The 72,089-nt window shown below is 36.8% G+C and overlaps 1 protein-coding gene and 3 long non-coding RNA genes across 7 annotated transcripts; all 4 read right to left on the minus strand.

Annotated features, from left to right (window-relative positions):
- Window positions 1–14,484: 14,484 nt before the first annotated feature.
- Window positions 14,485–17,699, minus strand: LOC145421423 (ATP-dependent DNA helicase PIF1-like). Of its 4 annotated transcripts, none has more exons than XM_080291763.1 (3): window positions 16,026–17,699; window positions 15,735–15,833; window positions 14,485–14,771 (listed from the first exon to the last, which is right to left on the minus strand). In XM_080291763.1, exons 1-2 carry the CDS (start codon window positions 17,520–17,522, stop codon window positions 15,744–15,746), a joined length of 1,587 nt encoding a protein of 528 aa, XP_080147889.1. In that variant the 5' UTR covers window positions 17,523–17,699; the 3' UTR covers window positions 14,485–14,771; window positions 15,735–15,743. The 4 variants fall into 4 exon arrangements, with proteins under 4 accessions (XP_080147889.1, XP_080147887.1, XP_080147884.1 ...); XM_080291761.1 differs by having other exon boundaries at window positions 14,485–14,786; XM_080291758.1 differs by having other exon boundaries at window positions 15,735–17,699.
- Window positions 17,700–23,810: 6,111 nt separating this feature from the next.
- On the minus strand, window positions 23,811–27,536 carry LOC145421443 (uncharacterized). Its single transcript, XR_013902798.1, has 3 exons — window positions 26,520–27,536; window positions 25,671–25,696; window positions 23,811–24,424 (listed from the first exon to the last, which is right to left on the minus strand). It is a non-coding gene; the product is annotated as an uncharacterized LOC145421443 (long non-coding RNA).
- Window positions 27,537–34,143: 6,607 nt separating this feature from the next.
- LOC145421453 (uncharacterized) lies at window positions 34,144–37,794 on the minus strand. The gene is made up of 3 exons (XR_013902811.1): window positions 37,374–37,794; window positions 37,056–37,192; window positions 34,144–36,969 (listed from the first exon to the last, which is right to left on the minus strand). It is a non-coding gene; the product is annotated as an uncharacterized LOC145421453 (long non-coding RNA).
- An 8,412-nt stretch (window positions 37,795–46,206) lies between these two features.
- On the minus strand, window positions 46,207–51,801 carry LOC145421449 (uncharacterized). The gene is made up of 3 exons (XR_013902805.1): window positions 49,804–51,801; window positions 48,607–48,633; window positions 46,207–47,318 (listed from the first exon to the last, which is right to left on the minus strand). It is a non-coding gene; the product is annotated as an uncharacterized LOC145421449 (long non-coding RNA).
- Between the last annotated feature and the right edge of the window lie 20,288 nt (window positions 51,802–72,089).

Raw genomic sequence — 72,089 nt, forward strand, 5'->3', positions numbered from 1 at the left:
ACACACACACACACACACACACACACACACACAGAGGGCGAGAGCTGCCGAATTTAAATCCACCAATCAGAGTGGCTGTTTACGTTTTCCCGCCAAAACAGGTGCATCTTTTTACACACGCAGGACAGAGAGGCACAGGATTATTGCAGCCTATTTCTCATAGTGAGGACTCCCCTCAAACAAATGACCATAATTTCCTAACCGTAGGGGCTAGAGCGGTCATTCTTACACCGTTTTGTTCAGAAGAGATGGGGGAATCTTCCAGTGTTAACAATTTATCATTAAAATATGAATTATTAAAGATATTTGACTTCTAATGCACCATAACTGAGCAGAGCGAAGCAAAAACTGCCTTGACTTGCCCTCAAACAACGCTTTCTAACTCTAAATCTATTTGGAGTATCGATATCATTCTTTCACCGTAAAAGACAGCAGGCTTTGGTGAACAGTCATAGAAATTTTCAGGTCTCTGTGGAAATCCAACAAAAAGTTATGACGAGAGAAAAAAGTGGTTCATTTCCACAGTTTGAAATCTGAAGAAATCTGAGCGACGGACGAATTTCCTACCCTCAAACAAGTCCAACTCATTTCAGAACGGTAATAGGTGAGAAAGAAATTCTTGAATTGTGAGCGTCAGGGGTGTCTGAAGATATTCGGGGACAAGCCTCATGTCTTAAAGTCACTTCGTTAAGGAGATATGACGATTCGAATATGCCTCTCATTACAGAAATCCAGCGATGATTTTGAACAAGCTCTCCATTGACTTTATATGGAGAGTTTTGTGACCTTGTGTTGGTCTGAGGAGATTTGCCAAAATTCTATAAATCCCACAACAATGATAGTGACATTTTCTGAAAGCCAGCAAAAATACCTACGTTTTGATGTATAATTTGTGGAAGTTGAGTGAAAATTGAGCAAGTAGCAAGAATTTGTTCGGACATGAAGTGAAAATTGCAAAACCTTCAGTGACACACTGGAAGCCAAGAGCATAGCAACCATAACAACGCATGTATTTTGTGAAAAATCACAATTTTGCAACTGAAAAGTTTAAGAGGCATAAAAGTAAAACGGTAAAAGATTTGAAAAAGCTGAATCATACATGAATAGCCCAATAATTTGTGAACATTTTAAAGTTTGAATGGTTTTTCTAGGCGAAAGTATGAGGAAGTAGTTAAGTTTCAAAAACAAGCAAAATTTAGCAGAATTGCAGAAGTTTGCAGAAGTTTCCCATTCATTTCAATGGGACAAATTAAAGGAAAAAAGCTTAATATTTTAAAAAGTATAATAGCAGAAAATACCAAAAGTCATAGCACACATTAGCAGAAATAGCAGAATAGTTTAAAATTTGAACGGTGAAAATAGCACAAAAATTGTGGAAGTAGTTAGCGGACGAAAAACGAGCAACTTGAAGAATAATAATAAAGAACTAGAAAAATTTGCATTTCCTGCGAAAATGCAGTGTGGATGCTTAAAGCTGAAGCTGTATGCAAAAAGTAGCTGAAAAAGCTGAAAAGTTGCAGAAATTGTAAAAACTTTGCAGAAGCAAAAGAAGTTTGCTAAAATGGAATAACTTAGCAGAACTGCAATATCTTAGAGGAAACATAATACTTGGCAGAAATACAATAGCATAGCAGAATTTAGCAGAAATATTGTAACTTACCAGAAACATGATAACTTCTCAAAAATACAAGAATTTAGGAGAAATAGTATAAGATAACAGAAAGAATATATTTAGCCAAAAATACTTAAACATTACAGAAACACTATGATTTAGAAAAATAGTACAACAGAGCAGAAATATTGTGATTTACCAGAGACACTGTGATGAACTATGAATATTGTAATTTTAAATTGAGACTATGTTTTAGCACAAATATTATAATTTGGCAGAAATACTATAATTTAGCAGAAATACTATATTAAGCACAAATCCTATAAAAAGCAGAAATGGCATGATTAAGCACAAATACTACATTTAGTAGAAATACTTTGTTTTAGCACAAATCCCATAAAAAGCAGAAATACTGTACTATGATTTAGTAGAAAAACTATAATTAATCAGAAATACTAAATTTAGCAGAAATACTATATTAAGCACAAATACTATGAAAAGCAGAAATAGTATATTAAGCACAAATCTTATAAAATAGCAGAAATGCTATGATTTAGCACAATAGTAATAAGTTAAACAGAAAAATTGGAAAAGCAAAATGGACAGCTGAAAAAATGCTGAACATGCTGAGGGTCCCTCAAATATACTTGTTAAATGACAAAAATCTGCAAAAAAATTTATTACAGCCACACAATCACAAATATGTACACATGAGGAAACACACATGCACATAGAGACCCACACACAAGATCCAATTCAGTCAACCAGTCTAAATATATTGAATTTAAATCTTAGAATGAGATCATCCCATTAAAAGCCTCTCTCTCTCTCTCTCTCTCTCTCTCTCTCTCTCTCTGTCACAGACACACACACACACACACACACACACACACACAGGGAGAGAGGACTAAGTTTCTAGGTCAGCCTGGGAACTGCTGAATTTGAATCCACCAATCAGAGAGCCTGTGCACTTTTCCCCACCAAAACAGGTGCATCTGTTTACACACGCAGCAGCACAGAGAGTCACAGAATTTTTGCAGTCTATTTCTCATAGTGACGACTCCCTCAAACAAATGACCGTAATTTCCTAACCGTAGGGGCTAGAACGGTCATTCTTACACCGTTTTGTTCAGAAGAGGTGGGGGAATCTTCAAGTGTTGACAATTTAATATTAAAATATGAATTTTTAGAGATATATGACATGGATGACTTGTTGACTTAGAAGCCACGAATTCCCCAATATGCAAATTTGAATGCCTGAGACCACATATGTGATTGGCTGGCTGGGAAGCCGTGCAGGCCCTGATTTGTGGATTTGAATTCCTCAGCCCTCAGATATGATTGGCTGGCTTAGAAGCCATGAAGTCCCCAATATGCAAATTTGAATGCCTCAGGACACATATATGATTGGCTGGGAAACCGTGCAGGACCTGATTTGAAAATTTGAATGTCTAAGTCCTCACAGAGGATTGGCTGCCTGGGGACCAGGCAGAAATATATAGAAATACTATGATTAAGCATAAATACTACATTTAGTAGAAATACTATGTTTTAGCACAAATCCTATAAAAAGCAGAAATACTATAATTTAGCAGAAATACTATATTAAGCACAAATCATATAAAAAGCAGAAATACTATATTAAGCACAAATCCTATAAAAAGCAGAAATACTATATTAAGCACAAATTCTATAAAAAGCAGAAATACTATATTAAGCACAAATCCTATTAAAAGCAGAAATACTATATTAAGCACAAATCTTATAAAATAGCAGAAACAGTATGATTTAGCACAATAGTAATAAGTTAAACAGAAAAATTGGAAAAGCAAAATGGACAGCTGAAAAAAATGCTGAACATGCTGAGGGTCCCTCAAATATACTTGTTAAATGAAAAAATCAGCAAAAAAATGCACAGGGAGAGAGAAGTGAGTTTCTAGGTCAGCCTGGGAGCTGCTGAATTTGAATCCACCAATCAGAGAGCCTGTGTACTTTTTCCCGCCAAAACATGTGCCTCTTTTTACACACGCAGCACAGAGAGGCACAGGATTATTGCAGCCTATTTCTCATAGTGAGGACTCCCCTCAAACAAATGACCATAATTTCCTAACCATAGGGGCTAGAGCGGTCATTCTTACACAGTTTTGTTCAGAAGAGATGGGGGAATCTTCAAGTGTTGACAATTTATCATTAAAATATGAATTTTTAGAGATATATGACATGGATGACTTGTTGACTTAGAAGCCACGAATTCCCCAATATGCAAATTTGAATACCTGGAGCCCACATACATGATTGGCTGGCTGGGAAGCTGTGCAGGCCCTGATTTGTGGATTTGAATTCCTCAGCCCTCAGATATGATTGGCTGGCTTAGAAGCCATGAAGGCCCCAATATGCAAATTTGAATGCCTCAGGACACATATATGATTGGCTGGGAAACCGTGCAGGCCCTGATTTGAAAATTTGAATGTCTAAGTCCTCACAGAGGATTGGCTGCCTGGGGACCTGGCAGAAATATATAGAAATACTATGATTAAGCATAAATACTACATTTAGTAGAAATACTATGTTTTAGCACAAATCCTATAAAAAGCAGAAATACTATAATTTAGCAGAAATACTATATTAAGCACAAATCATATAAAAAGCAGAAATACTATATTAGGTACAAATCCTATAAAAAGCAGAAATACTATATTAGGCACAAATAGTATAAAAAGCAGAAATACTATAATTTAACAGAAATACTATGTTTGGCACAAATCCTATAAAAATAATAAATACTATAATTTAGCAGAAATACTATATTAGGCACAAATCTTATGAAAAGCAGAAATAGTATCATTTAGCAGAATAGTAATAACTTACAAAATTACAAATATGAAGGCATATTGAAACACAAATGCACAGAGGGACACACAAACACAGGCTCTAATCCAGTCAACCAGTCTAACTATATTCAATTTAAATCCTACAATGACATGCTGCCAAATAAGGGCAGGGTCCTCTCTCTCCCACTAAACACACACACACACACACACACACACACACACACACACACACACACACACACACACAGACAGACACAGAGGGAGAGAGCTGCCGAATTTAAATCCACCAATCAGAGTGGCTGTTTATGTTTTCCCGCCAAAACAGGTGCATCTTTTTACACACGCAGGACAGAGAGGCACAGGATTATTGCAGCCTATTTCTCATAGTGAGGACTTCCCTCAAACAAATGACCATAATTTCCAAACCGTAGGGGCTAGAGCGGTCATTCTTACACCGTTTTGTTCAGAAGAGATGGGGGAATCTTCCAGTGTTAACAATTTATCATTAAAATATGAATTATTAAAGATATTAGACTTCTAATGCACCATAACTGAGCAGAGCGAAGCAAAAACTGCCTTGACTTGCCCTCAAACAACGCTTTCTAACTCTAAATCTATTTGGAGTATCGATATCATTCTTTCACCGTAAGAGACAGCAGGCTTTGGTGAACAATCATGGAAATTTTCAGGTCTCTGTGGAAATCCAACAAAAAGTTATGACGAGAGAAAAAAGTGGTTCATTTCCACAGTTTGAAATCTGAAGAAATCTGAGCGAAGGACAAATTTCCTACCCTCAAACAAGTCCAACTCATTTCAGAACGGTAATAGGTGAGAAAGAAATTCTTGAATTGTGAGCGTCAGGAGTGTCTGAAGATATACCGGGACAAGCCTCATGTCTTAACTTTGCTTCGTTAAGGAGATATGACGATTCGAATATGCCTCTCATTACAGAAATGCAGCGATGATTTTGAACAAGCTCTCCATTCACTTTATATGGAGAGTTTTCTGACATTGTGTTAGTCTGAGGAGATTTGCAAAAATTCTATAAATCCCACAACAATGATAGTGACATTTTCTGAAAGCCAGCAAAAATACCTACGTTTTGATGTATAATTTGTGGAAGTTGAGTGAAAATTGAGCAAGTAGCAAGAAGTTGTTCGGACATGAAGTGAAAATTGCAAAACCTTCAGTGACACACTGGAAGCCAAGAGCATAGCAACCATAACAACGCATGTATTTTGTGAAAAATCACAATTTTGCAACTCAAAACTTTAAGAGGCATAAAAGTAAAACGGTAAAAGATTTGAAAAAGCTGAATCATACATGAATAGCCCAATAATTTGTGAACATTTTAAAGTTTGAATGGTTTTTCTAGGCGAAAGTATGAGGAAGTAGTTAAGTTTCAAAAACAAGCAAAATTTAGCAGAATTGCAGAAGTTTTCCATTCATTTCAATGGGACAAATTAAAGGAAAAAAGCTTAATATTTTAAAAAGTATAATAGCAAAAAATAGCAAAAATCATAGCGCAAATTAGCAGAAATAGCAGAATAGTTTAAAGTTTGAACGGTGAAAATAGCACAAAAATTGTGGAAGTAGTTAAAGGACGAAAAATGAGCAACTTGAAGAATAATAATAATAATAAAGAATAAAGAGAAACAGGAACTCAATAGTGTGGATGCTTAAAGCATCCACACAACTAGAAAAATTTGCATTTCCTGCGAAAATGCAGTGTGGATGCTTAAAGCTGAAGCTGTATGCAAAAAGTAGCTGAAAAAGCTGAAAAGTTGCAGAAATTGTAAAAACTTTGCAGAAGCAAAAGAAGTTTGCTAAAATGGAATAACTTAGCAGAACTGCAATATCTTAGAGGAAACATAATACTTGGCAGAAATACAATAGCATAGCAGAATTTAGCAGAAATATTGTAACTTACCAGAAACATGATAACTTCTCAAAAATACAAGAATTTAGGAGAAATAGTATAAGATAACAGAAAGAATATATTTAGCCAAAAATACTTAAACATTACAGAAACACTATGATTTAGAAAAATAGTACAACAGAGCAGAAATATTGTGATTTACCAGAGACACTGTGATGAACTATGAATATTGTAATTTTAAATTAAGACTATGTTTTAGCACAAATATTATAATTTGGCAGAAATACTATAATTTAGCACAAATACTATAAAAAGCAGAAATACTATAATTTAGCAGAAATACTATATTAAGCACAAACCCTATAAAAAGCAGAAATACTGTACTATGATTTAGTAGAAAAAACTATAATTAATCAGAAATACTATATTTGGCAGAAATACGGTATTTGGCACAAATCTTATAAAATAGCAGAAATAGTATGATTTAGCACAATAGTAATAACTTAAACAGAAAAATTGGAAAAGCAAAAATGGACAGCTGAAGAAATGATGAACATGCTGAAGGTCCCTCAACTATACTTGTTAAATGAAAAAAATCAGCAAAAAAATCTATAACAGCCACACAATCACAAATATGTACACATAAGAAAACACACATGCACAGAGAGACACACACACAAGATCCAATTCAGTCAACCAGTCTAAATATATTGAATTTGAATCTTAGAATGAGATCATCCCATTAAAAGCCTTTCTCTCTCTCTGTCACACACACACACACACACACACACACACACACACACAGGGAGAGAAAAGTGAGTTTCTAGGTCAGCCTGGGAGCTGCTGAATTTGAATCCACCAATCAGAGAGCCTGTGCACTCTTTCCCTCCAAAACAGGTGCATCCTTTTTACACACGCAGCAGCACAGAGAGACACAGGATCATTGCAGTCTATTTCTCATAATGATGACTCCCCTCAAACAAATGACCATAATTTCCTAACCGTAGGAGCTAGAACGGTCGGTCTTACACCGTTTTGTTCAGAAGAGATGGGGGAATCTTCAAGTGTTGACAATTTATCATTAAAATATGAATTTTTAGAGATATATGACACGGATGACTTGTTGACTTAGAAGCCACGAATTCCCCAATATGCAAATTTGAATACCTGGAGCCCACATACATGATTGGCTGGCTGGGAAGCTGTGCAGGCCCTGATTTGTGGATTTGAATTCCTCAGCCCTCAGATATGATTGGCTGGCTTAGAAGCCATGAAGTCCCCAATATGCAAATTTGAATGCCTCAGGACACATATATGATTGGCTGGGAAACCGTGCAGGACCTGATTTGAAAATTTGAATGTCTAAGTCCTCACAGAGGATTGGCTGCCTGGGGACCAGGCAGAAATATATAGAAATACTATGATTAAGCATAAATACTACATTTAGTAGAAATACTATGTTTTAGCACAAATCCTATAAAAAGCAGAAATACTATAATTTAGCAGAAATACCATATTAAGCACAAATCATATAAAAAGCAGAAATACTATATTAAGCACAAATTCTATAAAAAGCAGAAATACTATATTAAGCACAAATCCTATTAAAAGCAGAAATACTATATTAAGCACAAATCTTATGAAATAGCAGAAACAGTATGATTTAGCACAATAGTAATAAGTTAAACAGAAAAATTGGAAAAGCAAAATGGACAGCTGAAAAAATGCTGAACATGCTGAGGGTCCCTCAAATATACTTGTTAAATGAAAAAATCAGCATAAAAATGCACAGGGAGAGAGAAGTAAGTCTCTAGGTCAGCCTGGGAGCTGCTGAATTTGAATCCACCAATCAGAGAGCCTGTGTACTTTTTCCCGCCAAAACAGGTGCATCTTTTTACACACGCAGCAGAGAGAGGCACAGGATTATTGCAGCCTATTTCTCATAGTGAGGACTCCCCTCAAACAAATGACCATAATTTCCTAACCGTAGGGGCTAGAGCGGTCATTCTTACACCGTTTTGTTCAGAAGAGATGGGGGAATCTTCCAGTGTTAACAATTTATCATTAAAATGTGAATTTTTAGAGATATACGACATGGATGACTTGTTGACTTGGAAGCCACGAATTCCCCAATATGCAAATTTGAATACCTGGAGCCCACATACATGATTGGCTGGCTGGGAAGCTGTGCAGGCCCTGATTTGTGGATTTGAATTCCTCAGCCCTCAGATATGATTGGCTGGCTTAGAAGCCATGAAGGCCCCAATATGCAAATTTGAATGCCTTAGGACACATATATGATTGGCTGGGAAGCCGTGCAGGCCCTGATTTGAAAATTTGAATGTCTAAGTCCTCACAGAGGATTGGCTGCCTGGGGACATGGCAGAAATATATAGAAATACTATGATTAAGCATAAATACTACATTTAGTAGAAATACTATGTTTTAGCACAAATCCTATAAAAAGCAGAAATACTATATTAGGCACAAATCCTATAAAAAGCAGAAATAGTATGATTAAGCATAAATACTACATTTAGTAGAAATACTATGTTTTAGCACAAATAGTATAAAAAGCAGAAATATTATAATTTAGCACAAATAGTATAAAAAGCAGAAATATTATAATTTAGCACAAATAGTATAAAAAGCAGAAATATTATAATTTAGCACAAATAGTATAAAAAGCAGAAATACTACATTTAGTAGAAATACTATGTTTTAGCACAAATAGTATAAAAAGCAGAAATATTATAATTTAGCACAAATAGTATAAAAAGCAGAAATATTATAATTTAGCACAAATAGTATAAAAAGCAGAAATATTATAATTTAGCACAAATAGTATAAAAAGCAGAAATACTACATTTAGTAGAAATACTATGTTTTAGCACAAATAGTATAATAAAGCAGAAATACTATAATTTAGCAGAAATACTGTATTTAGCACAAGTACCGAAAAGTACCAGAAATGCTATGATTTAGCAGAATAGCAATAACTTACAAAATTACAAATATGGAGGCATATTGAAACAGAAATGCAGAGAGGGACACACAAACACAGGCTCTAATCCAGTCAATCAGTCTAACTATATTCAATTTAAATCCTACAATGACATGCTGCCAAATAAGGGCAGGGTCCTCTCTCTCCCACTAAACACACACACACACACACACACACACACACACACACACACACACACACACACACACACACACACACACACAAACAGACACAGAGGGAGAGAGCTGCCGAATTTAAATCCACCAATCAGAGTGGCTGTTTACGTTTTCCCGCCAAAAAAGGTGCATCTTTTTACACACGCAGCAGAGAGAGGCACAGGATTATTGCAGTCTATTTCTCATAGTGACGACTCCCCTCAAACAAATGACCATAATTTCCTAACCGTAGGGGCTAGAGCGGTCATTCTTACACCGTTTTGTTCAGAAGAGATGGGGGAATCTTCCAGTGTTTACAATTTATCATTAAAATATGAATTATTAAAGATATTTGACTTCTAATGCACCATAACTGAGTAGAGCGAAGCAAAAACTGCCTTGACTTGCCCTCAAACAACGCTTTGTGACTTGAAATCTATTTGGAGTATCGATATCATTCTTTCACCGTAAGAGGCAGCAGGCTTTGGTGAACAATCATGGAAATTTTCAGGTCTCTGTGGAAATCCAACAAAAAGTTATGACGAGAGAAAAAAGTGGTTCATTTCCACAGTTTGAAATCTGAAGAAATCTGAGCGAAGGACGAATTTCCTACCCTCAAACAAGTCCAACTCATTTCAGAACGGTAATAGGTGAGAAAGAAATTCTTGAATTGTGAGCGTCAGGGGTGTCTGAAGATATTCGGGGACAAGCCTCATGTCTTAACTTTGCTTCGTTAAGGAGATATGACGATTCGAATATGCCTCTCATTACAGAAATCCAGCGGTGATTTTGAACAAGCTCTCCATTCACTTTATATGGAGAGTTTTCTGACCTTGTGTTAGTCTGAGGAGATTTGCAAAAATTCTATAAATCCCACAACAATGATGGTGACATTTTCTGAAAGCCAGCAAAAATACCTACGTTTTGATGTATAATTTGTGGAAGTTGAGTGAAAATTGAGCAAGTAGCAGGAAGTTGTTCGGACATGAAGTGAAAATTGCAAAACCTTCAGTGGCACACTGGAAGCCAAGAGCATAGCAACCATAACAACACATGTATTTTGTGAAAAATCACAATTTTGCAACTCAAAACTTTAAGAGGCATAAAAGTAAAACAGTAAAAGATTTGAAAAAGCTGAATCATACCTGAATAGCCCAATAATTTGTGAACATTTTAAAGTTTGAATGGTTGTTCTAGGTGAAAATATGAGGAAGTAGTTAAGTTTCAAAAACAAGCAAATTTTAGCAGAATTGCAGAAGTTTCCCATTCATTTCAATGGGACAAATTAAAGGAAAAAAGTGGAATATTTTAAAAAGTATAATAGTTAAAAATAGCAAAAATCGTAGCGTAAATTAGCAGAAATAGCTGAATAGTTTAAAATTTGAACGGTGAAAATCGGCTGAAAATTGTGGAAGTAGTTAAGTGCCAAAAAGTGTACGGAAGCAACTAGAATAATAATAATAATAACTAGAAAAATTTGCATTTCCTGCGAAAATGCAGTGTGGATGCTTAAAGCTGAAGCTGTCTGCAAAAAGTAGCTGAAAAAGCTGAAAAGTTGCAGAAATTGTAAAAACTTTGCAGAAGCAAAAGAACTTTGCTAAAATGTAATAACTTAGCAGAACTGCAATCACTTAGAGGAAACTGTAAAGCTGAAGCTGTCTGCTGAAAATAGTTGAAAATAGCTGAAGAAGCTGAAGAAATCAAAGTCAGTGTTTAAAAAGTTGCTGAAATTTTAATAACTTTGCAGAACAATATCAAGTTAAGAAAAATGTAATAACTTAGCAGAAATGCAATAATTTAGAATAACATAACTTAACATAACATAACAAACAAAAGTAGTGTAACCTAGCAGGAATAATATAATTTAGTAGAAAATTAAAAACTTGGCAGAAATATTACAACTTATCAGAACTGCTAGAAATTTGCAGAAATGTAATAATTAGGCAAAACTGTCAACAGATAACAGCTGAAAATGCTGAAGTAACCTCAAAGTTACTTGTTTAACTGTGAAAAATTACCAAAAACATTAGAAAAGGAAGAAAACGTGCCGGCAGATAAACTAATGTGGAACAAAACCAAGGTAAAATTGCGAGTTTGCACAGCTGGTGAAATCTAAAAATGGCAAAAAAACATAACAAAGGCAAGACCCACACAAACAACATTTAGGTAATAAATGCACAAGATGCTGCGGTCAGAGATTAAAACACCCAAAAATAATGTTATTGAAATGCCAAAAAGTGGCAGAAAGTTTAGAAAGTAGAAAACCAGTAGTAGAAAAGTAGAACATTCAAATATTTTTAGAAACATATGATACAAAATATTTACTCAGTTGTTTCCAATGATTACAATAATGGCATAAAGAAATAAAAATACCATTTGGGACAAACAGAAAAATATTAATAGAAAATGCAAATCAAATTGATCTAAAATCTATACAAACAATTGAAGCATCTGTTGGAATTGTGAACATATCCTTGTTTGCCATGTTTATGTTTATGGCCCTAAGATGCGCAGACACATGATAGGCTATTAACTGCAAAAATATACACATATATAGCAAGTGAGAGACAAAAATATATCCTCTGATTTGCTGGAGTTTTGTGTAAATACCATTTGGCAAGGATAAACAACATGTTCCTATGCCACATTAAAATTTTCATAAGCTTAATTTTTTCAATTAGTTTACAGTTTCCTGATTTGATGATAAATATGGTACCAATCTACAAAATACTGTCAAAATGAAGTCCACATTGTGATATATTTGAGGTGTGGAGAGTCACACAGCTGAACAATCGATTTGCATATTTAAAGAAACAAGGATCAAATAAAGAACATCGTTGTGGAATAAATTACAGTGAAAAATAATCACTGCTTTGCGTTAGAGAGTGACTTATGATGAGGTATTAATTGGCTTAACTTTACCTCTAACAGCTTTTCACATAGTGCTGTGACCAGGGTGAAATCCATCATAAAGTAACTGTAAACAGTAGAACCATTAGCATGAATGTTATGGTTCTACTCTGATCAAAACTCAAGTCAGCTGTTTGACCTGATATAAAATGATAAAGAGGAACACATATAAATGACCTTTATGAACTTTTCAAAATGACTTTATATGTCTGACCCATTATCTATATATATTACAGCAGCGGTCCCCAACCCCCGGGCCTCGGACCGGTACCGGTCCGTGAGTCGTTTGGTACCGGGCCGCGAGAGATGAGGCTCAGGTGTGAAATGTATCGTTTTCAGGGTTTTTATCGGTTTTCAGCGTTATTTTGTTATCGTTTTTATCGTTAACTCGGTTTTCCTGGGTCTTTTGACGTGTGTTATGAATAAATTTTCTTTTTTTCGGTACCGGTACTAGTTTTATTTTGTTATATTTATCCGCGACACCTTAAAGGCCGGTCCATGAAAAATATTGTCGGGCATAAACCGGTCCATGGCGCAAAAAAGTTTGGGGACCGCTGTATTAGAGCAGATGTGGAAAACCACTGTTAGACCTACTCTATACTAATGTAGTTACTGACACCCCATACTAAGGCAGGATTCATACAAACACACATTATTTATTCTCTTAAACACTTTCTTTTTTCACATTTTGAGATTGTGTAATTTCTAAAAAGAATACATGTAATGGTTCAATAGATATAGTTATTTAAATGTCCATAATAATCACATGATCATTTTTGTACATCCTACAATCCAGGATTTAGAGCTGTGTGTCTGTATGAATTCAGCTTGCTATACTTATAGACTTAGATATATTAATCCACTATTTACCCAAACAAGTTACATTGTTTGGGTAAATAGATTGGGTTTGTTCTACAAAATAATTATTCAACAATAAAAAAAAACACAAAAAAAATCTGCACATTAATCCAGAGTTCAGTTTCATGTCTGATATTGTTTGTTAAATCTGGTGACACAAACACAGTCAATAATTCATTGCTAGCGTGACATGTGGTCCTTTTTGCCTTTGACCAATGATATGCTGGTTACTTGGACCAGTTTAGTATTTGCTGTCACAGAGGAATGTTAACCATAAATCCAAAAGACAAAACTGAAAAAAAATATGTTAATTGCAAACATGTTTTTGCTTAGTAAAAGGATTGAAATTACATGGAAACTGTCACCTTAAAGCCTCATTGTAAATATCATCACAAACAGATGTTTTCCACACAGTTAACAAAGCTCCACCACATCCGATCACTGCACATAAATCTAAAAGAAAACAAAAACAAATAAAAAAAATAAAATTAACACAAGGGAAGACTTTTGACTTAATAACTACGCTTAAAATAAGTGTTACCTTTGAATATTTGTGGGAAAAATCTGATGCTACCCCAAGAATACAAAGCCACACTGGAAACGATGACAGGCTTGCAGCCCTCTGTCTTCCTGGAGTCAGGTGCCTGATCAGTAGCAGTGAGTTGACAGAAGTCGGTGTCTGTAAGAGTGGCCAAACACTGATACTCTGTCCACTTGAGTAGAGTCTAAGAAGCTGGAATGCAGGCACACTGGATGAGCTTGTTCTAAAAAATACAGAAAAAGGAACATTTTATTTGTGTTAAGGCCTAAAAACTACAAATAAGTTATGCAATGAACAATGTTGAAATACCTTATAGGTGCTGCAGGCCACATAACCAGAATCCAGAGCAATCTCACACTCACATGATGGTGAGGAAAGACATGAGCTCTGCAATGAGGTTTGAATGTCTCAGTTGGGACACTGAAGAACTCAGAAGACAGCAATACCTGCACAGAGAGACAGAGTAGAAAAAGCATAGATTTGTAATCCATAATGTGAATTAAAACTCAAAAAGTGTCAACAAGTATAATCATTTGAGTGTGGAATTATTTATGCACTAAACAGGATTTTAATTAATTAATTGAATTAAAAACACTGACATTTTTTATCAAAGATAAAGAATCATACCTCTCTCTGCTCTGAGGATCACTGAGCATCTCTGACAGGAAATACAGTTTCCTCAGTAAGAGTCATCATTCATGGTCTCAGAGGTGTGTAGTGTGGCAGCATCATGATGGTCTCCAGATCAGGCAGGAGGTCAGGTGATGGGTGTGTCATCTTCTCCATTGAAGACATACTGGTATGGCAGTTCATAAAACAGCAGTCTCTGTGTGGCATGTAGTTATCTGTGCAGTCCAGCACTGATGGATCAGGTTTGGCTCAGCAGTTCATGAAGATGGTGTTAAGATGTTGTTGTTTCAGCTGAGGATGGTGAAGTTTGAAGGTTTTCCCACAAAGGAAACAGGACTGTGTGTGCCCTGTCTGAAAAAAATACATCTACAAAACATAAAGTGCTTTTAACACCACCCACCCCCCCTCCCCACCCACCCATCTCAGCCCCCAAGTGTCTATATAATGCTGGTATGGGGTGTCAGTTACTAAATCTAATTAGTGCGTCAGAAAGCGGGGGCTACACCTAAAGCCCCCGCTTTCTGATGTCTTTGTTTATTAGCAGCTTTTTCCAGCTGCTCAGAGAATTCTGACTTGGCCTTTATCCACCCAAACCCAAACCCACCCGGATAAAGTTCAAGTCAGAAAATTGATGCAGAAACTTTCCATGTACTTCTAAATCAGTTTTTATACAAATTCTGTAAGCTGTGAAAATGTTTTTCTCTACATAATGTATAATTATAGACATCTCTGGTAGCCTAAAGATAGTTTAAAACTTTTAACATTTTTTACCTGTAAAACATGATAAGCAAAACCTCATTCATCCAAAAAACATTTGATTCTACAAAATTTACTATAATCAAGAAAATATAATTGTCTGTATTTATTCATGTGACCCATAATAAATACCTGCATTTATCTGTGATTTATTTATTTACTATTTCATATTTGAAAGCATCTTGGAGGGGAAGATCTCGTTTGTTGAGATACATACGTCAGAGTAAAAAAAGTATCAAAAAAGGAGATGACAATTAACATCCCTGAAAAAATGTATAAGTAGATTTAGTCATTTAAAACATGAGAATAAAAAATAAATTATGTCCGTTTAATGCAGTATATTTCAGATCTGAGGTGCATGATAACAGAAAGCAGATCTCCCGGCTCTGCATGAAGTACAGCCATGATTTGGTGACATGATTAATAACATTGCAATAAGAAAGGGTCTTCTTACAGACAGAGTAGGGAAGACAATTTTTTCCAATGAAAAATCTTTTTCATACTCTACAATCAGTAAACTCTGTAACAAACATGATCTGTAATTGTTTCAAAACTCACCAGACGACTTCATGATTGGCTCGAGGACAGGACACAAAACACAGGGTTGTGGTAACTGTAGTATGATCTCAGAACACCGGAATGGAGACATTGATCTGGCTGAGAAATAAAAATGAGGTCAAGCAGGGTGTTCTTGTCTGTAGTGGCAGAAGTGATCAGCTGTGAATACCCTCTCGACTGAAACTGCTCCAGAATCTGTTTTCTTCCACTCTGCAAGTGGTTCTCATTAAAATCTCCACACACAATGATTGGGTGACAGTCCATTATTTCAAGGGAATCTAAAAGACTTACCAGGTTTTGCATGAATGGTGTCAAACTGTAGTCAGGGGGTCTGTACACAACAGCAATGAGTGCAGGGAATGGAGCCTGAACCTTCAACACTAAAAACTCAAGATCAGTGACATTATGCAGATACTGTTTTACCTGAACCTGAAAATGATTCCTCAAATACACAACAACTCCACCACCACTTCTGCTGGCCATGTGAGGAAAGTTTGTGTAGGACACATGTCTGTTGCGTTTGAACATGGTGTAGCCATCCAAATGAAGACTGTCTGCAACAAAGGAGCCTTGGAGGTGAGACTCTGTGAGACACAAAACATCTGCTAAACACATTTCATGATGACTCTTGATGTCACTGATGTGAGATGGCAAACCCTCCGTATTGTGATGGATCAGTGTAAGAGTGTCAAGTCTGCTGGCTGTTTCTCTGACCTGAAGAAGAGGCATCATTTCCTCAACGCTGGCTTGTCTCATGGTTTGGAGTGCTGCAGTTACCTCGGGATTGGAGTAAATCTTTTTCTCATCCAAGTCCTGCAAATAGAGTCCACTGAGAGACGTCACCCTGCTGAGAGCAACATAAGCCATACCTGGTTCAAAAATGTTCTTCATTGAAACTACAGCTGTCTGTGTTGTAAGACCCTGAGTTTTGTGAATTGTGCAGGCAAATGCTAGCTTTACAGGAAACTGTCTGCGTACCGCTCCTTTAAACTTCAGACTCTCCTCTGCTCTCTCAATGTAAACCAGATCATCAGATGCTGCATTAGCACTGCGGTTGTGTCTCATAGGCTGCCGGTTGTCCATTCTGAGCCCCAGTTTGATTATGTGTCCATCATTTTCAGATCTCACCACCTTTACCAGTATACCAAAAGCACCGTTGACTAAACCGTTTAGTGTGTCCAAGTTTCTGGTCAGCATGACTCGAGCTCCTTCAGCAACATTCAGAGTGTCAGGTAAATCATTTCTCCCACCTGTAAATGGTTTGTCTCTTCGTTCCATTCTGCCTGTACGTTTATCCTTCTGGAAATCGTCTGCAGTGATGATTATGATGTTTGAATGAAGCTTCTTCAGGGTATCTGTGTTATGGGATTCCACATTCTTGTTGGTGGCATAAATGTGTAAGACCTCAGTTGGACATTCTTCTGGTGCAGTCACAGCCTGTGACAACAAATCTCTGTCGCACTGAGAAAGCTCATCCGTCTTTTCTTTCACTCTAATCCTGTTCAGCATCTCTGCAAAGGCCACATCATCTTTCTGACGCATGATCTCGGTTAGAGTGATCATCTGAAAATGCTCCTGCCATAGGTCAATCTGTTCTGGATCGTAAACGCAGAGAGGTTTAGACTGTCGCACTGGTGGCAGCTGGTAAAAATCTCCAACAGCTAAAACTGACATTCCACCAAAAGGTCTCTGAGTGCCTTTGATTTGTTTCAGTCTTGCATCCACATAGGCAAAAAGGGGTTTTGAAACCATTGAAATCTCATCAATAACAATAATTTCTGCATTCATCAGCTCAGATCTGACTTCATCCAGTTGGTTACCAAGTCCTTGAATGGGTGGTTTCAGACTCCTGGGTAGTTTCAGTAGAGAATGTAATGTAGAGCCATTGATAGAAAAAGCTGCTGTACCGGTAAATGAAGTCAGTAAAACAGTTGGATTTGATATGTCAGCTTCTTCTGCATTAGCAGGCAGTCTGCTCAGGATCTTTGATGCTTCAGAGTGAATACATTTAATCAGATGTGACTTTCCAGTTCCTGCACCACCGTTGATATAGAAGAAAAATGGATCTGGGTTCAAACCACAAACTCGCTGAATACACCAGTCTCTTATAGTATAGAACACGCAGGCCTGCTTCTGGTTCAGATTCTGATACATTACACGTACCACGGCTGGATCTACTGCAGGTTGTTCTCTGATGGCTCTGATCTCTGTTACAGCATCAGACTGACGACTGTAGTCGGGAACATTCTCCTGTTCGTTCTCATCATCAGAATGTCTCTCAGGAAGATTCTCATCACATTGCAGCCTCACAACTTCAGATTCAGGAGCAAGATTACACCATTCATCGATCACAACATCCCTATTTTGTTCAAACTCTTCCAGTGCACTCTCAATATCCTCAGAGTTCTTCTCATACTTGTCTTTATTTCTTTTCACAATCCGTTTCACAGACTCACTGTGGTCTGGACATGGAAGTCGCACAAAACCCGAGTTGTAGAAGGACTGATAGGTTTGGAAACATTGTGGTTTCAGTTCCTGCTCTGATCTGTGTGGAAGGTAAAGTCTCAACAGTCGACCATAATATTGCTCAGGATCTTTTTCCTGTGAACAGTGGTAATACCTGATTATAGCTGGTTTATCATTCTTTCGCCTTTGTACAAATCCAAGCTGGTTTAGAAGAGGAAGCACATCTTTTCCTTCATTTGGACCACTCACCAACCGGCACAGGGCAGCAAAATCAGCCAGCGACATTTCCTCATATTCTGGGGTCTCAGGTCTGCATTTGTATTTATCACTCAAACTTGTCATCCAAATATTACAGCTGTCATGTGTTGTGCTTTCCAGGAAGCTCATGGGCCGACTCATTTTTACTGGGTTATCATCTGTTGGTACAAATACAACACTGCGGGAACATTTTTTCATTTTTAGGCCACAGACTCGAGTCACACACTCCTGTGCGCTGATCTCTCTCTTTTTTGAGTAAGCCTGCATCACAGCTCTCATTTCATCACATTCATTGACGGTGTTCTTATCAGAGTTATCGATAACTGTCTTCAGGTATTCAGAGAGGCCAGATTCTTTCTTTGTTATATATTTACAGAGGTATTCTACACATGAATAGGCATTCAAAATGAATGAGACATCTAAATTAGAGTTCCAGGCTTCAAGCAGATCTGGGTTGTAATTGTTGATCCAACAGTCCTTTGGGTCACGTTTCAGAATCAGAGCTGTTTTCTTGTTTATGTTCTGGAGGCATTGTTCATACTCATTCATTGTCAAGTTGCATCGTGACAGAATCTGCTCTATGGTGAGGGAAGCAGCTTCAGGTTCCTTCAGCAGGTTCAACAAAGGTCTGAGTTTGGCTTTTGCAGCTTCAGTGTCTGAATCCTCATCCTGTCTCACAATCATTGTTCTTGTGGATGGTGGTTTTGGAAACCCAAATCTACAACCAGAGTTCACACTCTTAAAGCATGTCTTTGTGTGGTTCTTGCTGTGCTTTTGTAGTTCAGAGACTTTTTTGTGCAGTTCAGGTTGTTTTTCTGGATCAGGGAGTTGAGCTGAGATGTATCTGTCCACAAAGTCACAGACAGTTTGGTCATCATCCACATCTGCTTCTACCTTTTCTCGAATCCACAGCAACATGTGTATATGCGGACTACCTCTGTGCTGGAACTCAACTCTGTAAAAGTAATCAATGATCTCACCAAGGGGCTGTGCAGGAGAAAAAAGCAAATCTCTGAACAAAGCCTCAACACGCTTATCAAACATCCGCATGGTGGTTACTGGATTTGATCTTAGAATTTCACACTTTTCTGACCAGTCCAGGGCTTCAAAATCAACCTCTTCACCTTGCTGTCTCTTTATTGCTTGAATCACTTCAGGCCATCTCATCTCAGCAGCAGAGAAAGTGACAAAGAACTGAGGTGTTCCTATTTGACGAATCATACTGAATAAATCTTTGGTAGTTTTCTGCCAGTAAGCTGGAGTTCCTCTGAGTGGCTGCATAAATCTGATTGCATCTTTATTTCTTACCAGCTTCTCTACTTCTGTCTTACTTTGTAACATTCCCGATGTGATTTTGCGTCCATCTTTGGTCATAGTTTTACCTTTCCTTAGCTGTATTGTCATGCTGGAATTAGCCAAATGTATTTCAGTGACAAACTGTGAGAAAAACAGGTAATTTGTGTCTTTAGCAAATCTTGCATCAATGTTGAAAAGCCTTGACTTGAAGTAAGCACTTGGTGTGAGTTTAAGAAGTCTCTTTTCATCCAGTGTATTCTGACCGGTAGGAAACTGCACAGGAAATGCCATGGCTTCCAAATGAGGAGTTCTGAAGAAGCTAACAGGATTGTTTCTTTCTGCAGGAGCCACACAATATGTGTTATCAGTGAAACAGAGAATCTCTTCTGAAATGTCTACAGGCTGCAGACAACTTTCTAGAGCAAAACCTCCATTGTTCAAATCACTTTCTGGTTCATCTGGATTTTGTTCCTCTGGTTGTTCATCACAGGATTGCATATTAATAGCTTGGTCACTTTCAGACTCACTTTCGCACAAAAGGGCATCTTTTTCATAGTTGTCAATTTCCATTAAATCTGCTTCATCATAATCATCACTTCCCATGCTGGCTTCATCACTGCTGTCATCATCAGGTAACGTTGGATCACAAAGCAATGCATCATCTCTGATAATAATATCTGTGTACTGTGGATGAATTTGTTTGAGTTTACGCAGGGCTTGAATGAGTTTAGACCAGGTGACAGTCTGGAACAGCTGATGGCCTTTGTAGCACAGTCGTCTTTTCAGCTTTATCCTCATGATCTGTGATTGGCTTCTGATCCTCGGTAAACTGTCAACTGTTTGTTGGACTTCAGATGGTACACACACCACATTACCACGTATGAGTCTCTGTCTGCCCTTTGGAAGTGGAATAATCTTAGCAAATGGTATGCATTTGGCAATCAGATGTCTCTCCAGAATGTTGAGATCGCACAGTTCAGCTGGAATATCCTGCAGTTCTAAACCGTTGACAGCAGCAAGTCTTGGCATGCGTCCACTTTTGAGGGAACTGTGACACGTGTGACAGATATACTCCTTTTTTCTCTCAACAGGAAAGCTGCAGTGATCATGACATGCTTCGTCACACACATGAACAAATTTACCAGTTAGACACTGCTGAGCTACAATTTGGTGTTTTGAGTAATTTTCTCTTTTGCAGATTTTCACCTGATTAGGAAAAGAAGCTTTTAGACAAACAGTACAAACATAAGATGGTGCTGACTTAATGTTGGATCTGAAACGAGATATGGCCTCATTCATTAAAGTGTTCTCTGGATGACACTGTAAACTGTCAGCTGGTCGATGCATCTGACGATATTTTCTTTTTATTTTCATTGCACATCTGATATTATGCATCTGTCTAAAAGAAATACTGTTCCAATATTTTACTCTCATTCGTTCTCTCATATTGTCCTTGTGTTGCTGCTGAAATTGTCTCTCTTCTCCATAACGTTTAGTGATGTAACATTTTTTTTTCTGTCTAAATTCTACACTTTCTTTATATAGGTTAGAAACATATGACCTCATGTAAGCTTTATGTTTCTCTCTGAATCCAGCACAAGTTCTGTAATTTCTTCTTATACGTTCCTTCTGCTGTTCTTTGAATATAGGAGATTGTCTATAAGATTCTTTATATGTTTTTCTCATACGTTCCTTCTGCTTTTCTCGAAAAATGGGAGATTCTCTATATGTTCTTGTTATACGTTCCTTCTGCTTTTCTCGAAAAATGGGAGATTCTCTATATGTTCTTGTTATACGTTCCTTCTGCTTTTCTCTGAATGAAGAATCTTCTTTATACATCCTTATGACACGTTCTCTTTTTCTCTCTCTAATTTTAGCACTATCTCTATAGATTTTTCTAAAATGTTCTCTCTGTTTCTCTCTATATGTAGCATTGAGTTTACACAGATTATTTTTGTACACACTCTTCTTCTGTCTGTGATCAGGATCATGAGACTTTCTGCTAGAATCTTTTTTCTTTGCCTTAAAGCTTTCATCAAAAGCGTACATCTGTCTTTCTTTCTTTTTCTGATTTTCCCTTCTCTGTGGTAGTTTTTCTTGGACCAACAGTCGTCTCCTAATCTTTCTCCTTTGCTGTTTATTATGCTTCAACAGTTTATGTGAGAGTTCATCTGTTGTCATAGTTAAACAGGAGGCAGTGTTTAAATCATTCAGAGGAACAGAATCTTTTGTTACCTGAGTGTCTCTTACAGAAGATGCAGAGGTTTCTATTTCTAAATAATCAGAATTGTTCAGCTCAGCAGCTGGCTCATTTGAATAATCCACTCTGGATGACATCACTTCAGTAGCTAAAGTGTCGGCCACAGTTTTCTGTGTTTTCTCAGTGGATTTGGGGGTTTCAAATTTAGGTTCATTTAAAGCTGGTGCTGGAACAGTTGTAGCTGTTTGTCTGTTTTCATCAGCATTTCTTTGGTCAGCAACGTTTTCACTGTGGAACTCAACAGGCTGTAGCTCATAGGTACAGGTTGGTGCGATGCTACACATTCGGTACAAACGTTTGATCCTGTCAATCATGTCGTTAAGACGTGTGAATTTTAACATAACTGCAGTTCCACCACTTACACTTAGCGACAATGGCATTCCTGTAGACTTACGTGGGTGAGGATCAAAATATGCGTATTCACCTGAAGTCAGCCTGGAAACTGCAATGGCGGTTCCTCCCATGACTAGCAAAGCATAGCAAATGTCTGAAGCCAAACACTGTAGTCCCTGTTCAAGGCTCGGAAGATGATCTGTACCGTCAAATGTGCCATAAAGAGCAAACTGAGACATGTCGACTTGATACTCGTGTCTGCGGCTGATGATCACAGTGGGAAGTTCATCACAGGCTAGAAACACGCTGTTCACAAACCTCTTTCTGGCATCTGAATACACGGCATGGCCTTTGTCCAACACACGGTTAAGATCTGCTCTGGTAATGAATTCATCCTCGTGTAAGAATGACAGGAAAACCAAACTGTTCGCCATGCATTGCTGATTCCGGTACTTTCCATACTTAGCATTGGCCTGGCTTCGGGATGCACAGATGCTACTCACTTGTGGACGACTTTCACTGTTTGTAACCTGTACATGAGACGGTCCTGGAGCTTCTCCATCATGCTGCGTTTGCACAGTTAGCTGGGGTTCAGTTTGGATTACCTGCTGTACTTTAGCATTTGGCACCAATGATGAGCAAACACCTCTCTTTACCACATCTGCATAAGACACTGCGGCTGTCTGAACGCTGAGCTGCACTTCTGGACTGGGAATACTTGTAACAGACACCTTTACCTGCTCACCGGTCTGAGAAAGATTTACCTGTTCCTTCTGCTTTTGCCATCTAAGCTTCTGGGACTGTGACCTTTGACCTTTCCTTGGCATTTTGTGCAAGTACAAACTGGACCTTATATGTATTTATACACAAATGTATACAAAAATCAACCTGTAAACACTGAAAAACTCCTCAAGTTTCTATTAAATGGATAAATGTAAAACTATACAAATGGTAAAGTGTTCTTATAACTGTTTAATTGATGTAAAAGGCTGACTTAAATACAAACTCAATATAAAAGTTATGGAAAGATCTTTAAAAAGTTTTATTGTAGCTTTTTCAAAAACTGTATATTATACTTTTTTTTTTTTTTAACCAGACTGGTTAATGAATAGGTCTATACTTCTGTGAAGTAATATGCAGAATAAATCTCAACAATCAATCAACAGGCTATAATAAAACTCTTAGTTTTAAAGTAGACTTTGTGTAAATCTTTCAGATATCTAAAATCTAAAGCAAATATAAGGAGCTGTGGTGGTGTAGTGATCAGATGACAGGCGATGAGGATTCTTCAGCTGGATGTTCTGCAGCAGTCAGGAAACAGGAAGTCTGGGTTCTCAGGGCAGCCTCTAGATGACAATTGTAACTGAATACTTACACTGAGTGACAAAAAAAGGGTTTGTCCTTAAATAATAATAGTTTAAACTTGTAGTCAAATGTTATAGCCAGTGAAACAGACTTGAAAAATGTATTTGAATCTAATTTAATATTTATCTAAATAGAGCAGTCTGAATGTATATATTACAAAATAACCAGATTGTCTTATTACAAATAAACCTTTAAGAGGTGTATATTTTATATAATTTCTCAAAGTAATTGCACCTGTAAGCCAAACAGCCAATCAATGTTTATTCCAAAGTGTAATGCAAAATTAAAATGACAAATTTAGGGCTGTGTAAATAGTTTCTACAGTGACTTCTACTGTACTGTATATTCAACTTCTTACTTGTAATTTCCAGTAAAATGAGTGGATATGAGAGAGTTTAACGACAGGAAAGAAGGAGCAGTGAGAGCAGAGATCTCTCAGATTTCTGAAAACAGATCGTCGAAGTTGCGGTAACTTCAATTTCCAAAAACTTGGTTTGTTGTCAACCTTGGTTTGTTGTCAAACTTGGTTTCTTGTCAAACTAGGGCTTATGCTTGTCAAAATTAGATAGAGTACATGGCGGAGAAATGATAGAAGATAGAATGGCTTGTCAAAAAAGATGGAGCAGGGAGAGGGAGAGTGATAGGACAGACTGAATTTGCTTGTTAATGGCTTGTTAATGATAGAGGGAGAGGGTTTTCTGCAGCAGGTCACCTGTAAGACAGAAAGAAAGTGGAATTAGACACACTTCCAATAAACCTGGCTTTACCCTATTTTTCAGACTATAAGGCACATTTAAAAGCCTTTAATTTTCTCAAAAATAGACAGTGCACCTTATGTATGGTTGTGCTTACTGATTTCAAACCAATTCTATGTGGTACACGGCACTCTGTCAAATGTTTTAGTATGACTTTGGTAAGCTACAAAGCAGCACCACTTGATGTATCGTCGGAGCATGGCTACCATAGTCAGCACCCTCGTAGAGTAATTCGTACTGTGCTTCAACATAATATGGTGTGTGTGTATAAGGGCCTGGCACCTGTTGAGAGCCATGCTTATGTAGCAGATTTCAAACTGATCAATCCACATTCATCAGTCCATAAATCCTGAAAAGTAAGCGTATTGTTCTGTATTTTATGTCTTACAACTGAACAATTTTGAGAGTTATTGTAAATGAGTTGAATAAAGTTTGACTTATCTGTTTTGTTTGGCTTAATGTGCCTTAGAATTTAGTGCGCCTTACAGTCCGAAAAATACAGAACATATATATCATTACACACTGAAGAGTTGTACAGTACATTATTAGATTCAACTGAATAAAAATGTTTATCATATGGTGGTGGAACATTTCTAAGGACATTTTCGCATTCTATTAACACAATAAAAACAAACAGAGTCTGTAAACCAAGATATGGTGCTATAGTAACTTACTATAAACATTATATGGTCAAGCTAAACCCACACAATGAAGTCAGAGCAGACAGTTTCAGACCACCTGCTTTAAACACTTCACATGCACTCAACTCACATGATCCTAAATGCCCAAAGGTCTCAAATTCCCGTTTCTGTGTGTACTTACCTGGTACAACAGTATATCATAATGTCTGGGGAGCAGTTAACATAAAAGTAAAAAATAATTTACTCAGTATGACTTTTGGCAAAATGAAAAATTTGGAGACAGATGACTCCTAAACAGCAGTTTCTACATTTTTCAGTCAAATTTGGGGCATGTTTAATACACACTCCACTAAATCTACAATAAACTTAGCATGGCCGATATTAGGGCCTAATTAAAAATGTACTATGATGATAAGAGAGATCTGTAAGTCTGGAAATGTTTACATAGACTTTTCTATGATCTGATTATTCCCAAGAGCTGTGCTGACTCACTGCACTAAACTGAATCTCCTATAATGAGAAACATTTCCCAGAACTGCACCTCAGACAAACCTTTACTTACCAGACTGAGACGATCAGATCAGCAGTCTAGAGAAAGGAAACAATTCATCAGATCACTGTTTGATGATTCAGACTGTTGAGCCTCTTCACACACAATCCAATTTACTGTGACATAAATTAACTAGTAAATTTATTTAAGGCTTTATGAGCTTACTGTAGTCTAAAGAGGAGATAAATGAACTGCAGCGTCTCACATGGCTATAGCAAGTGTAATAAAAGCATTCTTTACTACAGAAATACAAAGAATAGCCACCAATATTTGTTGGCACAAGTGCAGGATATACCAAATATTTCCTACACAGAAGCTTTGTGGCTCCAACATTTTCTACAACAGGTCAGTACTAGTAAAGTGTGAAAACCAAAACTTTTAAAAATGTTAGATACAAAGTAATTATATAAATCAGAAGCAACAGAAAACCTCATCATGTCTGATATGAATATGTAAATCTTAAAATAAATATTGACATGTTACAATAGCAGAGGTGCACCATGTTTTGTAATTAAAATTAAATGTCTTAAATTTTTACACTAAAAAGTCCTCTCATTGTACCCGTTGCTAGGAATATTTATGTATTTTGCAGTGTACCTTTTTGGCAACTTTTCTATTTAATTTTAAAACACATTATATTCACCAAATAAGTGATAAACTAATTAGACACACTGGCTGTAATGTACCTAACAATGTCCACTCACACCTCTGGTTCTCTTAGTTTTTCATTATGACTTTGTGTTTTTGCCAATCAGTAAATGGAAACATATCACAAAAAGTCAGACTACTGTATGTAAGTTGCCAAATGTGCTACGCAATGCCAGGTTCATACTGCTTCAGTTACAATCACTGTTTACTTACCAGCAAAGGCAAAACCAAAGATCTCTTTCACTCTGTGTAACAAAAGACAAAGCACAAAAACACAGAATAAGACAACTCAAATCAGCATCACAGTCAATACTGCATCACTCTGTGTAGTACAAAAGATTCAGTACACTTCTTTGTTTACCACAGCAACAAACAACTCACCTCTTTTTTCTACACCTTATTAAAGATTACATCTTCATTAAGGTAAAATGTGCTTTCATCCATTTGTAATAAGCCACACACGTTTCTCAGTTATGTGATAGCTCTATTAGTTTGGTGCTATTAGATAACACAGTAGATTTAATAAGCAATGATTTACTACACCTAGCTCTGCACACTTTATCAAATTCTGACATCACAATTTCAAAGCATGAACAATCATAAATGAAAGCTTGGATGATATTTTTGTAGGCTTCAACATCTGAGTTCGTCTGCATTCAAATTCTGCTTCCTAAAAATATTATCACCTGCACACAGTATCATTTAATATGCTGTTGTTTTAAATATCTACATATCATATTTATAATATTAATGGTGCACTGCTGCATTTTATTTATTTGAAGGTGGACGTTTTTTATATTTCGTTAGTTTTTCACAAAGTGAGAAGTTAAACAGAACTGCAGGTGAAGGTTTTATTTAAAAAAAAAAAAACAACCTGCACAAACAAGTGTTTGTTAAACAGTTCTTAAAATTTAACTAAAAAACTAAAATTACCTAATTAAAAAAAACTTCTTGTTAAGAGATGTTATTATTCTTATATTATGTGTTTCATCCTCACTCTCTCTCTCCCTTCTGTTAATTAACCCACAGCACAAAAACACACCGGTACAGGCACGTGACTCTTCTTCTCCCGGCTTTCAGTCAGAAGCTGTGTCCCAAAATGTCGGCTGCATCCTCCGGAGGCCGCATTTGAAGGCCGATTATGTCACAGCCAGTCGACGAAGGCTGTCTCAAATGCGGCCGACAAATGAGTCCTTCATTTCATAAACTTTTAACATATTTTTAGGCGAGAAAGTAGCGGTGTAAATTGCAAGTATCTGCTTGGTTTATCAAGACATCGCATATTTGCAAAAGTGTGCCGACGTTTTCAGAGACGTCTGTCACCCACCGGCTCGGTGGGTGACAGATGGCAAGCCGGGAGGGGGGTTCAGACCCCCGCTCTTTCGCTACTCAGGTTAAACATGATATGCAAGTCACTCTGATAACTTAAAAATGTAATTGTTTGCCTTTTTCTGTGTTTTATTTGTTCTGGAGTAAATCGGTTTGGCTGAGATCAAAGTTATTAGATTATTAGATTAAATAAAGCTTTATTAATCCATCTGGTGGGTTCCTCCGGGATTTTCACATAGCTCAATAAACGTTAAACGGTCGAGAATTTACGCCAGTGTCCTGTTATATTTTAAATAGCAAGGAGCAGACGGCCGAGTTTATTAAACTCCAGCGAGACAGCGGTGACGCAAATCTGAAGGCTAGACCGTCCAGTTTCACAGCCTTCTCGGTCCACGTAGACCGCGAAGGCCGGGTCCTCCGAAAGATGCAGCCGACGTTTTGGGACACAGCTAATGGCGGTAAAATGGCTCCTTTGAAGTTGCCGACCCTGCTGCTTCAGCAGCTAATCAGTGGTTCTAAAATGACGGCTCATTACCTTACAACCGAAAGAATGAGGCCGTTTTAACTGACTGATTTGTGAAGAGAACTAACTTCAGCTTCCCTAACAGACTCAGAAACACTAACACACCGAATGAACCAAATACAACACAATAACTGTAATAAACAATCAAATGAACCATATTAATTTCACACTGGGCCTATAGCAGCTAGGCTAGGCGTTAGCACTTAGGGCTAGCATACCAAACACTCCTTTTAAATAGTAAAATTACAACGTTTCACTAAAAAAGCAGCCATTGTGTTACTTTAACATGACTTATACTTCGACTGGCTTCATAAGTCACTAACAACAACTGGGTAAATCCCTCATACAGCTTATAGACATTTCATTTCAGAAAAGAGAGACAGAGAAGCAGCGCTTACCGGTGGGGATCGAGCTGAGAGTGGACGGAGATTCAGGAGTCAGGCAGAGACGTTAAAAAAAGAGGCATTCACGGGTAGTGGGAAACTCCGCAATTACACAAAATTGGCATGGAAAACGTGAAAAATATATGTAAATTTAAATATTATTATACTAGATTTTTTTGCAACAAAAAGCAACTAGCAGAAATTTAATTCTATAAGTTTAATAAATGTTTAAAACAGGATTCTTTGAATTTGAAATAATGGTTAAAAGACATAAATAAACACAAGGTCATTATGTTAAAATGTACTTTATTATGATAGATTTATTTAACTGACTGCAGTAATAAGAACAGTCTTCTGCTGAACACCAACACCAGCTCCTTGGTGTTGGTGATCGCCTAAGCATCCTCACAGTAGGAGCTGCAGAGGTTCATCTCACTCCACTGCAGGACTCAAGAGGTTCAGGAGGTCCCTTAACCCCACTGCTATGAGACTTTTTAACAGGGACTCCTGATATGTTCATTGCACATTTGTTTCTTTTATTCTACTACATATTGGTTGTAATCATGAATTCTGAATTGCTTTAAAGCTGAAGCTGTCTGCTAAAACTAGCTGAAAAAGCTGAAAAGTTGCAGAAATTGTAAAAACTTTGCAGAAGCAAAGGAACTTTGCTAAAATGTAATAACTTCGCAGAACTGCAATATCTTAGAGGAAACATAATACTTGGCAGAAATACAATAGCAGAACTTAGCAGAAATATTGTAACTTACCAGAAACATGATAACTTCTCAAAAATACAAGAATTTAGGAGAAATAGTATAAGATAACAGAAGCTGGTAAAATCATAAAAGTTTGCAGAATTGTAATAAATGATGAATATGAATTACTGGTCTGTGACAGTGTATTAATTTGTAGGGAAAAAAAAAATGTTGACCAAGGTGGAATCGAACCCACGACCTTTGGTTTGCAGACCCGTGTCATTACCAACTGCGCCACTTGGAAAGAGAGGAGCCACTTTGAAAAACAGGGTGATGAGGAGTCAGATTTAGATCGCGGTGAGAGGCGGAAAACCCCATTTTTTGCAGTTACAAAACGTTGTGTAACTCAAACACTAGGTGGACTAGAAGCATAATTCTTCTACTGGCTGAATCAGTGGACTTTGGTGTACTTTGACTGCGATTTTCATTGCTCTTTGTACAACCGTCACTGAGATATGACGAGAGAGGAAACGGAAGACCTCAGATATGATTGGCTGACTGGGAAGCCGTGCAGGCCCTGATATGTGATATGTGTCTGAGTCCGCACAGAGGATTGGCTGCCTGGCAGAAATATATAGAAATGAGGTCATCCCATTGAAAGCCTTTCTCTCTCTCTCTCTCTCTGTCACACACACACACACACACACACACACACACACACACACACACACACACACACAGGGAGAGAGAAGTAAGTTTCTAGGTCAGCCTGGGAGCTGCTGAATTTGAATCCACCAATCAGAGAGCCTGTGCACTTTTTCCCGCCAAAACAGGTGCTTCTGTTTACACACGCAGCACAGAGACACACAGGATTTTTGCAGTCTATTTCTCATAGTGACGACTCCCCTCAAACAAATGACCATAATTTCCTAACCGTAGGGGCTAGAAGGGTCATTCTTACACCGTTTTGTTCAGAAGAGATGGGGGAATCTTCAAGTGTTGACAATTTATCATTAAAATATGATTTTTTAGAGATATATGACATGGATGACTTGTTGACTTAGAAGCCACGAATTCCCCAATATGCAAATTTGAATGCCTGGAGCCCACATACATGATTGGCTGGCTGGGAAGCTGTGCAGGCCCTGATTTGTGGATTTGAATTCCTCAGCCCTCAGATATGATTGGCTGGCTTAGAAGCCATGAAGGCCCCAATATGCAAATTTGAATGCCTCAGGACACATATATGATTGGCTGGGAAACCGTGCAGGCCCTGATTTGAAAATTTGAATGTCTAAGTCCTCACAGAGGATTGGCTGCCTGGGGACCTGGCAGAAATATATAGAAATACTATGATTAAGCATAAATACTACATTTAGTAGAAATACTATGTTTTAGCACAAATACTATAAAAAGCAGAAATACTATATTAGGCACAAATCCTATAATTTAGCAGAAATACTATATTAAGCACAAATTCTATAAAAAGCAGAAATACTATATTAAGCACAAATTCTATAAAAAGCAGAAATACTATATTAAGCACAAATCCTATTAAAAGCAGAAATACTATATTAAGCACAAATCTTATGAAATAGCAGAAACAGTATGATTTAGCACAATAGTAATAAGTTAAACAAAAAAATTGGAAAAGCAAAATGGACAGCTGAAAAAATGCTGAACATGCTGAGGGTCCCTCAAATATACTTGTTAAATGAAAAAATCAGCAAAAAAAATGCACAGGGAGAGAAAAGTAAGTTTCTAGGTCAGCCTGGGAGCTGCTAAATTTGAATCCACCAATCAGAGAGCCTGTGTACTTTTTCCCGCCAAAACAGGTGCATCTTTTTACACACGCAGCAGAGAGAGGCACAGGATTATTGCAGCCTATTTCTCATAGTGAGGACTCCCCTCAAACAAATGACCATAATTTCCAAACCGTAGGGGCTAGAGCGGTCATTCTTACACCATTTTGTTCAGAAGAGATGGGGGAATCTTCCAGTGTTAACAATTTATCATTAAAATGTGAATTTTTAGAGATATACGACATGGATGACTTGTTGACTTAGAAGCCACGAATTCCCCCAATATGCAAATTTGAATGCCTGAGGCCACATATATGATTGGCTGCCTGGGAAGCCGTGCAGGCCCTGATTTGTGGATTTGAATTCCTCAGCCCTCAGATATAATTGGCTGGCTTAGAAGCCATGAAGGCCCCAATATGCAAATTTGAATGCCTCAGGACACATATATGATTGGCTGGGAAACCATGCAGGCCCTGATTTGAAAATTTGAATGTCTAAGTCCTCACAGAGGATTGGCTGCCTGGGGACCTGGCAGAAATATATAGAAATACTATGATTAAGCATAAATACTACATTTAGTAGAAATACTATGTTTTAGCACAAATACTATAAAAAGCAGAAATACTATAATTTAGCAGAAATACTATATTAAGCACAAATCCTATAATAAGCAGAAATACTATATTAGGCACAAATCCTATAAAAAGCAGAAATAGTATGATTAAGCATAAATACTACATTTAGTAGAAATACTATGTTTTAGCACAAATAGTATAAAAAGCAGAAATATTATAATTTAGCACAAATAGTATAAAAAGCAGAAATATTATAATTTAGCACAAATAGTATAAAAAGCAGAAATACTACATTTAGTAGAAATACTATGTTTTAGCACAAATACTATAAAAAGCAGAAATACTATAATTTAGTAGAAATACTATATTAAGCACAAATCCTATAAAAAGCAGAAATACTATATTAGGCACAAATCCTATAAAAAGCAGAAATACTATATTAGGCACAAATCCTATAAAAAGCAGAAATACTATGTTAGGCACAAATCCTATAAAAAGCAGAAATACTATATTAGGCACAAATCCTATGAAAAGCAGAAATAGTATGATTTAGCAGAATAGTAATAACTTACAAAATTACAAATATGGAGGCATATTGGAACACAAATGCACAGAGGGACACACAAACACAGGCTCTAATCCAGTCAACCAGTCTAACTATATTCAATTTAAATCCTACAATGACATGCTGCCAAATAAGGGCAGGGTCCTCTCTCTCCCACTAAACACACACACACACACACACACACACACACACACACACACACACACACACACACACAGAGGGAGAGAGCTGCCGAATTTAAATCCACCAATCAGAGTGGCTGTTTACGTTTTCCCGCCAAAACAGGTGCATCTTTTTACACACGCAGGACAGAGAGGCACAGGATTATTGCAGCCTATTTCTCATAGTGAGGACTCCCCTCAAACAAATGACCATAATTTCCTAACCGTAGGGGCTAGAGCGGTCATTCTTACACCGTTTTGTTCAGAAGAGATGGGGGAATCTTCCAGTGTTAACAATTTATCATTAAAATATGAATTATTAAAGATATTAGACTTCTAATGCACCATAACTGAGCAGAGCGAAGCAAAAACTGCCTTGACTTGCCCTCAAACAACGCTTTCTAACTCTAAATCTATTTGGAGTATCGATATCATTCTTTCACCGTAAGAGACAGCAGGCTTTGGTGAACAGTCATAGAAATTTTCAGGTCTCTGTGGAAATCCAACAAAAAGTTATGACGAGAGAAAAAAGTGGTTCATTTCCACAGTTTGAAATCTGAAGAAATCTGAGCGAAGGACAAATTTCCTACCCTCAAACAAGTCCAACTCATTTCAGAACGGTAATAGGTGAGAAAGAAATTCTTGAATTGTGAGCGTCAGGGGTGTCTGAAGATATTCGGGGACAAGCCTCATGTCTTAACTTTGCTTCGTTAAGGAGATATGACGATTCGAATATGCCTCTCATTACAGAAATCCAGCGGTGATTTTGAACAAGCTCTCCATTGACTTTATATGGAGAGTTTTCTGACATTGTGTTGGTCTGAGGAGATTTGCGAAAATTCTATAAATCCCACAACAATGATAGTGACATTTCCTGAAAGCCAGCAAAAATACCTACGTTTTGATGTATAATTTGTGGAAGTTGAGTGAAAATTGAGCAAGTAGCAAACAGTTGTTCGGACATGAAGAGAAGACTGCAAAACCTTCAGTGACACACTGGAAGCCAAGAGCATAGCAACCATAACAACGCATGTATTTTGTGAAAAATCACAATTTTGCAACTCAAAACTTTAAGAGGCATAAAAGTAAAACAGTAAAAGATTTAAAAAAGCTGAATCATACCTGAATAGCCCAATAATCTATGAACATTTTAAAGTTTGAATGGTTGTTCTAGGTGAAAATATGAGGAAGTAGTTAAGTTTCAAAAACAAGCAAATTTTAGCAGAATTGCAGAAGTTTCCCATTCATTTCAATGGGACAAATTAAAGGAAAAAAGCTTAATATTTTAAAAAGTATAATAGTTAAAAATAGCAAAAATCATAGCAAGAAAGAGCAAAAATAGCAGAATAGTTTAAAATTTGAACGGTGAAAATCGGCTAAAAATTGTGGAAGTAGTTAAGTGCCAAAAAGTGTACGGAAGCAACTGGAATAATAATAAAGTATAAAGAATAAAGAGAAACAGGAACTCAATAGTGTGGATGCTTAAAGCATCCACACAATAATAATAATAAAGAATAAAGAGAAACAGGAACTCAATAGTGTGGATGCTTAAAGCATCCACACAACTAGAAAAATTTGCATTTCCTGCGAAAATGCAGTGTGGATGCTTAAAGCTGAAGCTGTCTGCAAAAAGTAGCTGAAAAAGCTGAAAAGTTGCAGAAATTGTAAAAACTTTGCAGAAGCAAAAGAACCTTGCTAAAATGTAATAACTTAGCAGAACTGCAATCACTTAGAGGAAACTGTAAAGCTGAAGCTGTCTGCTGAAAATAGTTGAAAATAGCTGAAGAAGCTGAAGAAATCAAAGTCAGTGTTTAAAAAGTTGCTGAAATTTTAATAACTTTGCAGAACAATATCAAGTTAAGAAAAATGTAATAACTTAGCAGAAATGCAATAATTTAGAATAACATAACTTAACATAACATAACAAACAAAAGTAGTGTAACCTAGCAGGAATAATATAATTTAGTAGAAAATTAAAAACTTGGCAGAAATATTACAACTTATCAGAACTGCTAGAAATTTGCAGAAATGTAATAATTAGGCAAAACTGTCAACAGATAACAGCTGAAAATGCTGAAGTAACCTCAAAGTTACTTGTTTAACTGTGAAAAATTACCAAAAACATTAGAAAAGGAAGAAAACGTGCCGGCAGATAAACTAATGTGGAACAAAACCAAGGTAAAATTGCGAGTTTGCACAGCTGGTGAAATCTAAAAATGGCAAAAAAACATAACAAAGGCAAGACCCACACAAACAACATTTAGGTAATAAATGCACAAGATGCTGCGGTCAGAGATTAAAGCACCCAAAAATAATGTTATTGAAATGCCAAAAAGTGGCAGAAAGTTTAGAAAGTAGAAAACCAGTAGTAGAAAAGTAGAACATTCAAATATTTTTAGAAACATATGATACAAAATATTTACTCAGTTGTTTCCAATGATTACAATAATGGCATAAAGAAATAAAAATACCATTTGGGACAAACAGAAAAATATTAATAGAAAATGCAAATCAAATTGATCTAAAATCTATACAAACAATTGAAGCATCTGTTGGAATTGTGAACATATCCTTGTTTGCCATGTTTATGTTTATGGCCCTAAGATGCGCAGACACATGATAGGCTATTAACTGCAAAAATATACACATATATAGCAAGTGAGAGACAAAAATATATCCTCTGATTTGCTGGAGTTTTGTGTAAATACCATTTGGCAAGGATAAACAACATGTTCCTATGCCACATTAAAATTTTCATAAGCTTAATTTTTTCAATTAGTTTACAGTTTCCTGATTTGATGATAAATATGGTACCAATCTACAAAATACTGTCAAAATGAAGTCCACATTGTGATATATTTGAGGTGTGGAGAGTCACACAGCTGAACAATCGATTTGCATATTTAAAGAAACAAGGATCAAATAAAGAACATCGTTGTGGAATAAATTACAGTGAAAAATAATCACTGCTTTGCGTTAGAGAGTGACTTATGATGAGGTATTAATTGGCTTAACTTTACCTCTAACAGCTTTTCACATAGTGCTGTGACCAGGGTGAAATCCATCATAAAGTAACTGTAAACAGTAGAACCATTAGCATGAATGTCATGGTTCTACTCTGATCAAAACTCAAGTCAGCTGTTTGACCTGATATAAAATGATAAAGAGGAACACATATAAATGACCTTTATGAACTTTTCAAAATGACTTTATATGTCTGACCCATTATCTATATATATTACAGCAGCAGTCCCCAACCCCCGGGCCTCGGACCGGTACCGGTCCGTGAGTCGTTTGGTACCGGGCCGCGAGAGATGAGGCTCAGGTGTGAAATGTATAGTTTTCAGGGTTTTTATCGGTTTTCAGCGTTATTTTGTTATCGTTTTTATCGTTTACTTGGTTTTCCTGGGTCTTTTCACGTGTGTTATGAATAAATTTTCTTTTTTTCAGTACCGGTACTAGTTTTATTTTGTTATATTTATCCGCGACACCTTAAAGGCCGGTCCATGAAAATATTGTCGGGCATAAACCGGTCCGTGGCGCAAAAAAGGTTGGGGACTGCTGTATTAGAGCAGATGTGGAAAACCACTGTTAGACCTACTCTATACTAATGTAGTTACTGACACCCCATACTAAGGCAGGATTCATACAAACACACATTATTTATTCTCTTAAACACTTTCTTTTTTCACATTTTGAGATTGTGTAATTTCTAAAAAGAATACATGTAATGGTTCAATAGATATAGTTATTTAAATGTCCATAATAATCACATGATCATTTTTGTACATCCTACAATCCAGGATTTAGAGCTGTGTGTCTGTATGAATTCAGCTTGCTATACTTATAGACTTAGATATATTAATCCACTATTTACCCAAACAAGTTACATTGTTTGGGTAAATAGATTGGGTTTGTTCTACAAAATAATTATTCAACAATAAAAAAAAACACAAAAAAAATCTGCACATTAATCCAGAGTTCAGTTTCATATGTCTGATATTGTTAGTTAAATCTGATGACACAAACACAGTCAATAATTCATTGCTAGTGTGACATGTGGTCCTTTTTGCCTTTGACCAATGATATGCTGGGTACTTGGACCAGTTTAGTATTTGCTGTCACAGAGGAATGTTAACCAGAAATCCAGAAGATAAAACTTAAAAAAAATATGTTAATTGCAAACATGTTTTTGCTTAGTAAAAGGATTGAAATTACATGGAAACTGTCACCTTAAAGCCTCATTGTAAATATCATCACAAACAGATGTTTTCCACACAGTTAACAAAGCTCCACCACATCCGATCAGTGCACATAAATCTAAAAGAAAACAAATAAAATAAAATAAAAAAAATTAACACAAGGGAAGACTTTTGATTTAATAACTAAGCTTAAAACAAGTGTTACCTTTGAATATTTGTGGGAAAAATCTGATGCTACCCCAAGAATACAAAGCCACACTGGAAACGATGACAGGCTTGCAGCCCTGTGTCTTCCTGGAGTGAGGTGCCTGATCAGTAGCAGTGAGTTGACAGAAGTTGGTGTCTGTAAGAGTGGCCAAACACTGATACTCTGTCCACTTGAGTAGAGTCTAAGAAGCTGGAATGCAGGCACACTGGACGAGCTTGTTCTAAAAAATACAGCAAAAGGAACATTTTATTTGTGTTAAAGCCTAAAAACTACAAATAAGTTATACAATGAACAATGTTGAAATACCTTATAGGTGCTGCAGGCCACATAACCAGAATCCAGAGCAATCTCACAGTCACATGATGGTGAGGAAAGACATGAGCTCTGCAATGAGGTTTGAATGTCTCAGTTGGGACACTGAAGAACTCAGAAGACAGCAATACCTGCACAGAGAGACAGAGTAGAAAAAGCATAGATTTGTAATCCGTAATGTGAATTAAAACTCAAAAAGTGTCAACAAGTATAATCATTTGAGTGTGGAATTATTTATGCACTAAACAGGATTTAAATTAATTAATTGAATTAAAAACACTGCCATTTTTTATCAAAGATAAAGAATCATACCTCTCTCTGCTCTGAGGATCACTGAGCATCTCTGACAGGAAATAGTTTCCTCAGTAGGAGTCATCATTCATGGTCTCAGAGGTGTGTAGTGTGGCAGCATCATGACGGTCTCCAGATCAGGCAGGAGGTCAGGTGATGGGTGTGTCATCTTCTCCATTGAAGACACACTGGTATAGCAGTTCATAAAACAGCAGTCTCTGTGTGGCATGTGGTTATCTGTGCAGTCCAGCACTGATGGATCAGGTTTGGCTCAGCAGTTCATGAAGATGGTGTTAAGATGTTGTTGTTTCAGCTGAGGATGGTGAAGTTTGAAGGTTTTCCCACAAAGGAAACAGGACTGTGTGTGCCCTGTCTGAAAAAAATACATCTACAAAACATACAGTGCTTTTAACACCACCCACCCACCCTCCCCACCCACCCATCTCTGCCCCCAAGTGTCTATATAATGCTGGTATGGGGTGTCAGTTACTAAATCTAATTAGTGCGTCAGAAAGCGGGGGCTACACCTAAAGCCCCCGCTTTCTGATGTCTTTGTTTATTATCAGCTTTTTCCAGCTGCTCAGAGAATTCTGACTTGGCCTTTATCCACCCAAACCCAAACCCACCCAGATAAAGGCCAAGTCAGAAAATGGATGCAGAAACTTTCCATGTACTTCTAAATCAGTTTTTATACAAATTCTGTAAGCTGTAAAAATGTTTTTCTCTACATAATGTATAATTATAGACATCTCTGTTAGCCTGAAGATAGTTTAAAACTTTAAAAAAAATTTACCTGTAAAACATGATAAGCAAAACCTCATTCATCCCAAAAACATTTGATTCTACAAAATTTACTATAATCAAGAAAATATAATTGTCTGTATTTATTCATGTGACCCATAATAAATACCTGCATTTATCTGGGATTTATTTATTTACTATTTCATATTTGAAAGCATCTTTGAGGGGAAGATCTCGTTTGTTGAGATACATACGTCAGAGTAAAAAAAGTATCAAAAAAGGAGATAACAATTAACATCCATGAAAAAATGTATAAGTAGATTTAGTCATTTAAAACATGAGAATAAAAAATAAATTATGTCCGTTTAATGCAGTATATTTCAGATCTGAGGTGCATGATAACAGAAAGCAGATCTCCCGGCTCTGCATGAAGTACAGCCATGATTTGGTGAAATGATTAATAACATTGCAATAAGAAAGGGTCTTCTTACAGACAGAGTAGGGAAGACAATTTTTTCCAATGAAAAATATTTTTCATACTCTACAATCAGTAAACTCTGTAACAAACATGATCTGTAATTGTTTCAAAACTCACCAGACGCCTTCATGATTGGCTCAAGGACAGGACACAAAACACAGGGTTGTGGTAACTGTAGTATGATCTCAGAACACCTGAATGACGACATAGCTGTGGCTGAGAAATAAAAATGAGGTCAAGCAGGGTGTTCTTGTCTGTAGTGGCAGAAGTGATCAGCTGTGAATACCCTCTCGACTGAAACTGCTCCAGAATCTGTTTTCTTCCACTCTGCAACTGGTTCTCATTAAAATCTCCACACACAATTATTGGGTGACAGTCCATTATTTCAAGGGAATCTAAAAGACTTACCAGGTTTTGCATGAATGGTGTCAAACTGTAGTCAGGGGGTCTGTACACAACAGCAATGAGTGCAGGGAATGGAGCCTGAACCTTCAACACTAAAAACTCAAGATCAGTGACATTATGCAGATACTGTTTTACCTGAACCTGAAAATGATTCCTCAAATACACAACAACTCCACCACCACTTCTGCTGGCCATGTGAGGAAAGTTTGTGTAGGACACATGTCTGTTGCGTTTGAACATGGTGTAGCCGTCCAAATGAAGACTGTCTGCAACAAAGGAGCCTTGGAGGTGAGACTCTGTGAGACACAAAACATCTGCTAAACACATTTCATGATGACTCTTGATGTCACTGATGTGAGATGGCAAACCCTCCGTATTGTGATGGATCAGTGTAAGAGTGTCAAGTCTGCTGGCTGTTTCTCTGACCTGAAGAAGAGGCATCATTTCCTCAACACTGGCTTGTCTCATGGTTTGGAGCGCTGCAGTTACCTCGGGATTGGCGTAAATCTTTTTCTCATCCAAGTCCTGCAAATAGAGTCCACTGAGAGACGTCACCCTGCTGAGAGCAACGTAAGCCATACCTGGTTCAAAAATGTTCTTCATTGAAACTACAGCTGTCTGTGTTGTAAGACCCTGAGTTTTGTGAATTGTGCAGGCAAATGCTAGCTTTACAGGAAACTGTCTGCGTACCGCTCCTTTAAACTTCAGACTCTCCTCTGCTCTCTCAATGTAAACCAGATCATCAGATGCTGCATTAGCACTGCGGTTGTGTCTCATAGGCTGCCGGTTGTCCATTCTGAGCCCCAGTTTAATTATGTGTCCATCATTTTCAGATCTCACCACCTTTACCAGTATACCAAAAGCACCGTTGACCAAACCGTTTAGTGTGTCCAAGTTTCTGGTCAGCATAACTCGAGCTCCTTCAGCAACATTCAGAGTGTCAGGTAAATCATTTCTCCCACCTGTAAATGGTTTGTCTCTTCGTTCCATTCTGCCTGTACGTTTATCCTTCTGGAAATCGTCTGCAGTGATGATTATGATGTTTGAATGAAGCTTCTTCAGGGTATCTGTGTTATGGGATTCCACATTCTTGTTGGTGGCATAAATGTGTAAGACCTCAGTTGGACATTCTTCTGGTGCAGTCACAGCCTGTGACAACAAATCTCTGTCGCACTGAGAAAGTTCATCCGTCTTTTCTTTCACTCTAATCCTGTTCAGCATCTCTGCAAAGGCCACATCATCTTTCTGACGCATAATCTCGGTTAGAGTGATCATCTGAAAATGTTCCTGCCATAGGTCAATCTGTTCTGGATCGTAAACGCAGAGAGGTTTAGACTGTCGCACTGGTGGCAGCTGGTAAAAATCTCCAACAGCTAAAACTGACATTCCACCAAAAGGTCTCTGAGTGCCTTTGATTTGTTTCAGTCTTGCATCCACATAGGCAAAAAGGGGTTTTGAAACCATTGAAATCTCATCAATAACAATAATTTCTGCATTCATCAGCTCAGATCTGACTTCATCCAGTTGGTTACCAAGTCCTTGAATGGGTGGTTTCAGACTCCTGGGTAGTTTCAGTAGAGAATGTAATGTAGAGCCATTGATAGAAAAAGCTGCTGTCCCGGTAAATGAAGTCAGTAAAACAGTTGGATTTGATATGTCAGCTTCTTCTGCATTAGCAGGCAGTCTGCTCAGGATCTTTGATGCTTCAGAGTGAATACACTTAATCAGATGTGACTTTCCAGTTCCTGCACCACCGTTGATATAGAAGAAAAATGGATCTGGGTTCAAACCACAAACTCGCTGAATACACCAGTCTCTTATGGCATAGAACACGCAGGCCTGCTTCTGGTTCAGATTCTGATACATTACACGTACCACGGCTGGATCGACTGCAGGTTGTTCTCTGATGGCTCTGATCTCTGTTACAGCATCAGACTGACGACTGTAGTCGGGGACATTCTCCTGTTCGTTCTCATCATCAGAATGTCTCTCAGGAAGATTCTCATCACATTGCAGCCTCACAACTTCAGATTCAGGAGCCAGATTACACCATTCATCGATCACAACATCCCTATTTTGTTCAAACTCTTCCAGTGCACTCTCAATATCCTCAGAGTTCTTCTCATACTTGTCTTTATTTCTTTTCACAACCCTTTTCACAGACTCACTGTGGTCTGAACATGGAAGTCGCACAAAACCTGAGTTGTAGAAGGACTGATAGGTTTGGAAACATTGTGGTTTCAGTTCCTGCTCTGATCTGTGTGGAAGGTAAAGTCTCAACAGTCGACCATAATATTGCTCAGGATCTTTTTCCTGTGAACAGTGGTAATATCTGATTATAGCTGGTTTATCATTCTTTCGCCTTTGTACAAATCCAAGCTGGTTTAGAAGAGGAAGCACATCTTTTCCTTCATTTGGACCACTCACCAACCTGCACAAGGCAGCAAAATCAGCCAGTGACATTTCCTCATATTCTGGGGTCTCAGGTCTGCATTTGTATTTATCACTCAAACTTGTCATCCAAATATTACAACTGTCATGTGTTGTGGTTTCCAGGAAGCTCATGGGCCGACTCATTTTTACCGGGTTATCATCTGTTGGTACAAATACAACACTGCGGGAACATTTTTTCATTTTTAGGCCACAGACTCGAGTCACACACTCCTGTGCACTGATCTCTCTCTTTTTTGAGTAAGCCTGCATCACAGCTCTCATTTCATCACATTCATTGACCATGTTGTTTCCAGAGTTATCAATAACTGTCTTCAGGTATTCAGAGAGGCCAGATTCTTTCTTCGTTATATATTTACAGAGGTATTCTACACATGAATAGGCATTCAAAATGAATGAGACATCTAAATTAGAGTTCCAGGCTTCAAGCAGGTGTGGGTTGTAATTGTTGATCCAACAGTCCTTTGGGTCACGTTTCAGAATCAGAGCTGTTTTCTTGTTTATGTTCTGGAGGCATTGTTCATACTCATTCATTGTCAAGTTGCATCGTGACAGAATCTGCTCTATGGTGAGGGAAGCAGCTTCAGGTTCCTTCAGCAGGTTCAACAAAGGTCTGAGTTTGGCTTTTGCAGCTTCAGTGTCTGAATCCTCATCCTGTCTCACAATCATTGTTCTTGTGGATGGTGGTTTTGGAAACCCAAATCTACAACCAGAGTTCACACTCTTAAAGCATGTTTTTGTGTGGTTTTTGCTGTGCTTTTGTAGTTCAGTGACTTTTTTGTGCAGTTCAGGTTGCTTTTCTGGATCAGGGAGTTGAGCTGAGATGTATCTGTCCACAAAGTCACAGACAGTTTGGTCGTCATCCACATCTGCTTCTACCTTTTCTCGAATCCACAGCAACATGTGTATATGCGGACTACCTCTGTGCTGGAACTCAACTCTGTAAAAGTAATCAATGATCTCACCAAGGGGCTGTGCAGGAGAAAAAAGCAAATCTCTGAACAAAGCCTCAACACGCTTATCAAACATCCGCATGGTGGTTACTGGATTTGATCTTAGAATTTCACACTTTTCTGACCAGTCCAGGGCTTCAAAATCAACCTCTTCACCTTGCTGTCTCTTTATTGCTTGAATCACTTCAGGCCATCTCATCTCAGCAGCAGAGAAAGTGACAAAGAACTGAGGTGTTCCTATTTGACGAATCATACTGAATAAATCTTTGGTAGTTTTCTGCCAGTAAGCTGGAGTTCCTCTGAGTGGCTGCATAAATCTGATTGCATCTTTATTTCTTACCAGCTTCTCTACTTCTGTCTTACTTTGTAACATTCCTGATGTGATTTTGCGTCCATCTTTCGTCATAGTTTTACCTTTCCTTAGCTGTATTGTCATGCTGGAATTAGCCAAATGTATTTCAGTGACAAACTGTGAGAAAAACAGGTAATTTGTGTCTTTAGCAAATCTTGCATCAATGTTGAAAAGCCTTGACTTGAAGTAAGCACTTGGTGTGAGTTTAAGAAGTCTCTTTTCATCCAGTGTATTCTGACCAGTAGGAAACTGCACAGGAAATGCCATGGCTTCCAAATGAGGAGTTCTGAAGAAGCTAACAGGATTGTTTCTTTCTGCAGGAGCCACACAATATGTGTTATCACTGAAACAGAGAATCTCTTCTGAAATGTCAACAGGCTGCAGACAACTTTCTAGAGCAAAACCTCCATTGTTCAAATCACTTTCTGGTTCATCTGGATTTTGTTCCTCTGGTTGTTCATCACAGGATTGCATATTAATAGCTTGTTCACTTTCAGACTCACTTTCGCACAAAAGGGCATCTTTTTCATAGTTGTCAATTTCCATTAAATCTGCTTCATCATAATCATCACTTCCCATGCTGGCTTCATCACTGCTGTCATCATCAGGTAATGTTGGATCACAAAGCAATGCATCATCTCTGATAACAATATCTGTGTACTGTGGGTGAATCTGTTTCAGTTTACGCAGGGCTTCGATCAGTTTAGACCAGGTGACAGTCTGGAACAGCTGATGGCCTTTGTAGCACAGTCGTCTTTTCAATTTCACCCTCATGATCTGTGATTGGCTTCTGAGCCGAGGTAGATAGTCAACTGTTTGTTGGACTTCAGATGGTACACACACCACATTACCACGTATGAGTCTTTGTCTGCCCTTTGGAAGAGGAATAATCTTTGCAAATGGTATGCATTTGGCAATCAGATGTCTCTCCAGAATGTTGAGATCACACAGTTCAGCTGGAATATCCTGCAGTTCTAAACCGTTGACAGCAGCAAGCCTGGGCATGCATCCACTTTTGAGGGAACTGTGACACGTGTGACAGATATACTCCTTTTTTCTCTCAACGGGAAAGCTGCAGTGATCATTACATGCTTCATCACACACATGAACAAATTTACCAGTTAGACACTGCTGAGCTACAGTTTGGTGTTTTGAGTAATTTTCTCTTTTGCAGATTTTCACCTGATTAGGAAAAGAAGCTTTTAGACAAACAGTACAAACATAAGATGGTGCTGATTTAATGTTGGATCTGAAACGAGATATGGCCTCATTCATTAAACTGTTATCTGGATGACACTGTAAACTTTCAGCTGGTTGATGCATCTGACGATATTTTCTTTTTATGTTCATTGCACATCTGATATTATGCATCTGTCTAAAAGAAAAACCGTTCCAATATTTTACTCTCATTCGTTCTCTCATATTCTCTTTGTGTTGTTGCTGAAATTGTCTCTCTTCTCCATAACGTTTAGTGATGTAACATTTTTTTTTCTGTCTAAATTCTACACTTTCTTTATATAGGTTAGAAACATATGACCTCATGTAAGCTTTATGTTTCTCTCTGAATTCGGCACAAGTTCTGTATGTTCTTGTTATTCGTTCCTTCTGCTTTTCTCGGAACACGGGAGATTCTCTGTATGTTCTTGTTATTCGTTCCTTCTGCTTTTCTCGGAACACGGGAGATTCTCTGTATGTTCTTGTTATTCGTTCCTTCTGCTTTTCTCGGAACACGGGAGATTCTCTGTATGTTCTTGTTATTCGTTCCTTCTGCTTTTCTCTGAATAAAGAATCTTCTTTATACATCCTTATGACACGTTCTCTTTTTCTCTCTCTAATTTTAGCACTTTCTCTATAGATCCTTCTCATTTGCGCCTTCTGTTTTTCCTTAAAATCATCTCTTTCCTTATAGATCTTTCTCAAATGTTCCCTCTGTTTCTCTCTATATATAGGATTTAGCTTATATAGATTACTTTTGTACACAGTCTTCTTTTGTCTGTGATCAGGATCCTTTCTTTTTGGTAGTTTTTGTTGGGCCAATGATCTTCTCCTCATTTTTTTCCTTCCCTGTTTACTATATTTCAGCAGTTTATGTGAAAGTTCCTGTGTTGTCTTTGTTGAACAGCGGTTGGCAGCGGTTGGATCCTTCTGAGGAACAGAATCTGATGTTACCTGAGGTTCTCTCACAGAAGATGCAGAGGTTTCTATTTCTAAATAATCAGAATTGTTCAGCTCAGCAGCTGGCTCATTTGAATAATCCCCTCTGGATGACATCACTTCAGTAGCTAAAGTGTCGGCCACAGTTTTCTGTGTCTGCTCAGTGGACTTTGGGGTTTCAAATTCAGGTTCATTTAAAGCTGGTGCTGAAACAGTTGTAGCTGTTTGTCTGTTTTCATCAGCATTTCTTTGGTCAGCAGCGTTTTCACTGTGGAACTCAACAGGCTGTAGCTCATAAGCACAGGTTGGTGCGATGCTACACATTCGGTACAAACGTTTGATCCTGTCAATCATGTCGTTAAGACGTGTGAATTTTAACATAACTGCAGTTCCACCACTTACACTTAGCGACAATGGCATTCCTGTAGACTTACGTGGGTGAGGGTCAAAGTATGCGTATTCACCTGAAGTCAGCCTGGAAACTGCGATGGCTGTTCCTCCCATGACTAGCAAAGCGTAGCGAAACTCTGAAGCCAAACGCTGTAGTCCCTGTTCAAGGCTCGGAAGATGATCTGTACCGTCAAATGTGCCATAATGAGCAAACTGAGACATGTCGACTTGATACTCGTGTCTGCGGCTGATGATCACAGTGGGAAGTTCATCACAGGCTAGAAACACGCTGTTCACAAACCTCTTTCTGGCATCTGAATACACGGCATGGCCTTTGTCCAACACACGGTTGAGATCTGCTCTGGTAATGAATTCATCCTCGTGTAAGAATGACAGGAAAACCAAACTGTTCGCCATGCATTGCTGATTCCGGTACTTTCCATACTTAGCATTGGCCTGGCTTCGAGACGCACAGATGCTACTCACTCGTGGACGACTTTCACTGTTTGTAACCTGTACATGAGACGGTCCTGGAGCTTCTCCATCATGCTGCGTTTGCACAGTTAGCTGGGGTTCAGTCTGGATTACCTGTTGTTCTTTAGCATTTGGCACAGATGATGAGCAAACACCTCTCTTTACCACATCTGCATAAGACACTGCGGCCGTCTGAACGCTGAGCTGCACTTCTGGACTGGGAATACTTGTAACAGACACCTTTACCTGCTCACCGGTCTGAGAAAGATTTACCTGTTCCTTCTGCTTTTGCCATCTAAGCTTCTGGGACTGTGACCTTTGACCTTTCCTTGGCATTTTGTGCAAGTACAAACTGGACCTTATATGTATTTATACACAAATGTATACAAAACTCAACCTGTAAACACTGAAAAACTCCTCAAGTTTCTATTAAATGGATCAACTATACAAATGGTAAAGTGTTCTTATGACCGTTTAATTGATGTAAAAGGCTGGCTTAAATACAAACTCAATATAAAAGTTATTGAAAGATCCTTAAAAACGTTTTATTGTAGCTTTTTCAACAACTGTATATTATTACTTCTTTTTTTTAACCAGACTGGTTAATGAATAGGTCTATACTTCTGTGAAGTAATATGCAGAATAAATCTCAACAATCAACAGGCTATAATAAAACTCTTAGCTTTGAAGTAGACTTTGTGTAAATCTTTGAGATATCTAAAATCTAAAGCAAATATAAGGAGCTGTGGTGGTGTGGTGATCAGATGACAGGCGATGAGGATTCTTCAGCTGGATGTTCTGCAGCAGTCAGGAAACAGGAAGTCTGGGTCCTCAGGGCAGCTTCTCAATGACAATTGTAACTCAATACTTACACTGAGTAATAGAAATGGGTTTGTCCTTAAATAATATTAGTATAAACTTACTGTAGTCAAATGTTATACTCAATGAAACAGACTTGAAAAATGTATTTGAATCTAATTTAATATTTATGTAAATAGAGCAGTCTGAATGTATATATTACAAAATAACCAGATTGTCTTATTACAAATAAACCTTTAAGAGGTGTATATTTTATATAATTTATCAAAGCAATTGCACCTGTAAGCCAATCAATGTTTATTCCAAAGTGTAATGCAAAATTAAAATGACAAATGTAGGGCTGTGTAAGTAGTTTCTACAGTGACTTCTACTGTACTGTATATTCAACTTCTTACTTGTAATTTCCAGTAAAATGAGTGGATATGAGAGAGTTTAACGACAGGAAAGAAGGAGCAGTGAGAGCAGAGATCTCTCAGATTTCTGAAAACAGATCGTCGAAGTTGCGGTAACTTCAATTTCCAAAAACTTGGTTTGTTGTCAACCTTGGTTTGTTGTCAAACTTGGTTTCTTGTCAAACTAGGGCTTATGCTTGTCAAAATTAGATAGAGTACATGGCGGAGAATGGATAGAAGATAGAATGGCTTGTCAAAAAAGATGGAGCAGGGAGAGGGAGAGTGATAGGACAGACTGAATTTGCTTGTTAATGGCTTGTTAATGATAGAGGGAGAGGGTTTTCTGCAGCAGGTCACCTGTAAGACAGAAAGAAAGTGGAATTAGACACACTTCCAATAAACCTGGCTTTACCGTATTTTTCAGACTATAAGGCACATTTAAAAGCCTTTAATTTTCTCAAAAATAGACAGTGCACCTTCTGTATGGTTGTGCTTACTGATTTCAAACCAATTCTATGTGGTACACGGCACTCTGTCAAATGTTTTAGTATGACTTTGGTAAGCTACAAAGCAGCACCACTTGATGTATTGTCGGAGCATGGCTTTTCTTTTTTTTTTTCTTCTTTTTTTCTAAGGAGCATGGCTAACATAGTCAGCACCCTCATAGAGTAATTCGTACTGTGCTTCAACATAATATGGTGTGTGTGTGTATAAGGGCCTGGCACCTGTTGAGAGCCATGCTTATGAAGCAGATTTCAAACTGATCAATCCACATTCATCAGTCCATAAATCCTGAAAAGTGAGTGTATTGTTCTGTATTTTATGTCTTACAACTGAACAATTTTGAGAGTTATTGTAAATGAGTTGAATAAAGTTTGACTTATCTGTTTTGTTTGGCTTAATGTGCCTTAGAATTTAGTGCGCCTTACAGTCCGAAAAATACAGAACATATATATCATTACACACTGAAGAGTCGTACAGTACATTATTAGATTCAACTGAATGAAAATGTTTATCATATGGTGGTGGAACATTTCTAAGGACATTTTTGCATTCTATTAACACAATAAAAACAAACACAGTCTGTAAACCAAGATGTGGTGCTACAGTAACTTACTATAAACATTATATGGTCAAGCTAAACCCACACAATGAAGTCAGAGCAGACAGTTTCAGACCACCTGCTTTAAACACTTCACAGCACTCAACTCACATGATCCTAAATGCCCAAAGGTCTCAAATTCCCGTTTCTGTGTGTACTTACCTGGTTCAACAGTATATCATAATGTCTGGGGAGCCGTTAACATAAAAGTAAAAAATAATTTACTCAGTATGACTTTTGGCAAAATGAAAAATTTGGAGACAGATGACTCCTAAACAGCAGTTTCTACATTTTTCAGTCAAATATGGGGCATGTTTAATACACACTCCACTAAATCTACAATAAACTTAGCATGGCCGATATTAGGGCCTAATTAAAAATGTACTATGATGATAAGAGAGATCTGTAAGTCTGGAAATGTTTACACAGACTTTTCTACGATCTGATTATTCCCAAGAGCTGTGCTGACTCACTCCACTAAACTGAATGTCCTATAATGAGAAACATTTCCCAGCACTGTACCTCAGACAAACCTTTACTTACCAGACTGGAGACGATCAGATCAGCAGTCTAGAGAAAGGAAACAATTAATCAGATCACTGTTTGATGATTCAGACTGTTGAGCCTCTTCACACACAATCCAATTTACTGTGACATAAATTAACTAGTAAAATTCTTAATTTATTTAAGGCTTTATGAGCTTAATGTAGTCTAAAGAGGAGATAAATGAACTGCAGCGTCTCACATGGCTGTAGCAAGTGTAATAAAAGCATTCATTACTACAGAAATATAAAGAATAGCCACCAATATTTGTTGGCACAAGTGCAGGATATACCAAATATTTCCTACACAGAAGCTTTGTGGCTCCAACATTTTCTACAACAGGTCAGTACTACTAAAGTGTGAAAGCCAAAACTTTTAAAAATGTTAGATACAAAATAATTATATAAATCAGAAGCAACAGAAAACCTCGTCATGTCTGATATGAATATGTAAATCTTAAAATAGTTTTAAATATTGACATGTTACAATAGCAGAGGTGCACCATGTTTTGTAATTAAAATTAAATGTCTTAAATTTTTACACTAAAAAGTCCTTTCATTATACCTGTTGCTAGGAATATTTATGTATTTTGCAGTGTACCTTTTTGGCAACTTTTCTATTAAATTTTAAAACACATTATATTCACCAAATAAGTGATAAACTAATTAGACACACTGGCTGTAATGTACCTAACAATGTCCACTCACACCTCTGGTTTTCTTAGTTTTTCATTATTGCTTAACTGTACAAAATACTTCTACAGTGTTCTGACTTTAATGTAACACATCAGCAGAATTTGAGAGACAATATGAATCAATACCTGTGCAGCTCTTAAGTGTTTGAGCAACCACTTATACTGACTCCCCTAAAACACTTTCATTGTTTTGTCTGCTACTTAAATCCACAAACATAAGGAGAAAATGAACAACTGACATTTAGCTATGTTTGGATTCAATAAGCCATAAGAAATTTAAATCATACATAAATGGGCTATTAAACTTCAGGGACATTTTCAGGGACAGTCAGAGGTCCCGTGTGAGGACTTTGCTGCTACAGGTAATAAATCCTGACTTTGTGTTTTTGCCCATCAGTAAATGGAAACATATCACAAAAAGTCAAACTACTGTATGTAAGTTGTCAAATGTGCTACGCAATGCCAGGTTCATACTGCCTCAGTTACAATCACTGTTTACTTACCAGCAAAGGCAAAACCAAAGATCTCTTTCACTCTGTGTAACAAAAGACAAAGCACAAAAATACAGAATGAGACAACTCAAATCAGCATCACAGTCAATACTGCATCACTCTGTGTAGTACAAAAGATTCAGTACATTCTTTGTTTACCACAGCAACAAACAACTCACCTTTTTCTACACCTTATTAAAGATTACTGTCTTCATTAAGGTAAAATATGGTTTCATCCATTTGTAATAAGCCACACACGTCTCTTAGTTATGTGATAGCTCTATTAGTTTGGTGCTATTAGATAACACAGTAGATTTAATAAGCAATGATTTGCTACACCTAGCTCTGCACACTTTATCAAATTCTGACATCACAATTTCAAAGCATGAACAATCATAAATGAAAGCTTGGATGATATTTTTGTAGGCTTCAACATTTGAGTTCGTCTGCATTCAAATTCTGCTTCCTAAAAATATTATCACCTGCACACAGTATCATTTAATATGCTGTTGTTTTAAATATCTACATATCATATTTATAATATTAATGGTGCACTGCTGCATTTTATTTATTTGAAGGTGGACTTTTTTATATTTCGTTAGTTTTTCACAAAGTGAGAAGTTAAACAGAGCTGCAGGTGTAGGTTTCATTTAAAAAAAAAAAAACAACCTGCACAAACAAGTGTTTGTTAAACAGTTCTTAAAATTTAACTAAAAAACTAAAATTACCTAATTAAAAAAACTTCTTGTTAAGAGATGTTATTATTCTTATATTATGTGTTTCATCCTCACTCTCTCTCTCCCTTCTGTTAATTAACCCACAGCACAAAAACACACCGGTACAGGCACGTGACTCTTTTTCTCCCGGCTTTCAGTCAGAAGCTGTGTCCCAAAATGTCGGCTGCATCCTCCGGAGGCCGCATTTGAAGGCCGATTATGTCACAGCCAGTCGACGAAGGCTGTCTCAAATGCGGCCGACAAATGAGTCCTTCATTTCCCCGAATAAACTTTTAACATATTTTTAGGCGAGAAAGTAGCGGTGTAAATATCTGCTTGGTTTATCAAGACATCGCATATTTGCAAAAGTGTGCCGACGTTTTCAGAGACGTCTGTCACCCACCGGCTCGATGGCAAGCCGGGAGGGGGGTTCAGACCCCCGCTCTTTCGCTACTCAGGTTAAACATGATATACAAGTCACTCTGATAACTTAAAAATGTAATTGTTTGCCTTTTTCTGTGTTTTATTTGTTCTGGAGTAAATCGGTTTGGCTGAGATCAAAGTTATTAGATTATTAGATTAAATAAAGCTTTATTAATCAATCCGGTGGGTTCCTCCGGGATTTTCACACAGCTCAATAAACGTTAAACGGTCGAGAATTTACGCCAGTGTCCTGTTATATTTTAAATAGCAAGGAGCAGACGGCCGAGTTTATTAAACTCCAGAGAGACAGCGGTGACGCAAATCTGAAGGCTAGACCGTCCAGTTTCACAGCCTTCTCGGTCCACGTAGACCGCGAAGGCTGGGTCCTCCGAAAGATGCAGCCGACGTTTTGGGAAACAGCTAATGGCGGTAAAATGGCTCCTGTGAAGTTGCCGACCCTGCTGCTTCAGCAGCTAATCAGTGGTTCTAAAATGACGGCTCATTACCTTACAACCGAAAGAATGAGGCCGTTTTTAACTGACTGATTTGTGAAGAGAATTAATTTCAGCTTCCCTAACAGACTCAGAAACACTAACACACCGAATGAACCAAATACAACACAATAACTGTAATAAACAATCAAATGAACCATATTAATTTCACACTGGGCCTATAGCAGCTAGGCTAGGCGTTAGCACTTAGTGCTAGCATACCAAACACTCCTTTTAAATAGTAAAATTACAACGTTTCACTAAAAAAGCAGCCATTGTGTTACTTTAACATGACTTATACTTCGACTGGCTTCATAAGTCACTAACAACAACTGGGTAAATCCCTCATACAGCTTATAGACATTTCATTTCAGAAAAGAGAGACAGAGAAGCAGCGCTTACCGGTGGGGATCGAGCTGAGAGTGTACGGAGATTCAGGAGTCAGGCAGAGACGTTAAAAAAAGAGGCATTCACGGGTAGTGGGAAACTCCGCAATTACACAAAATTGGCATGGAAAACGTGAAAAATATATGTAAATTTAAATATTATTATACTAGATTTTTTTGCAACAAAAAGCAACTAGCAGAAATTTAATTCTATAAGTTTAATAAATGTTTAAAACAGGATTCTTTGAATTTGAAATAATGGTTAAAAGACATAAATAAACACAAGGTCATTATGTTAAAATGTACTTTATTATGATAGATTTATTTAACTGACTGCAGTAATAAGAACAGTCTTCTGCTGAACACCAACACCAAGGAGCTGGTGTTGGTGATCGCCTAAGCATCCTCACAGTAGGAGCTGCAGAGGTTCATCTCACTCCACTGCAGGACTCAAGAGGTTCAGGAGGTCCCTTAACCACACTGCTATGAGACTTTTTAACAGGGACTCCTGATATGTTCATTGCACATTTGTTTCTTTTATTCTACTACATATTGGTTGTAATCATGAATTCTGAATTGCTTTAAAGCTGAAGCTGTCTGCTAAAACTAGCTGAAAAAGCTGAAAAGTTGCAGAAATTGTAAAAACTTTGCAGAAGCAAAGGAACTTTGCTAAAATGGAATAACTTAGCAGAACTGCAATATCTTAGAGGAAACATAATACTTGGCAGAAATACAATAGCATAGCAGAATTTAGCAGAAATATTGTAACTTACCAGAAACATGATAACTTCTCAAAAATACAAGAATTTAGGAGAAATAGTATAAGATAACAGAAAGAATATATTTAGCCAAAAATACTTAAACATTACAGAAACACTATGATTTAGAAAAATAGTACAACAGAGCAGAAATATTGTGATTTACCAGAGACACTGTGATGAACTATGAATATTGTAATTTTAAATTAAGACTATGTTTTAGCACAAATATTATAATTTGGCAGAAATACTATAATTTAGCAGAAATACTATAATTAATCAGAAATACTACATTTAGCAGAAATACTATATTAAGCACAAATCCTATGAAAAGCAGAAATAGTATGATTAAGCATAAATACTACATTTAGCAGAAATACTATATTAAGCACAAATCTTATAAAAAGCAGAAATACTATATTAAGCACAAATCCTATAAAAGCAGAAATACTATATTAAGCACAAATCATATAAAATAGCAGAAATAGTATGACTTAGCACAATAGTAATAAGTTAAACAGAAAAATTGGAAAAGCAAAATGGACAGCTGAAAAAATGCTGAACATGCTGAGGGTCCCTCAAATATACTTGTTAAATGAAAAAAAAATCAGCAAAAAAATATATAACAGCCACACAATCACAAATATGTACACATAAGGAAACACACATGCACAGAGAGACACACACACAAGATCCAATTCAGTCAACCAGTCTAAATATATTGAATTTGAATCTTACAATGAGATCATCCCATTAAAAGGCTTTCTCTCTCTCTCTCTCTCTCTCTCTCTGTCACACACACACACACACACACACACACACACACACACACACACACACACACACACACAGGGAGAGAAAAGTGAGTTTCTAGGTCAGCCTGGGAACTGCTGAATTTGAATCCACCAATCAGAGAGCCTGTGCACTTTTCCCCACCAAAACAGGTGCATCTGTTTACACACGCAGCAGCACAGAGAGACACAGGATTTTTGCAGTCTATTTCTCATAGTGACGACTCCCTCAAACAAATGACCGTAATTTCCTAACCGTAGGGGCTAGAACGGTCATTCTTACACCGTTTTGTTCAGAAGAGGTGGGGGAATCTTCAAGTGTTGACAATTTAATATTAAAATATGAATTTTTAGAGATATATGACATGGATGACTTGTTGACTTAGAAGCCACGAATTCCCCAATATGCAAATTTGAATGCCTGAGACCACATATGTGATTGGCTGGCTGGGAAGCCGTGCAGGCCCTGATTTGTGGATTTGAATTCCTCAGCCCTCAGATATGATTGGCTGGCTTAGAAGCCATGAAGTCCCCAATATGCAAATTTGAATGCCTCAGGACACATATATGATTGGCTGGGAAACCGTGCAGGACCTGATTTGAAAATTTGAATGTCTAAGTCCTCACAGAGGATTGGCTGCCTGGGGACCAGGCAGAAATATATAGAAATACTATGATTAAGCATAAATACTACATTTAGTAGAAATACTATGTTTTAGCACAAATCCTATAAAAAGCAGAAATACTATAATTTAGCAGAAATACTATATTAAGCACAAATCATATAAAAAGCAGAAATACTATATTAAGCACAAATCCTATAAAAAGCAGAAATACTATATTAAGCACAAATTCTATAAAAAGCAGAAATACTATATTAAGCACAAATTCTATAAAAAGCAGAAATACTATATTAAGCACAAATCCTATTAAAAGCAGAAATACTATATTAAGCACAAATCTTATAAAATAGCAGAAACAGTATGATTTAGCACAATAGTAATAAGTTAAACAGAAAAATTGGAAAAGCAAAATGGACAGCTGAAAAAATGCTGAACATGCTGAGGGTCCCTCAAATATACTTGTTAAATGAAAAAATCAGCAAAAAAATGCACAGGGAGAGAGAAGTGAGTTTCTAGGTCAGCCTGGGAGCTGCCGAATTTGAATCCACCAATCAGAGAGCCTGTGTACTTTTTCCCGCCAAAACATGTGCCTCTTTTTACACACGCAGCACAGAGAGGCACAGGATTATTGCAGCCTATTTCTCATAGTGAGGACTCCCCTCAAACAAATGACCATAATTTCCTAACCATAGGGGCTAGAGCGGTCATTCTTACACCGTTTTGTTCAGAAGAGATGGGGGAATCTTCCAGTGTTGACAATTTATCATTAAAATATGAATTTTTAGAGATATATGACATGGATGACTTGTTGACTTAGAAGCCACGAATTCCCCAATATGCAAATTTGAATACCTGGAGCCCACATACATGATTGGCTGGCTGGGAAGCTGTGCAGGCCCTGATTTGTGGATTTGAATTCCTCAGCCCTCAGATATGATTGGCTGGCTTAGAAGCCATGAAGGCCCCAATATGCAAATTTGAATGCCTCAGGACACATATATGATTGGCTGGGAAACCGTGCAGGCCCTGATTTGAAAATTTGAATGTCTAAGTCCTCACAGAGGATTGGCTGCCTGGGGACCTGGCAGAAATATATAGAAATACTATGATTAAGCATAAATACTACATTTAGTAGAAATACTATGTTTTAGCACAAATACTATAAAAAGCAGAAATACTATAATTTAGCAGAAATACTATATTAAGCACAAATCCTATAAAAAGCAGAAATACTATATTAGGTACAAATCCTATAAAAAGCAGAAATACTATATTAGGCACAAATAGTATAAAAAGCAGAAATACTATAATTTAACAGAAATACTATGTTTGGCACAAATCCTATAAAAATAATAAATACTATAATTTAGCAGAAATACTATATTAGGCACAAATCTTATGAAAAGCAGAAATAGTATCATTTAGCAGAATAGTAATAACTTACAAAATTACAAATATGAAGGCATATTGAAACACAAATGCACAGAGGGACACACAAACACAGGCTCTAATCCAGTCAACCAGTCTAACTATATTCAATTTAAATCCTACAATGACATGCTGCCAAATAAGGGCAGGGTCCTCTCTCTCCCACTAAACACACACACACACACACACACACACACACACACACACACACACACACACACACACACACACACACACACACAGACACAGAGGGAGAGAGCTGCCGAATTTAAATCCACCAATCAGAGTGGCTGTTTACGTTTTCCCGCCAAAACAGGTGCATCTTTTTACACACGCAGGACAGAGAGGCACAGGATTATTGCAGCCTATTTCTCATAGTGAGGACTTCCCTCAAACAAATGACCATAATTTCCTAACCGTAGGGGCTAGAGCGGTCATTCTTACACCGTTTTGTTCAGAAGAGATGGGGGAATCTTCCAGTGTTAACAATTTATCATTAAAATATGAATTATTAAAGATATTAGACTTCTAATGCACCATAACTGAGCAGAGCGAAGCAAAAACTGCCTTGACTTGCCCTCAAACAACGCTTTCTAACTCTAAATCTATTTGGAGTATCGATATCATTCTTTCACCGTAAGAGACAGCAGGCTTTGGTGAACAGTCAGAGAAATTTTCAGGTCTCTGTGGAAATCCAACAAAAAGTTATGACGAGAGAAAAAAGTGGTTCATTTCCAGAGTTTGAAATCTGAAGAAATCTGAGCGAAGGACAAATTTCCTACCCTCAAACAAGTCCAACTCATTTCAGAACGGTAATAGGTGAGAAAGAAATTCTTGAATTGTGAGCGTCAGGAGTGTCTGAAGATATACCGGGACAAGCCTCATGTCTTAACTTTGCTTCGTTAAGGAGATATGACGATTCGAATATGCCTCTCATTACAGAAATGCAGCGATGATTTTGAACAAGCTCTCCATTCACTTTATATGGAGAGTTTTCTGACATTGTGTTAGTCTGAGGAGATTTGCAAAAATTCTATAAATCCCACAACAATGATAGTGACATTTTCTGAAAGCCAGCAAAAATACCTACGTTTTGATGTATAATTTGTGGAAGTTGAGTGAAAATTGAGCAAGTAGCAAGAAGTTGTTCGGACATGAAGTGAAAATTGCAAAACCTTCAGTGACACACTGGAAGCCAAGAGCATAGCAACCATAACAACGCATGTATTTTGTGAAAAATCACAATTTTGCAACTCAAAACTTTAAGAGGCATAAAAGTAAAACGGTAAAAGATTTGAAAAAGCTGAATCATACATGAATAGCCCAATAATTTGTGAACATTTTAAAGTTTGAATGGTTTTTCTAGGCGAAAGTATGAGGAAGTAGTTAAGTTTCAAAAACAAGCAAAATTTAGCAGAATTTTGGAAGTTTTCCATTCATTTCAATGGGACAAATTAAAGGAAAAAAGCTTAATATTTTAAAAAGTATAATAGCAAAAAATAGCAAAAATCATAGCGCAAATTAGCAGAAATAGCAGAATAGTTTAAAGTTTGAACGGTGAAAATAGCACAAAAATTGTGGAAGTAGTTAAAGGACGAAAAATGAGCAACTTGAAGAATAATAATAACTAGAAAAATTTGCATTTCCTGCGAAAATGCAGTGTGGATGCTTAAAGCTGAAGCTGTATGCAAAAAGTAGCTGAAAAAGCTGAAAAGTTGCAGAAATTGTAAAAACTTTGCAGAAGCAAAAGAAGTTTGCTAAAATGGAATAACTTAGCAGAACTGCAATATCTTAGAGGAAACATAATACTTGGCAGAAATACAATAGCATAGCAGAATTTAGCAGAAATATTGTAACTTACCAGAAACATGATAACTTCTCAAAAATACAAGAATTTAGGAGAAATAGTATAAGATAACAGAAAGAATATATTTAGCCAAAAATACTTAAACATTACAGAAACACTATGATTTAGAAAAATAGTACAACAGAGCAGAAATATTGTGATTTACCAGAGACACTGTGATGAACTATGAATATTGTAATTTTAAATTGAGACTATGTTTTAGCACAAATATTATAATTTGGCAGAAATACTATAATTTAGCAGAAATACTATATTAAGCACAAATCCTATAAAAAGCAGAAATGGCATGATTAAGCACAAATACTACATTTAGTAGAAATACTTTGTTTTAGCACAAATCCCATAAAAAGCAGAAATACTGTACTATGATTTAGTAGAAAAACTATAATTAATCAGAAATACTAAATTTAGCAGAAATACTATATTAAGCACAAATACTATGAAAAGCAGAAATAGTATATTAAGCACAAATCTTATAAAATAGCAGAAATGCTATGATTTAGCACAATAGTAATAAGTTAAACAGAAAAATTGGAAAAGCAAAATGGACAGCTGAAAAAATGCTGAACATGCTGAGGGTCCCTCAAATATACTTGTTAAATGACAAAAATCTGCAAAAAAATTTATTACAGCCACACAATCACAAATATGTACACATGAGGAAACACACATGCACATAGAGACCCACACACAAGATCCAATTCAGTCAACCAGTCTAAATATATTGAATTTAAATCTTAGAATGAGATCATCCCATTAAAAGCCTCTCTCTCTCTCTCTCTCTCTCTCTCTCTCTCTCTCTCTGTCACAGACACACACACACACACACACACACACACACACACACACACACACACACACACACACAGGGAGAGAGGACTAAGTTTCTAGGTCAGCCTGGGAACTGCTGAATTTGAATCCACCAATCAGAGAGCCTGTGCACTTTTCCCCACCAAAACAGGTGCATCTGTTTACACACGCAGCAGCACAGAGAGACACAGGATTTTTGCAGTCTATTTCTCATAGTGACGACTCCCTCAAACAAATGACCGTAATTTCCTAACCGTAGGGGCTAGAACGGTCATTCTTACACCGTTTTGTTCAGAAGAGGTGGGGGAATCTTCAAGTGTTGACAATTTAATATTAAAATATGAATTTTTAGAGATATATGACATGGATGACTTGTTGACTTAGAAGCCACGAATTCCCCAATATGCAAATTTGAATACCTGGAGCCCACATACATGATTGGCTGGCTGGGAAGCTGTGCAGGCCCTGATTTGTGGATTTGAATTCCTCAGCCCTCAGATATGATTGGCTGGCTTAGAAGCCATGAAGGCCCCAATATGCAAATTTGAATGCCTCAGGACACATATATGATTGGCTGGGAAACCGTGCAGGCCCTGATTTGAAAATTTGAATGTCTAAGTCCTCACAGAGGATTGGCTGCCTGGGGACCTGGCAGAAATATATAGAAATACTATGATTAAGCATAAATACTACATTTAGTAGAAATACTATGTTTTAGCACAAATACTATAAAAAGCAGAAATACTATAATTTAGCAGAAATACTATATTAAGCACAAATCCTATAAAAAGCAGAAATACTATATTAGGTACAAATCCTATAAAAAGCAGAAATACTATATTAGGCACAAATAGTATAAAAAGCAGAAATACTATAATTTAACAGAAATACTATGTTTGGCACAAATCCTATGAAAATAATAAATACTATAATTTAGCAGAAATACTATATTAGGCACAAATCTTATGAAAAGCAGAAATAGTATCATTTAGCAGAATAGTAATAACTTACAAAATTACAAATATGAAGGCATATTGAAACACAAATGCACAGAGGGACACACAAACACAGGCTCTAATCCAGTCAACCAGTCTAACTATATTCAATTTAAATCCTACAATGACATGCTGCCAAATAAGGGCAGGGTCCTCTCTCTCCCACTAAACACACACACACACACACACACACACACACACACACACACACACACACACACACACACACACACACACACACAGACAGACACAGAGGGAGAGAGCTGCCGAATTTAAATCCACCAATCAGAGTGGCTGTTTACGTTTTCCCGCCAAAACAGGTGCATCTTTTTACACACGCAGGACAGAGAGGCACAGGATTATTGCAGCCTATTTCTCATAGTGAGGACTTCCCTCAAACAAATGACCATAATTTCCTAACCGTAGGGGCTAGAGCGGTCATTCTTACACCGTTTTGTTCAGAAGAGATGGGGGAATCTTCCAGTGTTAACAATTTATCATTAAAATATGAATTATTAAAGATATTAGACTTCTAATGCACCATAACTGAGCAGAGCGAAGCAAAAACTGCCTTGACTTGCCCTCAAACAACGCTTTCTAACTCTAAATCTATTTGGAGTATCGATATCATTCTTTCACCGTAAGAGACAGCAGGCTTTGGTGAACAGTCAGAGAAATTTTCAGGTCTCTGTGGAAATCCAACAAAAAGTTATGACGAGAGAAAAAAGTGGTTCATTTCCACAGTTTGAAATCTGAAGAAATCTGAGCGAAGGACAAATTTCCTACCCTCAAACAAGTCCAACTCATTTCAGAACGGTAATAGGTGAGAAAGAAATTCTTGAATTGTGAGCGTCAGGAGTGTCTGAAGATATACCGGGACAAGCCTCATGTCTTAACTTTGCTTCGTTAAGGAGATATGACGATTCGAATATGCCTCTCATTACAGAAATGCAGCGATGATTTTGAACAAGCTCTCCATTCACTTTATATGGAGAGTTTTCTGACATTGTGTTAGTCTGAGGAGATTTGCAAAAATTCTATAAATCCCACAACAATGATAGTGACATTTTCTGAAAGCCAGCAAAAATACCTACGTTTTGATGTATAATTTGTGGAAGTTGAGTGAAAATTGAGCAAGTAGCAAGAAGTTGTTCGGACATGAAGTGAAAATTGCAAAACCTTCAGTGACACACTGGAAGCCAAGAGCATAGCAACCATAACAACGCATGTATTTTGTGAAAAATCACAATTTTGCAACTCAAAACTTTAAGAGGCATAAAAGTAAAACGGTAAAAGATTTGAAAAAGCTGAATCATACATGAATAGCCCAATAATTTGTGAACATTTTAAAGTTTGAATGGTTTTTCTAGGCGAAAGTATGAGGAAGTAGTTAAGTTTCAAAAACAAGCAAAATTTAGCAGAATTTTGGAAGTTTTCCATTCATTTCAATGGGACAAATTAAAGGAAAAAAGCTTAATATTTTAAAAAGTATAATAGCAAAAAATAGCAAAAATCATAGCGCAAATTAGCAGAAATAGCAGAATAGTTTAAAGTTTGAACGGTGAAAATAGCACAAAAATTGTGGAAGTAGTTAAAGGACGAAAAATGAGCAACTTGAAGAATAATAATAATAACTAGAAAAATTTGCATTTCCTGCGAAAATGCAGTGTGGATGCTTAAAGCTGAAGCTGTATGCAAAAAGTAGCTGAAAAAGCTGAAAAGTTGCAGAAATTGTAAAAACTTTGCAGAAGCAAAAGAAGTTTGCTAAAATGGAATAACTTAGCAGAACTGCAATATCTTAGAGGAAACATAATACTTGGCAGAAATACAATAGCATAGCAGAATTTAGCAGAAATATTGTAACTTACCAGAAACATGATAACTTCTCAAAAATACAAGAATTTAGGAGAAATAGTATAAGATAACAGAAAGAATATATTTAGCCAAAAATACTTAAACATTACAGAAACACTATGATTTAGAAAAATAGTACAACAGAGCAGAAATACTGTGATTTACCAGAGACACTGTGATGAACTATGAATATTGTAATTTTAAATTGAGACTATGTTTTAGCACAAATATTATAATTTGGCAGAAATACTATAATTTAGCAGAAATACTATATTAAGCACAAATCCTATAAAAAGCAGAAATGGCATGATTAAGCACAAATACTACATTTAGTAGAAATACTTTGTTTTAGCACAAATCCCATAAAAAGCAGAAATACTGTACTATGATTTAGTAGAAAAACTATAATTAATCAGAAATACTAAATTTAGCAGAAATACTATATTAAGCACAAATACTATGAAAAGCAGAAATAGTATATTAAGCACAAATCTTATAAAATAGCAGAAATGCTATGATTTAGCACAATAGTAATAAGTTAAACAGAAAAATTGGAAAAGCAAAATGGACAGCTGAAAAAATGCTGAACATGCTGAGGGTCCCTCAAATATACTTGTTAAATGACAAAAATCTGCAAAAAAATTTATTACAGCCACACAATCACAAATATGTACACATGAGGAAACACACATGCACATAGAGACCCACACACAAGATCCAATTCAGTCAACCAGTCTAAATATATTGAATTTAAATCTTAGAATGAGATCATCCCATTAAAAGCCTCTCTCTCTCTCTCTCTCTGTCACACACACACACACACACACACACACACACACACACACACACACACACACACACACACACACACACACAGGGAGAGAGGACTAAGTTTCTAGGTCAGCCTGGGAACTGCTGAATTTGAATCCACCAATCAGAGAGCCTGTGCACTTTTCCCCACCAAAACAGGTGCATCTGTTTACACACGCAGCAGCACAGAGAGACACAGGATTTTTGCAGTCTATTTCTCATAGTGACGACTCCCTCAAACAAATGACCGTAATTTCCTAACCGTAGGGGCTAGAACGGTCATTCTTACACCGTTTTGTTCAGAAGAGGTGGGGGAATCTTCAAGTGTTGACAATTTAATATTAAAATATGAATTTTTAGAGATATATGACATGGATGACTTGTTGACTTAGAAGCCACGAATTCCCCAATATGCAAATTTGAATGCCTGAGACCACATATGTGATTGGCTGGCTGGGAAGCCGTGCAGGCCCTGATTTGTGGATTTGAATTCCTCAGCCCTCAGATATGATTGGCTGGCTTAGAAGCCATGAAGTCCCCAATATGCAAATTTGAATGCCTCAGGACACATATATGATTGGCTGGGAAACCGTGCAGGACCTGATTTGAAAATTTGAATGTCTAAGTCCTCACAGAGGATTGGCTGCCTGGGGACCAGGCAGAAATATATAGAAATACTATGATTAAGCATAAATGCTACATTTAGTAGAAATACTATGTTTTAGCACAAATCCTATAAAAAGCAGAAATACTATAATTTAGCAGAAATACTATATTAAGCACAAATCATATAAAAAGCAGAAATACTATATTAAGCACAAATCCTATAAAAAGCAGAAATACTATATTAAGCACAAATTCTATAAAAAGCAGAAATACTATATTAAGCACAAATTCTATAAAAAGCAGAAATACTATATTAAGCACAAATCCTATTAAAAGCAGAAATACTATATTAAGCACAAATCTTATAAAATAGCAGAAACAGTATGATTTAGCACAATAGTAATAAGTTAAACAGAAAAATTGGAAAAGCAAAATGGACAGCTGAAAAAATGCTGAACATGCTGAGGGTCCCTCAAATATACTTGTTAAATGAAAAAATCAGCAAAAAAATGCACAGGGAGAGAGAAGTGAGTTTCTAGGTCAGCCTGGGAGCTGCCGAATTTGAATCCACCAATCAGAGAGCCTGTGTACTTTTTCCCGCCAAAACATGTGCCTCTTTTTACACACGCAGCACAGAGAGGCACAGGATTATTGCAGCCTATTTCTCATAGTGAGGACTCCCCTCAAACAAATGACCATAATTTCCTAACCATAGGGGCTAGAACGGTCATTCTTACACCGTTTTGTTCAGAAGAGATGGGGGAATCTTCAAGTGTTGACAATTTATCATTAAAATATGAATTTTTAGAGATGTATGACATGGATGACTTGTTGACTTAGAAGCCACGAATTCCCCAATATGCAAATTTGAATACCTGGAGCCCACATACATGATTGGCTGGCTGGGAAGCTGTGCAGGCCCTGATTTGTGGATTTGAATTCCTCAGCCCTCAGATATGATTGGCTGGCTTAGAAGCCATGAAGGCCCCAATATGCAAATTTGAATGCCTCAGGACACATATATGATTGGCTGGGAAACCGTGCAGGCCCTGATTTGAAAATTTGAATGTCTAAGTCCTCACAGAGGATTGGCTGCCTGGGGACCTGGCAGAAATATATAGAAATACTATGATTAAGCATAAATACTACATTTAGTAGAAATACTATGTTTTAGCACAAATACTATAAAAAGCAGAAATACTATAATTTAGCAGAAATACTATATTAAGCACAAATCCTATAAAAAGCAGAAATACTATATTAGGTACAAATCCTATAAAAAGCAGAAATACTATATTAGGCACAAATAGTATAAAAAGCAGAAATACTATAATTTAACAGAAATACTATGTTTGGCACAAATCCTATAAAAATAATAAATACTATAATTTAGCAGAAATACTATATTAGGCACAAATCTTATTAAAAGCAGAAATAGTATCATTTAGCAGAATAGTAATAACTTACAAAATTACAAATATGAAGGCATATTGAAACACAAATGCACAGAGGGACACACAAACACAGGCTCTAATCCAGTCAACCAGTCTAACTATATTCAATTTAAATCCTACAATGACATGCTGCCAAATAAGGGCAGGGTCCTCTCTCTCCCACTAAACACACACACACACACACACACACACACACACACACACACACACACACACACACACACACAGAGGGAGAGAGCTGCCGAATTTAAATCCACCAATCAGAGTGGCTGTTTACGTTTTCCCGCCAAAACAGGTGCATCTTTTTACACACGCAGGACAGAGAGGCACAGGATTATTGCAGCCTATTTCTCATAGTGAGGACTTCCCTCAAACAAATGACCATAATTTCCTAACCGTAGGGGCTAGAGCGGTCATTCTTACACCGTTTTGTTCAGAAGAGATGGGGGAATCTTCCAGTGTTAACAATTTATCATTAAAATATGAATTATTAAAGATATTAGACTTCTAATGCACCATAACTGAGCAGAGCGAAGCAAAAACTGCCTTGACTTGCCCTCAAACAACGCTTTCTAACTCGAAATCTATTTGGAGTATCGATATCATTCTTTCACCGTAAGAGACAGCAGGCTTTGGTGAACAGTCAGAGAAATTTTCAGGTCTCTGTGGAAATCCAACAAAAAGTTATGACGAGAGAAAAAAGTGGTTCATTTCCACAGTTTGAAATCTGAAGAAATCTGAGCGAAGGACAAATTTCCTACCCTCAAACAAGTCCAACTCATTTCAGAACGGTAATAGGTGAGAAAGAAATTCTTGAATTGTGAGCGTCAGGAGTGTCTGAAGATATACCGGGACAAGCCTCATGTCTTAACTTTGCTTCGTTAAGGAGATATGACGATTCGAATATGCCTCTCATTACAGAAATGCAGCGATGATTTTGAACAAGCTCTCCATTCACTTTATATGGAGAGTTTTCTGACATTGTGTTAGTCTGAGGAGATTTGCAAAAATTCTATAAATGCCACAACAATGATAGTGACATTTCCTGAAAGCCAGCAAAAATACCTACGTTTTGATGTATAATTTGTGGAAGTTGAGTGAAAATTGAGCAAGTAGCAAACAGTTGTTCGGACATGAAGAGAAGACTGCAAAACCTTCAGTGACACACTGGAAGCCAAGAGCATAGCAACCATAACAACGCATGTATTTTGTGAAAAATCACAATTTTGCAACTCAAAACTTTAAGAGGCATAAAAGTAAAACAGTAAAAGATTTCAAAAAGCTGAATCATACCTGAATAGCCGAATAATTTATGAACATTTTAAAGTTTGAATGGTTGTTCTAGGTGAAAATATGAGGAAGTAGTTAAGTTTCAAAAACAAGCAAATTTTAGCAGAATTGCAGAAGTTTCCCATTCATTTCAATGGGACAAATTAAAGGAAAAAAGCTTAATATTTTAAAAAGTATAATAGTTAAAAATAGCAAAAATCATAGCAAGAAAGAGCAAAAATAGCAGAATAGTTTAAAATTTGAACGGTGAAAATCGGCTAAAAATTGTGGAAGTAGTTAAGTGCCAAAAAGTGTACGGAAGCAACTGGAATAATAATAAAGTATAAAGAATAAAGAGAAACAGGAACTCAATAGTGTGGATGCTTAAAGCATCCACACAATAATAAAGAATAAAGAGAAACAGGAACTCAATAGTGTGGATGCTTAAAGCATCCACACAACTAGAAAAATTTGCATTTCCTGCGAAAATGCAGTGTGGATGCTTAAAGCTGAAGCTGTATGCAAAAAGTAGCTGAAAAAGCTGAAAAGTTGCAGAAATTGTAAAAACTTTGCAGAAGCAAAAGAAGTTTGCTAAAATGGAATAACTTAGCAGAACTGCAGTATCTTAGAAGAAACATAATACTTGGCAGAAATACAATAGCATAGCAGAATTTAGCAGAAATATTGTAACTTACCAGAAACATGATAACTTCTCAAAAATACAAGAATTTAGGAGAAATAGTATAAGATAACAGAAAGAATATATTTAGCCAAAAATACTTAAACATTACAGAAACACTATGATTTAGAAAAATAGTACAACAGAGCAGAAATATTGTGATTTACCAGAGACACTGTGATGAACTATGAATATTGTAATTTTAAATTAAGACTATGTTTTAGCACAAATATTATAATTTGGCAGAAATACTATAATTTAGCAGAAATACTATATTAAGCACAAATCCTATAAAAAGCAGAAATGGTATGATTAAGCATAAATACTACATTTAGTAGAAATACTTTGTTTTAGCACAAATCCCATAAAAAGCAGAAATACTGTACTATGATTTAGTAGAAAGACTATAATTAATCAGAAATACTAAATTTAGCAGAAATACTATATTAAGCACAAATCCTATGAAAAGCAGAAATAGTATGATTAAGCATAAATATTACATTTAGCAGAAATACTATATTAAGCACAAATCTTATAAAAAGCAGAAATACTATATTAAGCACAAATCCTATAAAAGCAGAAATAGTATATTAAGCACAAATCTTATAAAATAGCAGAAATAGTGTGATTTAGCACAATAGTAATAAGTTAAACAGAAAAATTGGAAAAGCAAAATGGACAGCTGAAAAAATGCTGAACATGCTGAGGTTCCCTCAAATATACTTGTTAAATGACAAAAATCAGCAAAAAAATTTATGACTGCCACACAATTACAAATATGTACACATGAGGAAACACACATGCACAGAGAGACCCACACACAAGATCCAATTCAGTCAACCAGTCTAAATATATTGAATTTGAATCTTACAATGGGATCATCCCATTAAAAGGCTTTCTCTCTCTCTCTCTCTCTCTGTCACACACACACACACACACACACACACACACACACACACACACACACACACACACACAGGGAGAGAAAAGTGAGTTTCTAGGTCAGCCTGGGAGCTGCTGAATTTGAATCCACCAATCAGAGAGCCTGTGCACTCTTTCCCTCCAAAACAGGTGCATCCTTTTTACACACGCAGCACAGAGAGACAAAGGATCATTGCAGTCTATTTCTCATAATGACGACTCCCCTCAAACAAATGACCATAATTTCCTAACCGTAGGGGCTAGAACGGTCATTCTTACACCGTTTTGTTCAGAAGAGATGGGGGAATCTTCAAGTGTTGACAATTTAATATTAAAATATGAATTTTTAGAGATATATGACACGGATGACTTGTTGACTTAGAAGCCACGAATTCCCCAATATGCAAATTTGAATACCTGGAGCCCACATACATGATTGGCTGGCTGGGAAGCTGTGCAGGCCCTGATTTGTGGATTTGAATTCCTCAGCCCTCAGATATGATTGGCTGGCTTAGAAGCCATGAAGTCCCCAATATGCAAATTTGAATGCCTCAGGACACATATATGATTGGCTGGGAAACCGTGCAGGACCTGATTTGAAAATTTGAATGTCTAAGTCCTCACAGAGGATTGGCTGCCTGGGGACCTGGCAGAAATATATAGAAATACTATGATTAAGCATAAATACTACATTTAGTAGAAATACTATGTTTTAGCACAAATCCTATAAAAAGCAGAAATACTATAATTTAGCAGAAATACTATATTAAACACAAATCCTATAAAAAGCAGAAATAGTATGATTAAGCATAAATACTACATTTAGTAGAAATACTATGTTTTAGCACAAATCCTATAAAAAGCAGAAATACTATAATTTAGCAGAAATACCATATTAAGCACAAATCATATAAAAAGCAGAAATACTATATTAAGCACAAATTCTATAAAAAGCAGAAATACTATATTAAGCACAAATCCAATAAAAAGCAGAAATACTGTACTATGATTTAGTAGAAAAACTATAATTAATCAGAAATACTAAATTTAGCAGAAATACTATATTAAGCACAAATACTATGAAAAGCAGAAATAATATGATTAAGCATAAATACTACATTTAGCAGAAATACTATATTAAGCACAAATCCTATAAAAGCAGAAATAGTATATTAAGCACAAATCTTATAAAATAGCAGAAACAGTATGATTTAGCACAATAGTAATAAGTTAAACAGAAAAATTGGAAAAGCAAAATGGACAGCTGAAAAAATGCTGAACATGCTGAGGGTCCCTCAAATATACTTGTTAAATGACAAAAATCTGCAAAAAAATTTATTACAGCCACACAATCACAAATATGTACACATGAGGAAACACACATGCACAGAGAGACCCACACACAAGATCCAATTCAGTCAACCAGTCTAAATATATTGAATTTAAATCTTAGAATGGGATCATCCCATTAAAAGCCTTTCTCTCTCTCTCTCTCTCTCTCTCTCTCTGTCACACACACACACACACACACACACACACACACACACACACACACACACACACACACACACACAGGGAGAGAGAAGTAAGTTTCTAGGTCAGCCTGGGAGCTGGTGAATTTGAATCCACCAATCAGAGAGCCTGTGCACTTTTCCCCACCAAAACAGGTGCATCTGTTTACACACGCAGCAGCACAGAGAGACACAGGATTTTTGCAGTCTATTTCTCATAGTGACGACTCCCCTCAAACAAATAACCGTAATTTCCTAACCGTAGGGGCTAGAATGGTCATTCTTACACCGTTTTGTTCAGAAGAGATGGGGGAATCTTCAAGTGTTGACAATTTAATATTAAAATATGAATTTTTAGAGATATATGACATGGATGACTTGTTGACTTAGAAGCCACAAATTCCCCAATATGCAAATTTGAATGCCTGAGACCACATATGTGATTGGCTGGCTGGGAAGCCGTGCAGGCCCTGATTTGTGGATTTGAATTCCTCAGCCCTCAGATATGATTGGCAGGCTTAGAAGCCACGAAGGCCCCAATATGCAAATTTGAATGCCTCAGGACACTTATTTGATTGGCTGGGAAACTGTGCAGGCCCTGATTTGAAAATTTGAATGTCTCAGTCCTCACAGAGGATTGGCTGCCTGGGGACCTGGCAGAAATATATAGAAATACTATTATTAAGCATAAATACTACATTTAGTAGAAATACTATGTTTTAGCACAAATACTATAAAAAGAAGAAATACTATAATTTAGAACAAATAGTATAAAAAGCAGAAATACTATAATTTAGCAGAAATACTATGTTAGGCACAAATCCTATAAAAAGCAGAAATACTATAATTTAGCAGAAATACTATGTTAGGCACAAATCCTATAAAATAGCAGAAATACTATAATTTAGCAGAAATACTATGTTAGGCACAAATCCTATAAAATAGCAGAAATACTATAATTTAGCAGAAATACTATATTAGGCATAAATCCTATGAAAAGCAGAAATAGTATGATTTAGCAGAAATACTGTATTTAGCACAAGTACCGAAAAGTACCAGAAATACTATGATTTAGCAGAATAGTAATAACTTATTGAAACACAAATGCACAGAGGGACACACAAACACAGGCTCTAATCCAGTCAACCAGTCTAACTATGTTCAATTTAAATCCTACAATGACATGCTGTCAAATAAGGGCAGGGTCCTCTCTCTCCCACTAAACACACACACACACACACACACACACACACACGCACACACACACACACACACACACACACACAGACACAGAGGGAGAGAGCGGCCGAATTTAAATCCACCAATCAGAGTGGCTGTTTACGTTTTCCCGCCAAAACAGGTGCATCGTTTTACACACGCAGGACAGAGAGGCACAGGATTATTGCAGCCTATTTCTCATAGTGAGGACTCCCCTCAAACAAATGACCATAATTTCCTAACCGTAGGGGCTAGAGTGGTCATTCTTACACCGTTTTGTTCAGAAGAGATGGGGGAATCTTCCAGTGTTAACAATTTATCATTAAAATATGAATTATTAAAGATATTTGACTTGTAATGCACCATAACTGAGTAGAGCGAAGCAAAAACTGCCTTGACTTGCCCTCAAACAACGCTTTCTAACTCTAAATCTATTTGGAGTATCGATATCATTCTTTCACCGTAAGAGACAGCAGGCTTTGGTGAACAATCATGGAAATTTTCAGGTCTCTGTGGAAATCCAACAAAAAGTTATGACGAGAGAAAAAAGTGGTTCATTTCCACAGTTTGAAATCTGAAGAAATCTGAGCGAAGGACAAATTTCCTACCCTCAAACAAGTCCAACTCATTTCAGAACGGTAATAGGTGAGAAAGAAATTCTTGAATTGTGAGCGTCACGAGTGTCTGAAGATATACCGGGACAAGCCTCATGTCTTAACTTTGCTTCGTTAAGGAGATATGACGATTCGAATATGCCTCTCATTACAGAAATGCAGCGGTGATTTTGAACAAACTCTCCATTGACTTTATATGGAGAGTTTTCTGACCTTGTGTTAGTCTGAGGAGATTTGCCAAAATTCTATAAATCCCACAACAATGATGGTGACATTTTCTGAAAGCCAGCAAAAATACCTACGTTTTGATGTATAATTTGTGGAAGTTGAGTGAAAATTGAGCAAGTAGCAAGAAGTTGTTCGGACATGAAGTGAAAATTGCAAAACCTTCAGTGACACACTGGAAGCCAAGAGCATAGCAACCATAACAACGCATGTATTTTGTGAAAAATCACAATTGTGCAACTCAAAACTTTAAGAGGCATAAAAGTAAAATGGTAAAAGATTTGAAAAAGCTGAATCATACATGAATAGCCCAATAATTTGTGAACATTTTAAAGTTTGAATGGTTGTTCTAGGTGAAAGTATGAGGAAGTAGTTAAGTTTCAAAAACAAGCAAAATTTAGCAGAATTTTGGAAGTTTCCCATTCATTTCAATGGGACAAATTAAAGGAAAAAAGTGGAATATTTTAAAAAGTATAATAGCAAAAAATAGCAAAAGTCATAGCGATCATTAGCAGAAATAGCAGAATAGTTTAAAATTTGAACGGTGAAAATCGGCTGAAAATTGTGGAAGTAGTTAAGTGCCAAAAAGTGTACGGAAGCAACTGGAATAATAAAGTAGAACTAGAAAAATTTGCATTTCCTGCGAAAATGCAGTGTGGATGCTTAAAGCTGAAGCTGTATGCAAAAGGTAGCTTAAAAAGCTGAAAAGTTGCAGAAATTGTAAAAACTTTGCAGAAGCAAAAGAAGTTTGCTAAAATGGAATAACTTAGCAGAACTGCAATATCTTAGAGGAAACATAATACTTGGCAGAAATACAATAGCATAGCAGAATTTAGCAGAAATATTGTAACTTACCAGAAACATGATAACTTCTCAAAAATACAAGAATTCAGGAGAAATAGTATAAGATAACAGAAAGAATATATTTAGCCAAAAATACTTAAACATTACAGAAACACTATGATTTAGAAAAATAGTACAACAGAGCAGAAATATTGTGATTTACCAGAGACACTGTGATGAACTATGAATATTGTAATTTTAAATTAAGACCATGTTTTAGCACAAATATTATAATTTGGCAGAAATACTATAATGTAGCAGAAATACTATATTAAGCACAAATCCTATAAAAAAGCAGAAATGGTATGATTAAGCATAAATACTACATTTAGTAGAAATACTTTGTTTTAGCACAAATCCCATAAAAAGCAGAAATACTGTACTATGATTTAGTAGAAAGACTATAATTAATCAGAAATACTAAATTTAGCAGAAATACTATATTAAGCACAAATCCTATGAAAAGCAGAAATAGTATATTAAGCACAAATCTTATAAAAAGCAGAAATACTATATTAAGCACAAATCCTATAAAAGCAGAAATAGTATATTAAGCACAAATCTTATAAAATAGCAGAAATAGTATGATTTAGCACAATAGTAATAAGTTAAACAGAAAAATTGGAAAAGCAAAATGGACAGCTGAAAAAATGCTGAACATGCTGAGGTTCCCTCAAATATACTTGTTAAATGACAAAAATCTGCAAAAAAATTTATGACAGCCACACAATTACAAATATGTACACATGAGGAAACACACATGCACAGAGAGACACACACACAAGATCCAATTCAGTCAACCAGTCTAAATATATTGAATTTGAATCTTACAATGAGATCATCCCATTAAAAGGCTTTCTCTCTCTCTCTCTCTCTCTCTGTCACACACACACACACACACACACACACACACACACACACACACACACACACACACACACAGAGGGAGAGAGCTGCTGAATTTGAATCCACCAATCAGAGTGGCTGTGTACTTTTTCCCGCCAAA

This window comes from Astatotilapia calliptera, chromosome 3, assembly GCF_964374335.1.
Source record: "Astatotilapia calliptera chromosome 3, fAstCal68.1, whole genome shotgun sequence".
In the NCBI taxonomy this organism is placed as follows: Eukaryota; Metazoa; Chordata; class Actinopteri; order Cichliformes; family Cichlidae; genus Astatotilapia; species Astatotilapia calliptera.

Bases quoted from the DNA above. Each gene is read 5' to 3' on its own strand.
- LOC145421423 (XM_080291758.1), bottom strand. From the start codon at position 17,522: ATGAATGCAGAAATTATTGTTATTGATGAGATTTCAATGGTTTCAAAA.